At 43.4% G+C, this 70,937-nt stretch overlaps 2 protein-coding genes across 17 annotated transcripts; both read right to left on the bottom strand.

Annotated features, from left to right (window-relative positions):
- Nucleotides 1-11,736: 11,736 nt before the first annotated feature.
- Nucleotides 11,737-37,603, bottom strand: LOC120026965 (chromodomain-helicase-DNA-binding protein 4-like). 16 transcript variants are annotated; one of them, XM_038971765.1, is made up of 41 exons: nt 37,437-37,603; nt 36,800-36,947; nt 34,249-34,355; nt 33,715-33,969; nt 33,056-33,174; nt 32,523-32,913; nt 31,739-31,886; nt 29,755-29,924; nt 29,202-29,432; nt 26,510-26,713; nt 26,050-26,258; nt 25,576-25,707; nt 25,358-25,457; nt 24,922-25,113; nt 24,168-24,368; nt 23,830-23,967; nt 23,410-23,531; nt 23,076-23,249; nt 22,692-22,833; nt 22,377-22,508; nt 22,019-22,136; nt 20,676-20,800; nt 20,310-20,402; nt 19,934-20,087; nt 18,347-18,522; nt 17,516-17,705; nt 16,411-16,500; nt 16,196-16,296; nt 15,852-15,985; nt 15,588-15,732; nt 15,276-15,444; nt 15,012-15,071; nt 14,724-14,827; nt 14,275-14,506; nt 14,091-14,156; nt 13,768-13,923; nt 13,488-13,596; nt 13,042-13,174; nt 12,610-12,805; nt 12,129-12,298; nt 11,737-12,037 (listed from the first exon to the last, which is right to left on the bottom strand). In XM_038971765.1, exons 2-41 carry the CDS (start codon nt 36,861-36,863, stop codon nt 12,023-12,025), a joined length of 5,967 nt encoding a protein of 1,988 aa, XP_038827693.1. In that variant the 5' UTR covers nt 36,864-36,947; nt 37,437-37,603; the 3' UTR covers nt 11,737-12,022. The 16 variants fall into 16 exon arrangements, with proteins under 16 accessions (XP_038827693.1, XP_038827696.1, XP_038827695.1 ...); XM_038971768.1 differs by having other exon boundaries at nt 14,091-14,153; XM_038971767.1 differs by having other exon boundaries at nt 14,724-14,824.
- A 10,922-nt stretch (nt 37,604-48,525) lies between these two features.
- On the bottom strand, nt 48,526-65,154 carry LOC120027141 (cell division control protein 42 homolog). The gene is made up of 6 exons (XM_038971995.1): nt 65,037-65,154; nt 59,137-59,241; nt 51,042-51,114; nt 50,515-50,624; nt 49,972-50,169; nt 48,526-49,660 (listed from the first exon to the last, which is right to left on the bottom strand). The coding sequence occupies exons 2-6, from the start codon at nt 59,239-59,241 to the stop codon at nt 49,571-49,573; spliced, it is 576 nt and encodes a 191-aa protein (XP_038827923.1). The 5' UTR covers nt 65,037-65,154; the 3' UTR covers nt 48,526-49,570.
- Between the last annotated feature and the right edge of the window lie 5,783 nt (nt 65,155-70,937).

Here is a 70,937-nt window from a genome sequence, read left to right as displayed (position 1 = left end):
AATTTGCCATGTTTCCCATTCATGTCTGAGCCAATTACCGTCTTTCCCACTGAAACCAATGTTATCGTTCATGTGAGAGAGGGTGTAGTAGTGCATACTGACCACTAGTTGGACCATAGCGTGGTTGGTGGCGTTCATGCAGGAACCCAGAGGGTATAATAATGTTTACATCACTGTTTAGAGGACAATTTGTAAGAGACAGCTAGCTAGGCCTACGTTTTGAATTGTTGCATTATGTTTTAAGTGGGTCGCCACGCGGTAAGTGTAATGCAATACTTTTTTGTTAAAAACTTCAATCAATCAAATGTATTTATAAAGCCCTTGTACATCAGCCGACGTCACGCTGAAATCAATAGAATGAGGGTTAAATGTTTGAAGTAACACTATTCACACTTGGAATAACCTCTACACGTTTGGTTAGATGAACTTGTAGAGGAATTACATTTTTATCTTGGAATGTCAGGTGTTGATTTCGGTAGGAAACACCACTTTTTTGTTAGTTAACTTTAAACGAAATACTTAGGATATCAACAGTGACAACGGTTGGCTGCTATTTAAGTGACAGTTTGACTGTCATATCCATGTATTGGTGTGTGGCCATCGGCATTTCTAAATCCTGCATAACGCAGCGCGTGTGACAAAATCATCAGTAACAAACCAAAGATATTCATCTGTTTAAAGCAATCAATCATATGTCATCTTGAAAACTATACACTTTTATACTAGCAGCAACAATCTGAGGTGAAATGGATGTGTAATTCCACTAAATGTTATGGGGTGAAAATGCAGGCTTGTGGGAAATTAGTGTAATAATTTACTATGGCAAAATAATTTAACATGTAAATTTAAGATGATAGTATGTTGCCCACTCACAAACTATTGCAACAATGACATCTTTCTCACTCATTTAACCATTTAGAGAGTATGCTCTCAAACCCAATTTAACTGGGCGCTCTAGACTAGAGCCTCCATAGTCTGTACAGCAGCCTGAACGTTTGACATCCCTACCTTTTAGATTTCTCTTCGTGTCTAGACCATTGTACTGGCCTGTTATGTGGAGTAGTTTGATGCATCTTATTGCTTTGTTATCGTTTGTCACCAGTCAGTCTCAGTCAACAATTGTTGATATCCTCCATTCCTTAGTCATTCATGCAGCACTTTGAGAGCACGGAAACTGTACTGTTACACTGGCAATACTAAAGTGCCTATAAAAACGTCCAATAGTCAAAGGTATATGAAATACAAATGGTATAGAGAGAAATAGTCCTATAATAACTACAACCAAAAACTTCTTACCTGGGAATATTGAAGACTCATGTTAAAAGTAACCACCAGCTTTCTCATGTTCTGAGCAAGGAACTTAAACGTTAGCTTTTTTACATGGCACATATTGCACTTTTACTTTCTTCTCCAACACTTTGTTTTTGCATTATTTAAACCAAATTGAACATGTTTCATTATTTATTTGAGGCTAAATTGATTTTATTGATGTATTATATTAAATTAAAATAAAAGTGTTCGTTCAGTATTGTTTGTAATTGTCATTATTACAAATAAATAAAAAAATCGGCCGATTTAATCGGTATTGTTTTTTTTTGTCCTCCAATAATTGGTGTCGGTATCGGCGTTGAAAAATCATAATCGGTTGACATCTAATCTGGACAAGAGGAATACCTATGTAAGAATGCTGTTCATCGACTACAGCTCAGCATTTAACACCATAGTACCCTCCAAACTCGTTATTAAGCTCGAGACCCTGGGTCTCAACCCCGCCCTGTGCAACTGGGTCCTGGACTTCCTGACAGGCCGCCCCCAGGTGGTGAGGGTAGGTAACAACATCTCCATCCCGCGGATCCTCAACACTGGGGCCCCACAAGGGTGCGTTCTCAGCCCTCTCCTGTACTCCCTGTTCACCCATGACTGCGTGGTCATGCACGCCTCCAACTCAATCATCAAGTTTGCAGACAACACTACAGTGGTAGGCTTGATAACCAACAACGACGAGACGGCCTACAGGGAGGAGGTGAGGGCCCTCGGGGTGTGTCAGGAAAATAACCTCACACTCAATGTCAACAAAACAAAGGAGATGATCGTGGACTTCAGGAAACAGCAGAGGGAGCAGCCCCCTATCCACATCGACGGGACAGTAGTGGAGAAGGTGGAACGTTTTAAGTTCCTCGGCGTACACATCATGGACAAGCCACACAGACAGCGTGGTGAAGAAGGCGCAGCAGCGCCTCTTCGACCTCAGGAGGCTGAAGAAATTCGGCTTGTCACCAAAAACACTCACAAACTTTTACAGATGCACAATTGAGAGCATCCTATCGGACTGTATCACCACCTGGTACGGCAACTGCTCCGCCCATAACCGTAAGGCTCTCCAGAGGGTAGTGAGGTCTGCACAACACATCACCGGGGGCAAACTACCTGCCCTTCAGGACACCTACACCACCCGATGTCACAGGAAGGCCAAAAAGATCATCAAGGAAAACAACCACCTGAGCCACTGCCTGTTTACCCCGCTATCATCCAGAAGCCGAGGTCAGTACAGGTGCATCAAAGCGGGTACCGAGAGACTGAAAAACAGCTTCTATCTCAAGGCCGTCATACTGTTAAACAGCCATCACTAACATTGAGTGGCTGCTGCCAACATACTGACTCATCTCTAGCCACTTTAATAATGGAAACAATTATGTAATAAATGTATCACTAGCCACTTTAAACAATGCCACTTTATATAATGTTTACATACCCTACATTACTCATCTCATATGTATATACTGTACTCTATACCATCTACTGCATCTTGCCTATGCCGTTCGGCCATCGCTCATTCATATATTTTTATGTACATATTGTTATTCATAACTTTACACTTATGTGTATAAGGTAGTTGTTGTGAAATTGTTATATTACTTGTTAGATATTACTGCATGGTCGGAACTAGAAGCACAAGCATTTCGCTACACTCGCATTAACATCTGCTAACCATGTGTATGTGACAAATAAAGTTTGATTTGATTTGAACATGTTGTGGGGGGCTTTGCTGCAGGAGGGACTGGTGCACTTCACAAAATAGATGGCATCATGAGGAACGAAAAGGATGTGGATATTTTGAAGCAACATCTCAAGACATCAGTCAGGATGTTAAAGCTTGGTCGCAAATGACCCCAAGCATACTTCCAAAGTTGTGGCAAAATGGCTTTAGGACAACAAAGTTAAGGTATTGGAGTGGCCATCACAAAGCACTGACCTCAATCTTATAGAACATTTGTGGGCAGAACTGAAAAAGCGTGTGTGAGCAAGGAGGCCTACAAACCTGACTCAGTTACACCAGCTCTGTCAGTAGGAATGGGCCAAGATTCACCCAACTTATTGTGGAAAGCTTGTGGAAGGCTACCCGAAACGTTTGACCCAAGTTAAACTATTTAAAGGCAATGCTACCAAATACTAATTGAGTGTATGTAAACTTCTGACCCACTGGGAATGTGATGAAAGAAATAAAAGCTGAAATAAATCATTCTCTCTACTATTATTCTGACATTTCACATTCTTAAAATAAAGTGGTGATCCTAACTGACCTAAGACAGGGAGTTTTTACTAGGATTAAATGTCAGGAATTGTGAAAAACTGAGTTTAAATGTAGTTGGCTAAGGTGTATGTAAACTTCCGACTTCAACTGTATGTATGTCAGTATGTATGTATGTATGGCTCCACCCACCTCTGCACATAAGTAGAAGTAGTACAGCAGGATGGTGGCCTTGGAGCAGGTGATGAGGAAAATGATGAACACCAGGAATAGGAACCCAAACATGTAGTAAAATGTTTTAAAATAACAAAATGTTGAGAAAATACTCAACAATCAGTCAAAATCAGTCAAAATCAATCAAAATCAGTCTCCTTACTTAGAGGCTGAGTTGATATTAGTTCAAAGCAATGATTAGGTATTGACTTATTAGTTAGATTGTAAATGTTAGTTACACATTAATAATCAATTAATTACTTGTTTGTTTCTTTAGGAATCATTATACAAGCACCACTAGGCAAATTCAGGCTCATGTTTGAGTGGCAGACATGACCCTTGTTCTTACCAGATGCTGTTGAGGATGAAGATGGACCAAGGGGCAGGATACCCACCATGACGATTCCGGGCATGGGCTTGGTGAAGAAGGAATGTTTATGGATCCGCTGAGTGATATGGTTGGTTCGCACTGACTGATCAATTGCCTGGAGCACAGAGAGTAGCATAGAAACTCATCAATACATTGTTAGACCCTTGTTAGTGTGCTATTTGCTCTGATAGTTTTGCCAGTGTGAAATAAATTGCAAACACGAGGGAAATGCACATGATGTAAGATGCCCTGAAAGAGTTATTCATTCAGACAGTGTTATTAGTAGGTGAGACTCACTCCTCTTGAAGCCGAAGTAGGCTAGCCACCCATGAAGGTAAAGGGCACGGAGATGCCAAACCACAAAGCCAAGATGGCCACCACCGTGCCGAAGGGGATGGCTGCCAAGAAACCATCCGCCCACAGGATCAGGTTAACCAGGAAGAAGTCTGCAAACAAGATCCTAAGAGGGAGGGAGAAAAAATGGGTAGGGAAGGCGTGGGACAGTGAATATCTCTGGAAAAATTGGCAACAGCATCACCCTAATAAAATCTAGACATGTTTAAAGATTTTTCAGTCAAGTATGTTGCCATGATGTGTAGAATCTGTTATTGACAAAAGGGAATATTGATCATAAATACATAGTGGTGATTAGCATGACAGTTGTAAGTTACAGAAAACTTTCCAGGGCATAGACATGTCTTATATGGGCAGAAAGCTTAGATTAACACGAATTTAACTGCACTGTCCAAGCTATTACAGTGAAAAAATACCATGCTATTGTTTGAGTAGAGTGAACAACAAAAAATGTAAATAATGTACTTACATTCAATAATCTTGCTCTGATTTGTCATCCTGAGGGTCCCAGATAAAATGTAGCATAAAATCAATTTTTATATTCAAATGTAGGAACTGGATTCTACAGTTTGAACCCCTGCTGTCTTTGGTTCCACACCCACCCTGTCCAGCCATCTAGATGTGTGAAAGTTAGTGTATAAGCTAATGATCCATCATTTATGACATTCCTGGGAGTGTGTAAACTTAAATTTTGTATTACTATACAATTGTTGTATGATCTCTATAGTTATGTACTTGAAAATGTGTCATTTGACCAATTCGGCACATTTGGGCAAACTTGATACAAAATATTGTCCAGTATTGCCATGCTTCACTGGATCAATCTGAAACTTTATACACACACACTGCTGCCATCTAGTGGCCAAAATCTAAATTGCACCTGAACTGAAATAATACATTTAATTTATTTATTTTTTATTTCACCTTTATTTAACCAGGTAGGCTAGTTGAGAACAAGTTCTCATTTACAACTGTGACCTGGCCAAGATAAAGCAAAGCAGTGCGAAACAAACAACACAGAGTTACACATGGAATAAACAAGCGTACAGTCAATAACACAATAGAAAAAAATGAAAGTATATACAGTGGGGCAAAAAAGTGTTTAGTCAGCCACCAATTGTGCAAGTTCTCCCACTTAAAAAGATGAGGCCTGTAATTTTCATCATAGGTACATTTCTACTATGACAGACAAAATGAGAAAAAAAATTCCAGAAAATCACATTGTAGGATTTTTAATGAATTTATTTGCAAATTATGGTGGAAAATAAGTATTTGGTCACCTACAAACAAGCAAGATTTCTGGCTCTCACAGACCTGTAACTTCTTATTTAAGAGGCTCCTCTGTCCTCCACTCGTTACCTGTATTAATGGCACCTGTTTGAACTTGTTATCAGTATAAAAGACACCTGTCCACAACCTCAAACAGTCACACTCCAAACTCCACTATGGCCAAGACCAAAGAGCTGTCAAAGGACACCAGAAACAAAATTGTAGACCTGCACCAGGCTGGGAAGACTGAATCTGCAATAGGTAAGCAGCTTGGTTTGAAGAAATCAACTGTGGGAGCAATTATTAGGAAATGGAAGACATACAAGACCACTGATAATCTCCCTCGATCTGGGGCTCCACGCAAGATCTCACCCCGTGGGGTCAAAATGATCACAAGAACGGTGAGCAAAAATCCCAGAACCACACGGGGGGACCTAGTGAATGACATGCAGAGAGCTGGGACCAAACTAACAAAGCCTACCATCAGTAACACACTACGCCGCCAGGGACTCAAATCCTGCAGTGCCAGACGTGTCCCCCTGCTTAAGCCAGTACATGTCCAGGCCCGTCTGAAGTTTGCTAGAGAGCATTTGGATGATCCAGAAGAAGATTGGGAGAATGTCATATGGTCAGATGAAACCAAAATAGAACTTTTTGGTAAAAACTCAACTCGTCGTGTTTGGAGGACAAAGAATGCTGAGTTGCATCCAAAGAACACCATACCTACTGTGAAGCATGGGGGTGGAAACATCATGCTTTGGGGCTGTTTTTCTGCAAAGGGACCAGGACGACTGATCCGTGTAAAGGAAAGAATGAATGGGGCCATGTATCGTGAGATTTTGAGTGAAAACCTCCTTCCATCAGCAAGGGCATTGAAGATGAAACGTGGCTGGGTCTGTCAGCATGACAATGATCCCAAACACACTGCCCGGGCAACGAAGGAGTGGCTTCGTAAGAAGCATTTCAAGGTCCTGGAGTGGCCTAGCCAGTCTCCAGATCTCAACCCCATAGAAAATCTTTGGAGGGAGTTGCAAGTCCGTGTTGCCCAGCAACAGCCCCAAAACATCACTGCTCTAGAGGAGATCTGCATGGAGGAATGGGCCAAAATACCAGCAACAGTGTGTGAAAACCTTGTGAAGACTTACAGAAAACGTTTGACCTCTGTCATTGCCAACAAAGGGTATATAACAAAGTATTGAGATAAAATTTTGTTATTGACCAAATACTTATTTTCCACCATAATTTGCAAATAAATTCATAAAAAATCCTACAATGTGATTATCTGGATTTTTTTTTCTCATTTTGTCTGTCATAGTTGAAGTGTACCTATGATGAAAATTACAGGCCTCTCTCATCTTTTTAAGTGGGAGAACTTGCACAATTGGTGGCTGACTAAATACTTTTTTGCCCCACTGTATACAGTGTGTGCAAATGGCGTGAGGAGGTAAGGCAATAAATAGGCCATAGTAGCAGAGTAATTACAATTTAGCAAATTAACACTGGAGTGATAGATGAGCAGATGAAGATGTGCAAGTAGAGATACTGGTGTGCAAAAGAGCAGAAAAGTAAATAAAAACAATATGGGGATGAGGTAGGTAGATTGGGTGGGCTGTTTATAGATGGGCTATGTACAGCTGCAGCAATTGGTTAGCTGCTCAGATAGCTGATGTTTAGAGTTAGTGAGGGAAATATAAGTCTCCAGCTTCAACGATTTTTGCAATTCGTTCCAGTCATTGGCAGCAGAGAACTGTAAGGAAAGGCGGCCAAAGGAGGTGTTGGCTTTGGGGATGACCAGTCAGATATACCTGCTGGAGCACGTGCTACGGGTGGGTGTTGTTATCGTGACCAGTAAGCTGAGATAAGATGGAGCTTTACCTAGCCTAGACTTATAGATGACCTGGAGCCAGTGGGTCTGGCGACAAACATGTAGCGAGGTCCAGCCGACACAGGTCGCAGTGGTGGGTGGTATAAGGGGCTTTGGTGACAAAACGTTTGGCACTGTGATAGACTGCATTCTGTTTGCTGAGTAGAGTATTGGAAGCTATTTTGTAAATGACATCGCCGAAGTCGAGGATCGGTAGGATAGTCAGTTTTACGAGGGTATGTTTGGCGGCATGAGTGAAGGAGGCTTTGTTGTGAAATAGGGAGCCGATTCTAGATTTAATTTTGGATTGGAGATGTTTAATATGAGTCTGGAAGGAGAGTTTACAGTCTAGCCAGACACCTAGGTATTTGTAGTTTTCCACATATTCTAAGTCAGAACCGTCCAGAGTAGTGATGCTAGTCGGGCGGGCGGGTGTGGGCAGCGAACGGTTGAAAAGCATGCATTTGGTTTTACTAGCGTTTAAGAGCAGTTGGAGGCCACAGAAGGAGTGTTGTATGGCATTGAAGCTCGTTTGGAGGTTAGTTAACACAGTGTCCAAAGAAGGGCCAGATGTATACAGAATGGTGTCGTCTGCGTAGAGGTGGATCAGGGAATCACCCGCAGCAACATTATGGCCTTTCTCTTGCATTTCAAAGATGATGGAACAAAAACAAACCAAAAAATGTGGTTTGTATTACATTTTACCAGATCTAATGTGTTATATTCTCCTACATTAATTTCACATTTCCACAAACGTCAAAGTGTTTCCTTTCAAATGTTATCAAGAATATGCATATCCTTGCTTCAGGTCCTGAGCTACAGGAAGTTAGATTTGGTGTCATTTTAGGCGTAAAAAAAAAGAGTAAAGAGGTCCGTGTCCCAAACCCAGTGGCGGATTTAGGTATAGGCGACATGGGCAGCCGCCCAAGGCGACATCTTGCCAGTTGACATTTGCGCAATCAGTTTTCTGTATTGAAAATTTGTTACAAACAGAGTAGACAAAGTTTTTTAGACTTGACCCTTTCTCAAAGTAAAAAAAAAAAGAAGCATTCTTTAGAAAGAGTGCAAGGGCGCATTGAGTTACTGCACAAGCGCACTTCACAGAGTAGGGTTTCCCTATGCAATACACATGCAAATATATGATAGAACGCGCCAATATGATATCGCTTACTCGTGCTTGGCTCTGCCCACCTCCTTGCTTGTTCTGGCCACTATTATTAATTTGCGCCCATTGGGAACGACAGGCTGTGGTCTATCTTGGGTTAGTTATAAAAAGAAATGGATGGATGGAGCGTCTCGGATGGATTCACGTAAATAATTATACGAAAGGCCCTGACACCAGGTTGGCGCAAAGTGTGTCATGGCCTTTAATGTGATTCTTGAGACGTTTAACACTTATGGTAAAAAAAAACTGTTTTATACTACATTGTGTAATCACCAACAAACTATCATGGTCCAAACACACCAAGAAAGTCGTGAAGAGGACACGACAACACCTTTTCCCCCTCAAGAGACTGAAAACCTTTTGCATGGGTCCCCAGATCTTCAAAAAGTTCTACAGCTGCACCATCGAGAGCATCCTGACCGGTTGCATCACCGCCTGGTATGGCAACTGCTCGGCATCCGACCGTAAGGCGCTACAGAGTAGTGCGTACGGCCCAGTACATCACTCCGGCCAAGCTTCCTGCCATCCAGGACCTACAGTACCAGTCAAAAGTTCCTTCCAAGGTTTTTCTTTATTTGTACTATTTTATACATTGTAGAATAATAGTGGAAACATCAAAACTATGAAATAACACATGTAGTAACCAAAAAAGTGTTAAACAAATCAAAATAGATTTTATATTTGAGATTCTTCAAAGTAACCACCCTTTGCCTTGATGACAGCTTTGCACACTCTTGAAATTCTCTCAACCAGCTTCATGAGGTAGTCACCTGGAATGCATTTCAATTAACAGATTAACAGTCAATCCGTACATTTTCAAGAACTTTGAAAGTTTCTTTAAATGCAGCCACAAAAACCATCAAGCGCTATGATGAAACTGGGTCTCATGAGGACCGCCACAGGAGAGGAAGACCCAGAGTTACCTCTGCTGCAGAGGATAAATTCATTAGAGTTAACTGCACCTCAGATTGCAGCCCAAATAAATGCTTTGGAGTTCAAGTAACAGACACATCTCAACATCAACTGTTCAGAGGAGACTGAATCAGGCCTTCATGGTCAATTTCTGGAAAGAAACCACTACTAAAGGACACCAATTGGCTCCTGAGTGGCACAGCGGTCTAAGGCACTGCATCTCAGTGCAAGAGGCGTCACTACAGTCCCCAGTTCGATTCCAGGCTGTATCACATTCGGCCGTGATTGGGAGTCCCATAGGGCGGCGCACAATTGGCCCAGCGTCGTACGGGTTAGGCCGCGGTATGCCGTCATTGTCAATAAGAATTTGTTCTTAACTGAATTGCCTAGTCAAAGGTTACATTTGTAATTTTTTTTTTTCAAAAAGAAGAGACTTGCTTGGGCCAAGAAACACGAGCAATGTACATCAGACCGGTGGAAATTTGTCCTTTGGTCTGACGAGTCGAAATTTGAGATTTTTGGTTCCAACCACTGTGTCTTTGTGAGACGCAGAGTAGGTGAACGGATGATCTCCGCATGTGTGGTTCCAACCGTGAAGCACAGAGGTGTGATGGTGCTTTGCTGGTGACACTGATTTATTTAGAATTCAATACACACTTAACCAGCATGGCTACCACAGCATTCTACAGCGATACGCCATCCCATCTGGTTTGCGCTTAGTGGGCCCATTATTTTCAACAGGACAATGATCCAACACACCTCCAGGCTGTTGTAAGGGCTATTTGACCAAGGAGAGTGATGGAGTGCTGCATCAGATGACCTCACCCCATTTGAGATGGTTTGGGATGAGTTGGACCGCAGAGTGAAGGAAAAGCAGCCAACAAGTCCTCGGCATATGTGGGAACTCCTTTAAGACTGTTGGAAAAGTATTCCAAGTAATGCCGAGTGTGCAAAGCTGTCATCAAGGAAAAGGGTGGCTACTTTGAAGAATCTAAAATATATTTCAATTTGTTTAAACCTCTTAAGGATTGTACCCTTTTTTCTATTTTCACCTAAAATGACATACCCAAATCTAACTGCCTGTAGCTCAGGACCTGAAGCAAGGATATGCATATTCTTGATACCATTTGAAAGGAAACACTTTGAAGTTTATGGAAATGTGAAATGAATGTAGGAGAATTATAACACAGATCTGGTAAAAGATAATACAAAGGGGGAAAAAAGTGTTTCTTTTTTTTGTACCATCATCTTTGAAATGCAAGAGAAAGGCCATATTTCCAGCCCAGGCGCAATAAAGATTTTGGCCACTAGATGGCAGCAGTATGTGCAAAGTTTTAGACTGATTCAATGAACCATTGCATTTCCGTTCAAAATGTTGTAACACTACCTAAATGTGCCGAATTGGTTTATTAAAAACTTAAATGTTCATAACTGTGCACTCTCAAACAATAGCATGTTATTTTTTTACATTTTAATAGCTACTGTAATTTGGACAGTAGATTAACAAGAATTTAAGCTTTCTGCCAATATCAGATATGTCTATGTCCTGGAAATTTTCTTGTTACTTACAACCTCTTGCTAATCATGTTAGCTCAACCGTCCCGAGCCCAATACTATAGAGGTTAACACTTTTATTGGTTACTACATGATTCCATGTGTTATTTCATAGTTGTGAAGTATTCACTATTATTCTACAATGTAGAAAATAGTAAAAAATAAAAACCCTGCAATGAGTAGTTATGTCCAAACTTTTGACTGGTACTGTATGTATGTATGTATGTATATATATATATATATATACACATACACACACACTGTTCACTATCACTTTACCCCTACCTACATGTACAAATTACCTTGACTGTACCCCTGCACATTGACGTGGTACTGGTACCCCCTGTATATAGCCTCATTATTGTGTTACATTAGTTTATTTCGTAAATATGTTCTTAAAACTGCATTTTTAGTTAAGGGCTTTTAAGTAAGCATTTCACAGTAAGGTCTACTACACCTGTTGTATTTGGGGCACATGTGACAAATACAATTGACCCCCCCCAATCTCACAATAAAAATAAACAATACTTTATTACATTTTTATTTAGGTCCCAAAAAAACATATCAATAATATTAAGTCAAAAAACAAAAAAAATAAAATAGCTATCATTTCCACAGTGTCCAGGGGTCAGCCTGTAGAAACGCTGCAAGTCCATATATATATATGTATGTATGTATATATATGTAAAGAGCCGTGGTTTCAAGCTTGGGCGCGTCATCTTCTGCTGTGCCGATCAGGAATGTAGAGGTGATGGGGTTCAGGGGGGGGGGGGCGGGCAAGCCTAAGCCAGGCTACTGCTGCGACATCTGTAGAAAGGGAAATGAACAATCCACATTACAAAGCGTGACAAGATTCGTGAACAAAACACACACACAGCTCTTTGGGCTGAGCGCTTACCTGCTGTTGTTGAGGCTGTGGTTCAGGGCCTCTGCTGGCCAGGCGGCTCAGGATGTTCCTCTCGGACATCTGGAGTCTCACTGCGACGGGGGGTATCCGGGCGATGGTTGCCGGGAGACGGGTGACATCTGCCTTCATGTCACTGAGAAGCTCCTCCAGCTGTTTTAGCACTGAGAGGGAAAAGAGTGAGAACCTGGAAGTGCTTGCCAACTTAAATCTTCAACTAAGCCTCAAGGTACTTTAGGTTAGGTTGATAACGTATTATGGTCTGTTGTCAGCAAAGAGATTATCCTTCCCATTCCTTTACACAGGGTCACGTTCAGTAGGCACAAAATGGCTGGGGAAAAACTCAGAAACAAAATAAAAAAAATGGGAAGGTATCACCCAGAACAACTTAATTTAAATTTTCCTTTGCCCCAAACATTTCTAGTGTGCCCTAACGAACTCAGACGTACTAGGCGAGTGCAAGCTGGCTAGCTACCTTTGTGCAGGACGGCGTTGGCGGGCTTGTTCCCCGACATGGACTCCTTGCTGAGGTGTTGGTGGGACTCGGCCAGACACTCCACCTCGCTGAAGCGCGTGTTGAGGGCCATGGAGGGGTGGGAAGGGTCCTCCGACATGTTGAGGTAGGCCGCCCGGCGCAGCTGCTCCTCGATCACCAAGGCCTGCTCCAGCAGCTAGTGGGAGGGAAGGAGGAGAGGAAAGGGGAAGAGGAGATGGGGTAGGAAAGGAAATGGGGAAGGAAAGGGGTGGTTGAAAATACATGAATACAAAACGCGCGGCATGTACACGGAGCAGAACAAACCTGTATATTATAAGAGTGAAAATGAGAACTGCTGACAAACTGTACTAGAAAAGTTGGCTTAGAAATGACGCTCATAAAAGGATAAATGGCTAATAAAGGACTTTGTACCTTAAACCTCCTGGCCAGAAACTTGTTTTTGATCTCCAGGAAGTTGCCTCGGTTCATCTCAGCCTTGAAGGGCTCGTTGAGGATGGCGTACTTCACATCGTTCTGGATGTCCTGCCAACGCGCGTAGCCGTGTCTAGGGGGCGCCAGAGTCAAGGGGAAAAACAAAACAAGCCCCACTGTTTGTGTTATGACCAATACTGGCCTAATGTATGTGACCTTTCACTAATACTTGAAGCTGGTCATAGTTCATAGAAATGTTCAGATCATGCTACAGGCAGTCCACCCTGGAGGCAATAAATCGGTCAAATGTTACTGGTCAAATGTTTAAGAGAAAGACTTGACCGTAAATCATTGAGTTCTGTCAGTTGGAATGCGCAGTCCTAATGTTTGTTTGCAAAGAGCCACAGTGGGCAGCCTAGTAAGTCAACACTGGTATAAAAGGATACTGTATTATGCCAGCAAGCAACCAGTAGTCGTGGCGACGGTGCCAGATCTCGTTGGTCTTCTTGGTGACGGTGGCGGCCCTCTCCTCGTTCTGCCACAAGGAGTGCAGCTCTGTATCAGAGAGAAGAGATTGTTAGTGATTCCCTGTAACAATTGAGACTATTGAAAATGCAGTTTAGTCCAAGAGTAGCGCTTAACCATGTTTGAAAACAACCAACACTCAGTTGAGACGGAGTTGAGATCTGGGCATGCGTGTCCCTCGACACTCTCCAGTCCTCTTACCTGTGAATCCTCCGTCGGCGATGTTAAACATGAATCTTGTCTTAGCTTTCTTCTTCTCCTCACTGACTCCGGCCGCCGCTCCCTCCTTCACACTGTCCCCGTTCTGCAGCTTGGCCGGCTCCTCCACCTTCACTCCATCCTTCTCCTCCTTTTGCTCTGCAGACAGAACGAGACAGAACAAATAAAAATGGGGCCAAAGAGAGAATGGCGTGAAGCGGAAACGTTGACCAAACATCGACCAAGGCACCGAACCTACAGTATGTTCTTACTGCAGTTTGTTGATCGACAAGGGACAAAACGAGAGCGAATGATGGACGAGCTACCTTTCTTTTCCTCTGAGGCAGGAGTGGTGTCCATCTTTTCGATCTTCTCTTCTTTCTTATCTTCTGCTGCAAATCCATGAAGAGAAAGAGGGGGAGACATTAGCAAACAAGTGTAATAGAAATGGTACTATGGGAAAAATAGTACTGAGCCATATTCTATTATGACATTGACAGAAAAGTTCACCTTTGGCCTCAGAGTCTTCAGATTTGACCTCCGACACGTCCGTCTTTTCCTCCGCTGCTGGAGACTTGGTCCCCTCTCCTCCCTCAGCACTCTTCTCCGCAGTCTCTCCATCCTTCTTTTCCGCCTCTCCGTTTGTAGGCTCGTCTGTTTCCATGGGCTCCTCTTCCTCTTTTTCCTTTGCTTTCTCTTCAGGGGAAGGGGTCTTCTCATCCTCATCAGGGATCGCAATTATCTGAAAGAGAGGGGAAAGAGCTAGATTCATTAGAGCCTGAGGCACAGAGAACTAACTAAGTATAACCATTCTGGAAAAGGAGTTCCATCTCCGACTTCACAACAATGATATACTGTAGTATCAATACCCAATGTACAGGTATGATACATTGGGTGGCTTTGGTTGTTATTCATTGCCCTATTCTAGTCTATTGACCAATGTAGATCAAATTCTTTACCTCTGGGTCTTCCGTCTTTCCGGACTCCTTCTCCCCCTCACTGTCTTTCTTCTCTTCTTTCTCACCATCCTTCACGGCGTCCTCAGTCCTTGAAGGGTCGTCTGCTAAACCGACAGATCATCCTCTTTAATCCACCTTCCACATCTCTAAGTGTTGATTGACAGTTACACATTTTACACACCAAGCACTCTTATTCTAGGGTGGTTTCACTAAAACCAGCATAGCAGCAGCGCATGGGTCAGAGTCCTGGAACAGTGAGAGGGTGTGGAGGTGGGGCAGTTAGTTTACCTGGGGCGGGCGTGTTGGGTTGCGTGTCTGCGGGTGTGCCTGTGGAGGGAGTTTTGGGGGCTGGGGAGGGTCGAGCACACAGAGGAGAACAGGGGTTAAAAGCATTATCGCAGGAGAGGGTCTACTTGCAGAAATGGGGGGGGGGGGGGGGGGGGGGGGGGTTGCAGCTGCAGCGCCAGCAGAGAAAGACAGATTGTCCATAAGGAATGCAGAAAGAGCAGGGATCAGGGAGAGGGTTGTGGAAGAGGGCGTAGCGGTCTGTACCTGTGGCGGGTGTGTTGGGCTGTGTGTCTGCAGGCGTGCCCGTGGAGGGGGTCTTCCCTGGGGAGTCGGGGTGGGCTCCAGCTGCAGCGGCCGCAGCCTTTTTACTCTCCTCCAGCTCCATCATCCAGGGCATGGACCACTGGCCGTTGACGTGCTCAAACTCCTGGACCTGGTCCAAAACATGGTCAGAACGCAGCCAGGACAGATAATGAAACACAGGGTCGTACATGATCATGAGACCAGTTAAGACGTTGACTTAAAAAGTATGACAGTTGAATTGATCAACTATCCCAAACAGGAACTGGGCTTCACCTTCTTACGGATCAGTGACATCACGCCGATGCGGGTGAGGACGTGTTGCCGCGACAACCCTTCGCGTGGGACGCCGTCGGCGAAGGTCTCGGCTCCATCTGCGCCGGGTTCGCACAGGTGCCTCATGAAGAGCGAGACATACGCCCTGAGGGAGACCAAGAAGGAAGAGAGATGAGTGGATCTGATGTAAAAAATAAAAAAAAGGGACAAATTCAACAAATATCAGGGCATTACCATTTACACTATAACATGTTAGTTACTCACTTGAACTCTTTCTCAGCTTTCCCGCGCAGGTCTCTGACCAGCCACTGGGTGGTGAAGGCGTCCTGAGGAGGCATCCCGTAACGCATCACTGCATTCAGGAAGGCCTTCCTCTGGCGAACGTTGAAGCCCAACACCTGAACACCAGAGAGGCAGTGTTAGTGTCGAGTTAACAGGTAGTCTTACAGATCGACCCCCAACCTCTAACTATTTCTATACAAGCCAATTGAATGTCAGAGACAAGTGGTGGGTAGGCCCATCTGTAGATAACCTAAATTGAAAACACATTCAGAATCATGCAGAGCATTGGTTCAGAGTGCAGTGATTGATGGACATTGACAGCTGACCTCAATGTTGCCTCCCACTCTGGCCAGCAGGGGGGGCAGTGGCTTGTCCCTGTCGCCCCGCATGCCTTTCCTGTTGGGTCTGCGAGAGTTGGCTGCACCGCCAGAAAAAAGGAAAACATGAAAAGTTATTCTCTTAAGCTTCACAAACCACACACACGCGCTCTTGTAAACCCCACTGACAGGGACACAATCTCTGTCCACACACTCTCGCTTACCTTCTGCCCGCTCATCAAAGTCCTCGTCACCCTCCTCGGAGGCCACAGAGTAGTCAGAGTTGTTGTCCGATTGGTCATCCTGCCAATCTGCTTCGAGACAGAAAAAGACACGGGGAGCAATTTCAGTACACAGTCCAGAAACGTCTTTGAACTTCATAAAAAATATATTAACATTCAAAGAGGGGGGGGGGGGGGGGATTCTACAAGGAAATAGACTTTGAGTGAAAGGTTGACAAACAGACCAAGTACAGAGATCTAGCAGGAAACCACCGTCACAGATATGGGGTGATGTCTCAACTTGCCTACACACGATACACGCAGTGCCCGAGTGGGAGTAGCTGACAAACCACACGTGGGACTTTGGTTAATCTAGTATGTCTATAGTTAGCAGGCAAGGAAAAAGGCACCGGTTCCCAACTCAAAAGAGTGAAGGGGTACAATAAACACAAACCAAGTAAGCACAACACACACACACACAACCCCAATTCAGTCACACACTCCAACTCCTTCTTATATCTCTTAGGGGACTAGAATAACAGAGTACAGTTTGTGGGGCGGGTGCCGGCATTTTCTTCCTCTTGGTGAGGAGCCTGAGATCATGGTGCCTTTACAATGCATTGTGGGTAGAGTAGTCCACACTATTGCAATGCATTGTATTCAGGTGTCAAAAGTTAATTAGGGAAAGCTGTCATTCTAACATAAAAGGACTTGAACATATCTGCTCATCATATGTACTCCTGAATAGTTTGGATTGTTGTTGGGGATAGAATATCACATATGTTAAGATTTACCAGGCTTTCTGAGGTTTGACGCAGAGCCTTGCTGAAGTGGTGAGGTAATGCAAATTGGATTAAAATTCAACATTTCCAACACAACTGTGACAGAGAGGCATGCCTCATGCAGGAGGTAAAGAATATTCAAACCAGCCCCGGACACCACTTTGTTACTAAGGTTTCACCGGTGACGCTCACACAGGTACATACCTCCATGCTCCTACACACTGCATACCTCCATGCCTTCCCTTGCACACGTCCACAAAGGGACACACACACACACAAAAACATGTAAGTAAGTAAATAATGGCGTTGGCGCTTGTTGTTGTTACCCCGTCTACTACCTCGGTCCTCCTGGGATCCGTCGTTGTAGTTGACCTGCTTGCGGATGCGCTTGCCCTTGCCCAGGTTGCGGGCCAGGTCCTCCTGCTGCTGCTCATAGTGGTGCCTGAGCAGCTTCTCCCAGTAGTCTGGGTCGACACTCTCCTCCTGCTTGATGATCTCCCTCTGTACTTCCTCCTCCTGAGGGGAGCCAATAGCGAAGGAATATGAGTGAGTGAGACAAAAGGTGATTCATTGATCAAATCAAAAATTATATTGGTCACATGCGCCGAATACGATAGGTGTAGACCCTACTGTGAAATGCTTACCCACAAGCCCTTAACTTACAATGGAGTTCAAGAAGAGTTCAGAAAATATTTACCAAATAAACTAAAGTAAAACATTTCATAAAAGTAACAATAAATAACGAGGCTATTACAGGGGGGTACCGGTACTGGGTCAGTGTGCAGGGGGGTACAGGTTGGTCAAGGTCATTTGTAAATGTAGGTAGTGGTAAAGCGACTATGCATAGATAATAAACAGCGAGTAGCAGCAGTGTAAAAACAAAGGGGGGGGGGGGGTCAATGTAAATAGTCTGGGTGGCCATTTGATGAATTGTTCAGCAGTCTTATGGCTTGGGGGTAGAAGCTGTTAAGGAGCCTTTTTTAAAAACCTTGACTTGGTGCTCCGGTACTGCTTGGGTGACTGTGTCAAATTAGAGACACACACACACACACACACGTCTGGGCTACAACAAAGCCACATAGGAGTCGACCTCCTAAAAATGTAAAATTGGAGATAAATGGCCTGCTAAGTGGCATATGTCCAACAAACACGCTTACCGCCTCCTCCTCGTCCTTGACCACGTACTGGGCCACCTTGAAGGAGCCGAGGTACTCATTCATGCTCCCGATCTCCGTTTCCTCCGGGGTTTCGGACTCCTGGTTCCTGTCCAGCAGTCTGTCCACCGCCATGTCATCGTAGTGGATCACCTGGCTGTCCTCCTCCTTGTTCTCACCTGGGGGACATCACATTTACATTATGGACATGCTCCATCTAAAAACATCAGCACACGTTCTAAACATTATCATGTACGGCGGGGTTTCCCCAACCTCTGTCCTGCCCCCCCTCCTCGGTGCACGTTTTGGTTTTAGCCCTAGCAAATACACAGCTGATTCAAATAAACAACTCATTAAGCTTTGATCATTTGAAGCAGCTGTGTAGTACTAGCACAAAAACCAAAAACGTGCACCCAGTAGGGGGCCCCGGGACAGATTTTGGGAAAACCCCGATGTAAGGGATAATCAACGAGGAGCTATGCGTTCTAGGGAAAATAATGAACGACCCATAGAGCCCCGGGTTGAAGATCCCTTTTATACCATGGCTATAATTGAACACATTTGCAGGTAGAAATGTGTTCAACATCCACTGAAGTAACTAGCAAGTTTACTAGATAGCTACTGTAGTTGCCATGGTAACCAAACAGACTTGCTATAGTTTAGCTAACCAAACCATCAGTCCTAGCTTGTCATTATGAAAATCGAATTCAACAATGCCAATGTTTTCAATGCAACTTTTACTTTCAAAAGCAGCTCAAACATAGTTCATTCTTACATGTTCTATAGCCATTGAATTCTACCATGCGTTATTGGTCAAATATGCATGCTCAAGAATGCCCTTCAAGCCAATCAGAAACAAGCATTTAACAATGCCATGGTATAATTAAGCAAAAGCCAGAGGAGGTGTGATATATGGCCAATATACCACGGCTAAGGGATGTTCTTATGCACGACGCAACGCAGAGTGCCTGGACACAGCCCTTAGCCGTGGTATATTGGCCATATATCACAAACCTCCAAGGTGCCTTATTGCTATTATAAAACTTCTTACCAACGTAATTAGAGCAGTAAAAATAAATGTTTTGTCATAACCGTGGTATGTGGTCTGATATACCACGGCTGTCAGCCAAATCAGCATTCAGGGTTCGAACCACCCAGTTAATAAAACGGTATACTGAACGCGTTATAAACATTGTCATAAACTTAATCTTGAACCAAATCTGTTATATACATCATTATGATGTTTTTAATCTCGGTTTACCCAGAACTAAAACCATGTGTAATTTGGTTAGATGCTCCATTCATTTCTAGGGGGGTGGGGGGGGGGGGGTGGGAGACATGATAGAAATGTTGAACATTTCACCTAATAAGCAACCTTTCACCTAATAAACAACAAACTATCAGCTTATTTGACTGTTCGTATCTGCTGGTCTTTGCTCGTTTTCTGTTCACCTGCAACACGCTTCCAGTAACCTGCTGTGGGCAGGTAAAAAAAAAGAAGACATTTTGTTTGCTAACTTGCAAGCCAAATGACTGGTGATCTGACAGATGAACAACTATCCACTCCATCCATCATCCCTCCATGTTTACCTTCTTTGTCCCCCTTTCCAAGCTCGTCCTTGAACAGCTCCTCCGTGCCGAACTTGAGGATGTCGTCCAGCTCCTGTTTGGACATTGAGCCCGTCTTGGAGCCCAGACCAGGACGCACCACCAGGTGGGTCAACATCATCTTCTTCTTGGCAACCTGGTGAGGGAGGGAACATGGGACATTTCAATGCCTGCACTTTCTTTCAGCCCATTTAGAACATAGAAATTAAATGAGTAGAGCTGACAGACAAGGCTCTGTTTCACACACACAACATTCATTGGATCCATCAAGAAAGTATAATTTCTATGATACAGATTTGTTGTGTTACGTTGTGAAGAGGTCATTGTGATGTTGCGGGAGAGGGGACAGGCTCTTTACCTGAGTGATCCTCTCCTCCACAGAGGCCTTCGTGACGAAGCGGTAGATCATCACCTTCTTGTTCTGTCCGATACGGTGAGCTCTGCTGAACGCCTGAGATGAGGAAGAGAAACTGTATGAACCGTTCATCCTTGCAACCACCTTAATAAAGTTGATATGGAGGACAAGGAAACGGTAATGGCCCAATCCCAAATTGACCGCTAAACACGTGTGGAGATCTGATTGGATAGGCGTAAGCAATATGGTAATAGCTCCACTTGCCCTGATAGGCTAGGTGGAAGTTCCACCATATTGCTTAAACAAATCAAATTCTCTAAGTCCTTAGGACTTGATTTGGCCTATGTGTGATGGTTCCAAGTGTGATACCTGGATGTCGTTGTGAGGGTTCCAGTCTGAGTCGTAGATGATGACTGTGTCGGCGGTGGCCAGGTTGATACCCAGACCTCCAGCTCTTGTCGACAGCAGGAAGGCAAACTGGAGCGCTCCCGGGGCTAAGGAACAAAACAGATCAACCACTCAGACGAAAATCACTAAACATATACACAAACATGGATACAAAAGTATGTGGACACTCCTTCAAATTAGAGAATTCGGCTATTTGCTGACAGGTGTATAAAAACGTGCACACAGCTATGCAATCTCCATAGACAAACATTTGCAGCAGAATGGCCTTACTGAAGAGCTCAGTGACTTTCAACATGGCACCGTCATAGGATGTCATCTTTCCAACAAGTCAGTTCGTCAAATTTCTGCCCTGCTAGAACTGCCCCGGTCAACTGTAAGTGCTTTTATTCACAGGCCTGGGCAACTCCAGTCCTCGGGGCCCTGATTGGTGTCACACTTTTACCCCAACCCCAGCTAACACACCTAACTCCAACTAATCATGATCTTCAGTTAAAAATGCTATTAGTTTAAAATCAGGTGTGTTTGCTTGGGATGGGGGAAAAGTGTGACACCAATCAGGCCCCCGAGGACTGGAATTGCACAGGCCTGTGTTACTGTGAAGTGGAAACGTCTAGGAGAAACAACGGCTCAGCCGTGAAATGGTAGCCCACACAAGCTCACAGAACAAAAGCGTGTAAAAGTTGTCTGTTCTAGGTTACCACACTCACTACCGAGTTCCAAACTACCTCTGGAAGAAATGTCAGCACAAGAACTGTTTGTCGGGCCATGGCGATAATCTAGTGGCCGTCCATGGTTGCAATAGGGCCAATGAATTCAGGATTATTGATTTTGTAATTATGTTTGAGCATAAAAACACAGCATTAGCCATGGCAAAATGCATTGAATTGCAGAAAATTTGCTTTAAAAAACCTCAACGTTTTCTCTCAGCACATTGGAAAAATATATAGAATTGCAGCAAATTAGCTTCAAAACAGCAACAACAAAAAATGTCAGCTTCATGGAGAAACATGTAGAATTGCAGTAATGGAAACATTTTTTTTTATCTACACCACCAAGATGGGGCTGTTTCTTGCCCGGGGACCGGAACAAATTCAGCTGCACCGACCACCACCTAAGCCCCCGTTTGATCCAGAAAAAACCCAGCTTTCTACATCAGCTATTATCTATATCAATCACTTTCAATATCAAACAACGATAGGACATATACCTCTAAAGACTCAACTATATAATACTCACTCTGAAACTGCAGTATACACAGTGATATAGTCGAGTGTGAATGAGGAAGTCTGTGGGGTGAGCCTCACCGTTGAATCTGTCGATGGCCTCCTGTCTCATGCCCCCGGTGATGCTTCCGTCGATACGCTCGTACTTGTAGCCCTCGTTCTCCAGGAAGTCCTCCAGCAGGTCAAGCATCTTGGTCATCTAATACAGAGGGAGTGAATGGGCGGTGAGTAAACAAATGAAGTTGATGCACGAGGCAAAATAAACGTCAATCTATAAAATAATCTACAAGGGTAAGCAGTGTCCATGTGTATGTCTGTGTGCTTTTTGTGTCTTTAAGTGTCTGTCTCCAAGATCTTTGAAATGGTTGAATCCTTCAAGATGTAATGCGATTTGTGAATTCAAATAAAGTATTTAAAATGTGAGTGTTGGGTAACTAACTTGAGAGAAGATGAGTACTCTGTGCCCTCCGTCTTTCAGCTTCCTCATCATCTTCTGCAATAGAGTCAGTTTCCCGGCAGACTTAGTGAGGGCGCTGCCGTCGTACATCCCATTGGGCATCTTTGGGGCTTCCTGTTTGGGGGAACCAATCAAGAGTCAGAGCCTCAGTTATATAGAGCTTCACAGCAAAAGACTAAAGTTATAATGCATATTATATCTAAAACTGCAAATACAACCCCCCCCTCCCCACACACACTTATCCATCACAATAGCATGGTCCATTCTCAGTCAACAACATTGGTATGTGGGTCGTACCATAGCTGCCACAGGGAAGAGGTAGGGGTGATTGCAGCACTTCTTGAGGTCCATCACTACATTGAGAAGGGATACTTGGTTCCCACCACTTCGTGTGTTCAGGGCCTCAAAGTTACGGGTGAGGATGAATTTGTAGTACTTCCTAAAAAGATGAGGGAATAAGAAACACTTTATACCACTTCCCCAGTCCAATTTTATTGTAAAGTTCTCATGAGTTGAGTATCCCAAGGGAAGACTGTGTTTAATTAAGTAGTCTTGGGAAGATAACTAATCATTCTAACTATATATTTGATCACATCACCTTTTAGCCAATAAATGTGGGTTACCACTATTCAATTTACCCTCTTCACTACATCCTATCCCTCCTTTCCCACCTTCACTCACTTCTGCATGGGGCTGAGCTCCACCCTGACGATGAGCTCCGTCTTGGAAGGCATGTGTTTGAAGACGTCAGCCTTCAGTCTCCTGAGCATGTGGGGTCCCAGCATGTCATGCAGCTTCTTAATCTGGTCCTCTTTGGCGATGTCAGCAAACTCTTCCAGGAAACCCTCCAGGTTACTACACGGAGAGAGGAAGATGCAGGGAAGTAAGTAACGGTTAACTCTATAATAGCTGGTCTAAGATGCGCGTGGTGTGATACAGGTGACGTGAAGTGGTCGTTGGGATTGAGTGGGGAGTAATGTTTGGAGAGTAATGTGGTCAGAATGTGTACACACACCTGAATCGCTCTGGCGTGAGGAAGTTGAGGAGGTGGAACAACTCTTCCAGGTTGTTCTGTAGAGGTGTACCGGTCAGTAGCAGCTTGTGCTGAAGAGGATAGTTGTTCAGCACCCTAAAGAACTGGACGGGAGAGAGAGAAACCTGTTACTAAACTAAAAAAGGCACACATGAATTTCTCAATGGTACCTTCAGCCATACCAGTTTAGGTGGAGTTTCATTGTACTTAATACAAATCAGGATATCCAAATAACAAGACATTTAAATTTGGGATACCTCAATACCCTTATACTTCCAAATTGATATTTTTCCTGAATAAAGGGAATATGTTGCACATAACAGGTAAACTACCTCCCTAGCACAAGCTCTTTAAGCCCTCACCGTAGACAGGTTATAGGAGTCGTCAACTCTAATCTCTCACCTTGGACTGGTTGTTTTTGAGCCTGTGGGCCTCATCGACCACCAGACAGGCCCAATCTATGGAACCTAGGATGGCCATGTCGATGGTGATCAACTCATACGACGTCAGCAGCACATGGAACTTCACCGATGAGTCTTTCTACAAGGCCACGGGGACGGTTAAAAACGTGACACACACACACCAGCATATCATTGAAGGAGTGAGCTTATCGTGACATATTGACAAAGCAAGTACTTCCTTACTTCAACAGAACACTAACTTTAGAACTGTCGTTTAAAATCAACAAAGTACATTTGATCAGTTTTCATTTTAACACACTTTCCCACTTTCATTCTCACCTTCATCTTAGAAGCTCTCTTGCCTCCGCGGATGGCGTTGTTCTCGAAGGAGAACTCGTTCTCTCTGATGACGGCTCTGCTGTCCTTGTCTCCTACATAGGTCACCACGTACATGTCCGGGGCCCACATCTCAAACTCTCGCTCCCAGTTAATGATGGTGGACAGGGGGGCGCTCACCAGGAACGGGCCCTTGGAGTGACCCTGTGAGGGGGGAAAGAAAAAAAGTTCCATACAAATGATCTTCTTTTTAATGTATGGCCCCAGCGGGAATCTAGCCCACTACCCTTGGTGTTGCAAATGCCATGCTTCACCAACTGAGCAACAGCTAATTTAATAAAGAAATATCATTTTTCATGTAACATTCAAACATCTATAATTGTAATGTAAATACATGGTGTTGTCAAAGGCGTTGCAATCTACACTCCGACCAATAGGTGGCAGTAGTCTCCATGTGATCACCCCCCAAGAGGGTTGACACAAAGCTCAAGCTTAATGTCGTCAGATTTCACCTGATTTATACAAAATGGCTGGGCTGGTATTGGTTTATAAGGCTGCCAAGGGAACTATGCCAAGTTGGCATTTCGTTTCTCTCAAACTAATGGCTACCACTTCAAATTTTGGCCTTGATTTTATTTACTTTTTTTTTTTTAAACAATGACATTAATCAATAAATAAAAAGCTAGAAGCTATAGTTAACATTTGAAAATTCAAACTGAAAGTTATCATCTCTAATACATGCACATTCACCCCATACCTCTTTGTAGAGTGAGTAGAGGAATACGGCAGTCTGCACAGTCTTGCCCAGACCCATCTCGTCAGCCAGGATAGTGTCTGTGCCCTGTGCCCAGGAGAAACGCAGCCAGTTGAGACCCTCCAGCTGGTAGGGGTGCAGGTTGCCCCCCGTACTGTCTATGTAATCAGGCTGCCGCTCAAACTTGATGGTGGGCTGAAGAGGGGGGGGGGATGAGAAGTGAATTACTGTTGAAGCCAAAACACACTATACAGTAAATATGCACCATACGGGATTTATGTGATTGGCACAACTTAGAGCTGCAGAAGAAGCTAAACGGCCATTTTAACAGTAATATACAGAAACAATTTATGATAAATCAGGAATATCTTCTAAATCAAGAGAAACCATCTCTCATAAAAAGACATAAGACTCCAATAACAGTTACAACTCCACTTACGTCAACGACAGGGTTCTCAGGAGGCCGGTCCAACCTCTTCGTCTTGCCTTTCACCTTCATCTTCTTCCCTGGTTTACCCTCATCGCCCATCATTAGCTCCCTGAAACAAACCGATAGAGAATACTGTTACCCTCGTAAAACAGACAAAGTGAGAAAGAAGAAACTTCTCCAGTTCATCTACGCAACATAGAGAAGGTGTGCAATAATGCATTAGTGACCTGTGGTTCCAGTACTGCTGTCTGAAGACGTCGAACTCGGGGATGTCCATGTCCTCGGCCTCCCAGGTGGCCTGGTCGTAGGGGAGGTCTTTCCACTTGATGAGGTAGTGGATGTTGTTCTTCTTGTCCTGACTGCAGCGCACAAACAGGCAAAACTTGGTTAGCAACATTGAAAATTACATCCGGTAGGTATTTGCAACGGATTGGTTTAAATTATCACTTTGACCAATGTCAGAATTGCACCATGTTGGGAAACCCTTCACCTGACAAACACATGCAGAGGTAATCATGTGTGCGTGCGGGAGTTCTCCTTTCCATTGAAGGGAAACTCCCGACTAGACACTATTTACAAAGTGCACGACTATATTGGCCTGGCAGCTAAAAATCTGCTGCTATTTTGGAAATGTTAACTCTCAATGAGACTAAAACACATTTCAATCACATTTAGGAGCCAGTCCTTGAGTCTCGTCTGACCTGTGGTTAAGGATGCGGTGAATCATCATCCAGGCGATCTTGATGCCGAAGCGGTAGTACTTCTCCTCCATCTTGGCGTAGAGCGGGTCCTTGGCCTTCCTCTTTGTGCTCTTTTCCTCATCGCCCTCGCCAAAGTCTATTGAAGGAGGCTCGTCCATGTCGTTCTTCCTCTGGTAGTTCCTGAACATCACCTGACAGTGCAGCTCCAACTGGGGAGACGGGAAAGAGTGGGTGAAAGGGGGAAGTGTGTGTGTGTGTGTTCCCAAACGTGGTTGTGACATTAAAGCTGTTCTCTAATCAATTTGAGTGAGAAAGAAGAGAGTCTTTGTTTGAACGCTTGTTTCAGTGTGCGACAGAAACGAAAAATCTGTGCAATAAACCAACTGAGGGTAGCTGTGTATGAGTGCGATTGCCTGTAAAGTATTTTCTTCCCCATGCCCGTGTGTATGTGCGTACATACCTGCAGCTCAGACACCCAGGAGCAGTGCCAGTAGGACATGTTGCTCCACTTGGCAAAAAACTCCCTGTCAGGGCGCCCGGCCAGAGGGGCGGGGTCGGGCTGATCAGCCGGGAGATCTGGGGGGCGGGGGATGGCCGTGGGCGGAGGGGGGTCGCCCCAGCGCCACGTCAGAATCTTCTGCACCTTGCCCTTCATTGGTGGACACTGAGGAGAAGAGGGGAGATCCAATGAATAGGTCAAAAGAATTTAAAAAACATTCACTTTTCATGACCAACTGATCATAATGACATGGTGAAAACTCCTTGCCTACAGATAGGTATTGTTACATGGCATTCAACCATTTAGTCGTTTTGTTTTCCCATTCACTACCTAAGACCGTAGGGGCTAGGTTTCAATTTGGGAAGTCAAATGTGACCCGTATGTCACACTTCACAGGAGTGGCATTTGAATGTAAAAAAACAACATTTTCATCAAAATGCGTATAACTTCTGCAGAAATGCCTTCTTGAACATCTGAACTTTCATGTGCCTTAATAACAAATCAGTACGTAATCTGTAAAAAATAAATAAAATATGAAATCACAAAGCTGTTTAGACACACACACAAAAAAATGCAGAATCTTGCCTAGCCATGATTGGTTGATATAACGAGGGGCTGGGACATTCACGAGAAAAGGTCAATTTTGTCACTCAAGTCTTCTCTGTCAAATGGCACATCCTGCTCTCTCTCTGCTACCGCGGATATTTGAAATATCCATTGGATTTACTCATGGACTACATGCAAAGTGTAGCTACAACTTTCAATACCAGTCTTGTCCTGAATAGAGCTGCTGGTATTCACACAGATCTGTCTTCTGTGAGTCAGTCTGCCGTGAATCATTCGCCAGACACCAATTAAGAGTCTACAGTTAAAATGCCAAAATATAGCTACATGTATATGCGTTACTGTCTCAACTGTATCAAAAAGTTGCTTATTGCTAGCTATTGTACTAGCTAGCTAAACAGTTGCATACATGTACCGTTATAGCTTACTTCGTTCCGCAACGAGCCATTGTTTACAGATGGCTCATTGCGGGACGAAGCAACACTAAGACAGTTGCATTCTGCTGTTACAGTAATATTGATTGCTGATGTGTTAAGGCATGTACGATTTCATCTTTTTCATGTATGCAAGTTTGATGTTTAACTAGCTAGCTACCAAAAATAGCCACTGTGGTACGAATGCTAATCGATTAGCAAGCTAATCAAACCCCCAAGTTACGTTATTGGGACAAATGTTAAATTGGATGAAACGATAGCTAAATAACTAGCTAGCTATTGGATTATAGATTGAGGTAATTTTTTGCATGTTCAACTAACTGGCTTGCTTAACGAATACCATCTATATCTAGCCAACTGGTAATTATGCTAACTAATCAAGCTAATTACCATTGTTGGCTGGAAGCCGGTTAAGCGTGTACTGGGCATTGGTAGTACAGTTGTAGCAGTCAACAACAAGCTATAGGACATTAATTCACATTTTAACTTATTTTTCTGGAATTTGACTTTCAGCATAAACCTGCTCTCCGCCACCAGTACAAGGAGACGATTGAGGGTGACAAAGCAACACTTCAGCTATTTTGTCTATGCACTTTGAGCTTATTGCTTGGACTTGGGGGTCAATGAATGTTAGTATGCAAGCTTTTAATGTCTATTTTTGTCTGCTTTCCTCCTTTACAGCTTGAATTGTCTGGAGCCTGGTGTTGCAGCCAAGGAGCTTTCACTCAGATGGAACCAGGTTTCAGCTGCTGTGCAATGTTGACGTCCTTCCTCCCAGAAATGTGAAAGCGTCCCCCGGACTGGACACAAACCGGCAAACATATTTTTGAGAACATCAGGACTTTTGCAATGAAAAGGCCATGGACATTACATATCCTGTTACAAAAGGCAGGACAGAAATATGCTCTCAGGCTAGATTCCTTTGTTCACATCATAACATTACCTGAACCAAAGTTACTCAAAAGGATCTGATGATATAGGCCTAGGTCTAGATAGTTTTCACCTAAGCCTTATGCGTTACCTAAATTGTAGGCTACTACCTTTACCACTTGAAGTTAAAGTAGCACTAAGTCACTGCTTTTGCACATGGCCACATTCGCGTGTTCCAATATGAATTCGTCAAGAGACGGATAGGTCGATCTGAGGCTTTAGAGGGTGTGAACGATGCTACATGGGTGTAGACAAAGAACAGCACTGCAGATGTTCAATGTGAAAGGTTACGGTACCTTAAAATATATCCTTTTTTATTTATTTTACAACAATAGGCAATGTAATACTGTAAATGGTTTCCTAAGTTTGGTGAGATAATGTTCAGAGAATCCATTTTGGCAACTTGATTAAAGTATTCCTTTTCTAAATATGTTTGCAAAGGATTAATGTAGAGCAAGTGTGAAAATCACAGCAAAATGTTTGCTGCCCTTTTCTCCAAAATGGGACTATATGTTCATTAACTTTTAAAGCAGCTTTACTTCCCCATGTTTCCTCCAACTACAGCGTATGATATGCCATTTTGAAGTTCAGTGTCTGTACTCCATTTCTAATTCTGCTACACAGGACTGAAAAGAGACGGTGGGTCACAAATTCACTTCACCCTCTGTAACTGTCTGTGCCCCATGTCAATCACCCTCTGGGTCCCACTCTATTGGTTCACTCACAGTGCAGCGGGGGCAGATCCACTCTCCGTTGGGGATCTCAGGCAGGGGCGGATTGAGACAGTGGATGTGGTAGGAGGAGGGACAGGAGTCGCAGCAGAGCAGCTCGCCACCGTCCTTACACACCCTGCAGAACTCCATGTGGTGGTCGTCCTCCTCCGGCTCGGGCTCCACCTCCTCCTCTTCTTCTTCTGAGCCATCCTCCCGCGCCTCCCACTGTTTGCCCTCCTTCTCCTGTGGATGAGGGAGGAAAGGGGTCCACGTGAATGGTAGTAGTGCAAAGGGAAAGGGTTAACTGGTTGAATGGTAGGGGAGCAAAGACAATTATTCACTGGAGAAATTTGAGTTCAAATACTACCAGCATATATCATAGTACTACTCGCTAGTAGGTTATGATCATTGACCAATGCTGGTCAATATGAATAGTTCATTGTTACCCTCTGCAATTTCCTCTGATTTTTTTCAGCACTCCAATTGGCCAGACATTCTCGTTGACTAACCAGTACCATTTTTCCCTGGTCACTTACTCCACAGAGCTTAGGAAGGTGTCACTCACACAGTGTGGGCAGCTCCAGATGCCCTCTGGGGCGTTCTCCATGTCGGGGTCCAGACACACCATGTGGTAGGCCCTGGGACAGGTGTCGCACAGAATGATCTCCCCTCCTTGCTGGCACACCTCACAGTAGTCCTGGTGGTCCGTCTCATAGCCGTCACCGTCCTCCTCGACTGGAGAGAGGGAATAAGAGAAATGTGCGTGAGAGCAATTCAAACTAAACAAAAATATAAAAACGCAACACTGTCAAAGATTTTACTGAGTTACAGTTCATATAAGGAAATCAGTCAATTGAAATAAATTCATTAGGCCCTAATCTATGGAATTCCCATGACTGGGAATACAGATATGCATCTGTTGGTCACAGAAAACAAGTTAGTATCTGGTGTGACCACCATTTGCCTCATGCAGTGCAACATCTCATTCTCAGAGTTGATCAGGCTGTTGACTGTGGCCTGTGCAATGCTATCCCACTCGTCAATGGCTGTGCGAAGTTGCTGGATATTGGCGGGAACTGGAACACGCTGTCGTACACGTCAATCCAGAGCATCCCAAACATGCTCAATGGGTGACATGTCTGGTGAGTAGGCAGGCCATGGAAGAATTGGGACATTTTCAGTTTCCAGTAATTGTGTACAGTTCCTTGCGACATGGGACCGTGCATTATCATACAACAATGGGCCTCAGGATCGTCACAGTAGCTCTGTATTCCATCTGCCCGGTACAGTTGAAACCAGGATTCATTCGTGATGAGCATACTTTTGCAGCGTGCCAGCTGCCATCAAAGGTGAGCATTTACCCACTGAGTTGGTTACTACACCGAGCTGCAGTCAGGTCAAGACCCTGGTGAAGACAATGAGCACGCAGACGAGCTTCCCTGAGACTGTTTGACAGTTTGTGCATAAACTCTTAGGTTGTGCAAACCCAGTTTCATCAGCTGTCCGGGTGGCTGGTCTCAGACGATCCGAAGAAGCCGGATGTGGAGGTTCTGGGCTGACGAGGTTACACGGTTGAATGTACTGCCAAATTCTCTAAAACGACGTTGGAGGCGGTTTATGGTATAGAAATGAACATTAAATTCTCTGGCAACAGCTCTGCAGTCAACATGTCAATTGCGTGCTCCTTCAAAACTTGAGACATCTGTGGCATTGTGTTGTGTGACAAAACCGCACATTTTAGAGTGACCTGTAATTGTTCCCAGCACAAGGTGCACCTGCGTAATGATCATGCTGTTTAATCAGCTTCTTGATATGACACCTGTCAGGTGAATGGATTATCTTGGTAAAGGAGAAATGCTCACTAACAGGGATGTAAACAAATTTGTGCACAAAATTTGATATACAAGCTATTTGTACATATGGAACATTTCTGGGATCTTTTATTTCAGCTCATCAAACATGGGACCAACACTTTACATGTTGCGTTTATATTTTTGTTCAGTATAGATAGAAATTTCTCCAAAAGAGGAATGCCTCTCCAACATTTGTTGTTGTTTGACAAGCACCCTTAAAGAAATACCAGGAACACTAACACTTTAGCTGTTACATATTGTAAGGAATGCACAGCAGGAACGCATATTTTTATCAGAATGTATGACCAAAATGAATAATGTTTATTAAGTGCTGTAGAATGAAACATTATGGAATTGCGCATATTTTTTTGTCTCTCCCTTTTACTGTGTAGTTGGATAGTACTTCATATGCAATTGAAATTAGGAAGCATCTCAATCTCATAGCCGATATGTATCAATGCTCTGACGGAAGAGCTTGTCTACTGAATGTGTCAGCGGGTGTCAAACTATTTAAAGGAAGAAGATGCTGGATACTGCTCTACTGAAAACAATCTTCTAGTGACTCAGTGGTACTGACTAAGTCATGGCCAATTGGACATGCACAAACTACAGCTATGGAGTCTAGAAACTCGAGACCCCTTTTTTATTGGGCTTGAAACATACTGTATCACAACCATGGAAGAGAGACACACACACCTGCAGAGTACTGACCCTTCTTCTTCTTGGGCTTGCTCTTGGGCTTCTTGGAGCGGCTGCTGCGGCTGTTGGAGCCGTCCGACACGGACACGCTGTTCATGCTGGCGTCGTCAAAGTCACTCTCCACGTCGGGCTCATCTTCCTCACTCTAATAGGAACACAGAGGGAGTGAGAGAGAAGGGTTAGAAACATATTTTTCAGGAGAAATTATTCTCTAGGTTGAACGCCTCTGCCAAATGACAACCGAAGAAACTCAAAATGAGCGAGAAAGAGGTGATTAAACAGTAATGCTGGGAATTGCCAGGGACCTCACAATACAATATTATCACGATACATATCGTATCGGCACCGAAGTATTGCGATTCTCACGATTCTATGTATTGAGACTCGATACTGTGATTTTATTGCGATACGATGTTCCAAACATATTGCTCACCATATGTCTGCTGCAGAGGGACAAGAGAGCCATGTGAAGATGAGTTATGGTCAGTCATGGACATGAAAGTACTGAAAAATTGGCTCTCTATTTAAAGAGAAAATAGGGAACAAGCTATGAAGGGAAAACACTGGCGTTTTGGTGCAGGTAAAGCCAACAATTGCAAAAATAATACTGCGATATTGTCAAAAAATACATCATCAAAAATAATGAACTTAACTACCGATTTTCCCCGCCTCCATCACTACTAAGCAGGTGCAAGGAGAGAAAATGAGGAAGAAATGGTTGCAAATGTGGGACATGTAGAGAGAGCAAGAAAGAAGAGAAAAAGAAAGTGAAAGCACTTACTGAGGAGCGTTTCCTCTTGCTGTTGAAGCCTCCTAGCTTGATCTTGAGCGGGGCCACCTTCTTTGTAGCCACCTTCTTCTTCTCTACGGGCTTGGGGGTCGGCTTGGACTTCTTACGAGCATTTGGACCTTTGCCCTCTTTGGTCTTGGCCTTTTTCAGAGGCGGGGCGGGCGGTAGCTGGGGCTCGGCAACTGGGGTGGGTGCGGGAGGGGGCGCGACCTCCGCCACCATGCTGTCCACGGCAGCAGACACGTTGGCGGCGGCCAGTGCGGCGTTGGCCGCGGCGGAGCCTCTCAGGGGGTTGTTGGTGCTGAACTCACGCCACTTGGCGCCCAGCACCATCATCATCTTGGACACTGCAATCTTGGGGTTCTTGGCCGCGATGAGGGGTCTGGGGGAGATGGGGAAGATGGTGAGTAATGAGGACAAAAAAAGACAAATATTTGAGTGAGCAAAAGTTTAAAGGGGGTAAAGAAAGAGAAAGCTTAACATACTATTTAAGCCGCAAGCATCGATAAGGACAATCTCGTTACCGGACATATTGGCTGAAGGCCTTGTAGTTGGTGAGGGAGCGGTAGTCCTCTTCGCTGAAGACGTGGTCAATGTCCTCCATTCCCCAGTCATCCAGGAGCTGGGACGATGTCTTAGGCTCCTAGATGAAAAAAAATGTAATATGAACGTTTGCGTAAAAGTGGTTATTTTCCAGTCTTGTCCATACTGACTGGACTATTGTGGTGGGAATATTTATTGCCCTCAGTGGTGCCATTGTTTTCAATAGCTACTAGCTATATATATAAGTTTACTCTCGCACAGCTGTGGACAAAGCACTTTCCTGTCAGCATTGGCGACTAACGGTTATTTGATGCCGCATAGTTATACCATGTGCCAAGTGTTTGTCTTGACAAAGGATCAATGGCAGGTAGTTCTATGCTGCCACAGTGATAGTATGTCATTACATAAGTGCAAATACCTCTACCAGGCACCCTAATGGTAGTCTACTCTCAACATAGTAGTATTGTCAACTCTTATATGCAGCGAGAGCTACAGGTAGCTTATTCAATCACTTTCTATGGAGCTATTAATGGGTTTAAGTTGCATAATTACAATGAAATGAACACCATGAAATATTATTTGGTTAACTTTAATACCGTACCCCCTCCAAAACGCTCTCCATCCTCAAACTAAATCTTACCGAGCTATCGTCATCATCGTCCTCATCCTCCTCTTCCTCAGGTTCAGGGTCCTTCCTCTTGTCCTTTCCTCCACCGTTTCTGTCAGTGCTGGTGCTGCTCCTCTTCTTCTCCTTGGAAGTGCCCCCCCTGTTTTTCTTCTTCTTCTTCCCCGGGTTGTAGTCGCTGCCCTCGCTGTCCGAGTGGGGCACCGCTCGCTCTTCGTCTCGGTCTACCTCGGGGGTCTCCATGGGCTCGGGGGAGCTCATAGGCACATCCTGGAGGGGACACGGGGGGGGGGGGTTAGGAGTAAGCCCACTGTCTTCTGACAGGTGGTGTGTCCCTTCAATGAAAGACTAACAATGCACTAACTTACCGGAGATAATGGGGGTCCCTGAACAATTCCTCTGGAAAGGATGTAAAAATATACAGGATAGTATTTTACCTGCCTTCTTGGTCTAGAAGCTTTGGGCCAATTGACCGACAGCAAACAAGACATGGTGCATCCTAACAATGTACAAATATGACAGAGACATGGGCATATCACAGTAGCCTACCTCTCTGCGAGAGGTTCGCCTCTTGCTGCTTTTGTTCTCCCGGCTCTTTTTGGCCTTCTTCTTTTTCTTCACCTTCGGGGCCTCATTCTCTGACATCTCTTCCTCATCTGCAATGGAGGTCAGAGACAAAGCTAACCACATGACCCTGGATATAGACGTGTGTATGTCTGTTTTTCTCTCTCAAATTCTAAGACAAAAACTTTGATTGCTTTTTTTCTTCCCATACTATTGCCTAAAACTCAAATGACAAAATAGCAATTTCTTTTGGATTGCATCTTTGCAAAGTAAAAACTTCACTGCAAATTAGCCCATAAACATGTGCATTAATGGGGGCAGCAGGTAGGAGCATTGGGCCAGTAACCGAAAGGTTGCTGGATCGAATCCCCGAGCTTACAAGGTAAAAATCTGTCATTCTGCCCCGGAGAGATACAGTTAACCCACTGTTCCCCAGAGGCTGAAGACATGGATGTCGATTAATGCAGTCCTCCGGACCTCTCTGATTCAGAGGGGTTGGGTTAATTGTGGAGGACACATTTCAGTTGTACAACTGAGTAGGTATCCCCCTTTCCCTAATACAATAGAGAGAAATCGCAAAGGCGTCTTTTGGAAGGCACCAATTTTGCCATGGTTCGTTGCACAAAGCCTGTGGGGGAATGATGTTTTTGTAGGGTTTTTGGATAAACACCAAAAACAAGGTCTGTGTTAAACACAGGCTTAGGAGATCTTATATGTTTTGTTCTATGAGAATCTTCATTAGCTTTTATGTCATTTTTTAAAAACACAAATGCTTCATAATTCATAAAGGTCATGTTATCTGACTGGTATTATACCATTGAACAAAATGTACAAGACCCCGTAAGCATGTGCTAATTACAGACATTTTCGGCATTTATCCCAAAATCCCATTCTTTCCCCATAGGAATGGCCGAACGAAGCAAAGGTAACTCATTTCCGGTTTAGAACTACAAGCTGGGGAGCTCTATTATGGTTTTGGAGAATAGAACCGAGCCGCCATCATGTCACTTAGCTGGCTAGATTTCAAATAGGCTGCAACTACTACCTACCCCCCATAACTGTAATGTAAATTCAATATCCTAGGTATCCTCCGTTCCTTGCAATCCTGGTAGCTGCAAAGTCATATGGAATGGAGTTCAAAGCCTATTATGTAATTACTCATGGTACATTTAAGCAAATAGACTTTGGCATTGAAATCAAGACAAAGTGGCAACGGTCTGACATGTGATAAGCTGTCTGTAGGTCAAAATGAGCTGGGCTGGATGACCAATTATATGCCACCTGATTGCCATGTCATCATTATCTCGATTAAGTTCAATTCCAGTTAGCTCAATTCCATAATGTGATTTCCCACAAACAAATTGGAAAAGATGCCTCTTCCAAGTAATTATTCTTATTTGAGTAAGGTTATGGTCAATGATTTCCACATGTGAGAGGTTTGAAATAAAATAAAATAAAAATCACTAGCTATGCTAATAGAATTTACCAAAATAAATCATCCATGCATTTTAATGTGATCATTTCTATAAATGAATGCAAGTGGTTTAATAATTATATTAGTTAGCTACTATCTAAAAGGAGGCCTGGCGACGCATGTTGTTTAAAATCAGAAAATTCCATCGCCTTAACTTCCCCCCCTCAAAGATTCTAATGGAATATGCATTGCCTTCATATCCGAATCCGTTGTTGTTGTGTAAACAAAGTTATTGTACTTCCAACTATTGTACGATAGTTAGCTAGCTATATGTCAAATTCCGTTAACATTTTCCAGAACTGTATACACAGCATTTATTTCTACCACGCAAAGCGGCGCTACCAACCACTCGATAGAGGAGGAGAAAGCCACCGTCGTCATCTGCCATCTTTCAAGCTAACTGGCTGGCTCCATCTTGTCATCCGCACGTAAAAATACCGGTAATATTTGCTAGGCCGCAAGAATATGCCGGTGGGTCAGCATGATTTTAGTAGCTCAAAGTTTAAGTTGTGCCAGTTGCCTAGGTATGGAAAAACACTTGGCGAAATTAAATTTAAGCAATCCAACAACTGAAACCAAAACGTTAACTAACGTTAGCATTGTTAGCACACGCAAGCTAGGCTAAGTTAGCTTGCCAGGCTAGCCTCTGGCCAACTAGTTAGTTAACCAGCTAGTCACTCCGTTAACCAGCTAACATCTAGCTTAGACTGATGTCCATTGTTTCAGAAACTTACTTTAATTGGCTAAAACACTTTTCCACAACTAGTTGGCCAGCTACATAAGAAATTGTGATAATGCTGCTAGCTAACTAGAGCCAAGTTTGCTAACCATAATAACCAGCCAAGTTAGCTAACCATAACCAGCATCAACTAGCTTAACGTTACCAGTTAGATACAATAGCTATTCATAAAATGTTAGTTGTTGACAATACACAGCCATAAATTGTATATTTGGCCTAGTTATACGATTTACTCCGTATTATTTACATAAAGTACAGCAAATGTTGATAAATCAATTTCGTTGCAATGAATATGTAACGTTAATTTGTAGAAGTGGTCCTACCTTGCATTAAAGACCGATCCTCCGGGGCTCCAAAATCATCCCTATCTTCTTCGCTTCCAGACATACTGTTAGCTAACTTTAAATGTAGTTAGCTAACTAGCTAAATAAAGTTTTTAAATCCGTTTTGCCTCCCGAGTCCTGTCCGAGTCTTCAGTCCGTCCAGGTCGAGCATGAAGTCAAGGAGGACAGGTCGGCAAGGAGGTGGAAATAAGAGACAAAAAGAAAACAGAAGTGAATATTCTTGACTGGTTTCGTTTATTGAACAATGTAAATACATGGAATGCCTCAGTAGGTAAAATACAATTTCTGGTGCCAATTGTTTCAACCAGCACTAGGCTACTCAAGATTATCAGCATTTCAATCTATGCGTAGTCTCGCTAGCTACATATAGCTAGCTAGCCATTTGACATGCCATCATCGTGCGGCTAGCTTGCTACTAGTTTTCCGTCCCACACTTGGTTAGTTAGCCCGCTAACGTTAGCGCACACAGGCTAGGTTGAGAAGCACGATTCACCTAATCATCCCAAAATATAACTATCAATAAATGACTAACTTCAATTTGTTTAATTTCGATAATAAAAGGTCTGACACAAATACATTTAGAAACAATGCAACAAACTACAGTAACGTTACTTACAAGTTGAATGATTCCACTGTTTGAAACCAGAAACAACGAAACGGTATGTTTTTCTTTTTAGGTTACAATAACTAGCTAGTTACAATAATTAAAATGCAGTCTTTTTTCTTATGTTGCACACGACGTCTCCCTCTCTCGCACTAAACACCCGCGCACGCACACACACAAAGAGATCAGGGGGCAGACATCCCATAATAACCCCACACACGTTCACCCCTCCCCCACTCTGCATAGTTACCTTGCAATGTACAGACCATAATAATCCACCCCCCCCCCCCCCCCCCCCCTCCTCACATGCAGTCTCTTCCCCATTCCTCCATTCCCCCCTAGCAACCAATGTTACTATGGAAACACTCACCCCCCCACACCCCTACCCAACATCCCATAATAATAATGAGCACAGTCACTGACATCCCACAATAAGCATAACTCCAAAAAGAGAGAGAGGGATGAAAAAAATACGTCACATGGCAACTGTGCACCACATGACTGCATTTAACTTCAGTCTCACAATCTACATGTATGTTGAGACACTGTACTGTACAGCCTAAGAGTATATTTCATCATGGACTGACACAAAATATTACACACGCGTATTATATATAGAAGCCTTATGAACACTTATAAACCATACATTCCTTGTGGAGGTTCACCACAGGGCACACTCAGGTAAACACTGTACTGTGAACTTGGGCAGGCCCACCCATTTGAAAACCATTGATTGATTCCAATGATTTGCTCAATCCTCCATGATTTGTCTACACACAACCAAACGACCATGACTCAAATAAAACATGTTGTTTCCAGTCAAAGCAGACACAAAGACAAAACAGAAGTGCCATTTAACTCAGGGAGACCATGGTTATAGGTTCAAAAGTCACCATGCATCATAGACACAGACTAATGAGGCCTTATTCAAAGCCATGTCTCATTTAGGCCTCTGTATCATCCTAGTGACTAGTCACATTTAGTTTATACAGCGTAACCAACAGCTGAGACCCAGGGTCTGCAAAGGAGACCTTGTGATAGGCCAATACTGTATTGCACTCAATGGTGAGAAAATGGTTTGAATCCTAACATGATTCCGATATGCTATATCCTGACTGGATATTAGAGTGCAAAAGTACTGCATATGAAGCTAAGCCAAAGCATTGATAATGTACAATGTGGATATTAAATGTAGGCTTACGCAATTATCTCATAAGTGATGCAATCAGCATTTTTCAGTACTGGCAAAAAAGGCACAATGTATCTATCTACCAGTTAGGGATCATTTGTGTTGTACTGTGGCAAATGTAGTGTTTGTGTGAAACCCCACATTTAGCACAGCGAAATGATAGACCCTTACAGAAATCCATCCACAAATGTATTATGAATTAAAGGGGTTATGGTTTTATTAATGACTGATATAGTCAGGGTTCAAGCCATTCTAATCTTGCTGCTGTGGTGGCACACTGTGGTATTTCACCTAATAGATATGGGAGTTTATCAAGATTGGATTTGTTTTCAAATTCTTTGTGGGTCTGTGTAATCCGAGGGAAATGTGTGTCTCTGATATGGTCATACAATTGGCAGAAGGTTAGGAGGTGCAGCTTGGTTTCCACCTAATTTTGTGGGCAGTGGGCACATACATAGCCTGTCTTCTCTTGACAGCCAGGTCTGCCGATGGCGGCCTCTCTCAATAGCAAGGCTATGCTCACTGAGTCTGTATATAGTCAAGGCTTTTCTTAATTTGGGGTCAGTCACAGTGGTCAGGTATTCTGCTGCTGTGTACTCTCTGTTTAGGGCCAAATAACATTACAGTTTGCTCTGTTTTTTTGTTGATTCTTTCCAATGTGTCAAGTAATTATCTTTTTGTTTTGTCATAATTTGTTTGCTGTCCTGGGGCTCTGTGGGGTCTGTTTGTGTTTGTGAGTAGAGTCCCCATACCAGCTGGCAGAAGGGACTCTTCTCCAGGTTCATCTCCCTGTAGGCGAGGGCTTTGTTATGGAAGGTTTGAGAATCACTTATTTTTAGGTGGTTGTAGAATTTAATTGCTCTGGATGTTGATCTCTCTCTCTCGTCTCCTCCCTTTGTCCCACTCACACTAGCCTCTTCCTGGTTTCTCTCTCTCTCTCTCTCTCTCTCTCTCTCTCTCTCGTCTCCTCCCTTTGTCCCACTCACACACTAGCCTCTTCCTGGTTTTTCTCTCTCTCTCAAGGTGAGGTAGAGTGCCGGCACAAAGAACAGCGGAAATGAAGCACATGCACACTCCTAAATTCTCTCTCTCTTCTCACTCCCTCTATTTCCTCCCCTCCCCCCTACCTCTTCTTCACTGTGGACACAGTGTTCATGTGTGCATTTGGAGGGGGAAGGGGGGTTGTGTAACATCCCATAATCACCAATCAGAAGGATATGTGGTGGTTGTCATGGATACCCGCACGCAGCCCGCCCCTCCCCCACACCGGCGGACGCACCACTAAACATCCCATAATGTAATTTCTGAGTAAAAAGAAAGTACAGACCATAATATTCCTTCTTGTCCTGGTTGTCGCTATGGAGATAAACACTCGCGAGGGGGTGGGGGTTACAGGCGGGGTCAGATTACCATGTAAGCCAAAATGCAGACCATAATACTCCTTCACCCCCCCCACCCACACCAGTCCCCCCTCCCTCCACACCCCCACACCCTCTCCATTCCAGACATCCTTTAATGTTTCACTGTTACTAGGCAAAGGAGTGCATATGGACATGATCATGCACACCCACTGATATAAGCAGAAAGCTCACCGACAGAGAGATAAGAAAGCAACTACTTGATGGACAGTTGGACAGGTAGACACACGTGATGGTGTGTATTTAGGAGGTATTGACTTGATAACCAGACAATGCACATACTGCATTGTGAAAAGAGTACAATGTGCCATATTTCTGTCATGGACAAAAATAGGTATAGCCTACCTATTTGCACAGCCATTATGATCATTCATTACCACCATCCTGAGCAGTAGGTGTCTTCAAAAATAGGATGCATGTAATTCATCTGAATGAATCTATGGGAGACTGCAGGAGACAAGACAATAAGCTGAGACAGATAGCCAAGGAATAGAATACAGTTGATTCTATTTCACCTGTGGTCCAAGAAAACCAGATGATGTCTCTTTTTTGGTCAATATTACTTCTGGAATTCAGTGTCAAGGTTTCACCCTGCTGTTGTACACTGCATTTCATTGGCTTGTTGAAAAGGAGCCTTTGTTCTTATCAATGGGGCCAATGTATGAGTATATACATTCTGGTTTCATAGTGCAAAGATCTCCAACCCTTCATCAAGGTCTATTTGAAGAATAGTGATAAGGTATGAACAGAAAACATACTTTGGCAGATTTCTTCCCACAAGCCAAGACTGAGTTTCCCAGACAGAGTCTCTCTCTGTCTCTCAGGTCTGTCTCCTTTTTTATTCAATTCACACCTGAGGATAAACATCCCATAATACTCAACATGTCGTAGAGCCTTGATCTCGATCCGTACGCAGGGCTCCCTTGGTAACACAGGCGCATTCTCAGGCAGGGAGGAGGGAGGGAGGGCCACGGTACAGCACTCAAAAACAGGCCTAGGCCAGACCATAATATTCCACCAGCCACCCCCTCCCTCCCTAATCCCCCCTTCCCTCCCTCCTCCCTTTCACATCACCCCTCCTCCCCTCCCTCTCACCCCCCCTTAATTTCCACCCCTCCCCCACATAACAACACCCGGCATCCCATAATATGCAGAGCTGCTGCCCACCATCTCTCCCTCCCCCACACCACTGCCACTCCATAATAATCGGAGTGCTAATTCGCCCTCCCCAGCTCTGTCTCTACTGTCTCATAAGCACTCCTTACAGAGTACAGTGCGTCTTTAAAAAAAATGAAGCTGGGGGCACACAGGAGCCCCAGAGCTCAAAATACACTTTATGACGTCTGCAACGGACTTCATCATGCACAAGGGTTCTTCTCTCGCTTTTTATTTTTTCTCTCTTTCACTTTTTCAGGCAGCCTTTATAAAACCACAGTATGGTTTAAATGTTTGCGCACACCATTCGCGGATATAGGCTACATCGGGCCCCATTTTCAAGTGTTGGCATGTCACAATCTGTGTGGTTTCCTTAGATTGTTTGTGCTATCTGGGTGCTGTTGAAACCTGACTGTCTTGAGAGTCACCTAAGGGAGATGGCCAATGGCAATACAGGCTGAATGGATAAATGGTGTAATGTACTCTATCATGAGAATGCCATGCAGATCTGTCTAAGTCCTTACATCCAGAGAAAGGTTGCTTTCTCTCTGCTCCCAGGTCCACTCAAGAGGCCTAACACACACGTCAACATGAATTTCTACCCACCCCGGCCCCCCCTCCCATACCAGGACAAGTCATGACAAAACAAAGAACATCCCATAATATCACAGTTGGCTGCCTCACCGTCACTGTATACATGGTAACCGGTTATGTCAGAGATAGAGGGACTGTGACGCTTGACTGTACTTCGACATACAAACCAACGCATGAGCCTTTAAGCAGTTCACATACAATTATAATTTCCCCATAGATGCAATGTACATGCCATTGTTAACCGTGTATGTCTAGATGTCTCCATGTATGTTTTTATGAACATGTACATGCTATATATCACCAATGTAAACAGGTACTGTCCTTTGGATGCAGAAGTTAATTCAAGAGCGATATGCCTTTTCTATTTTCAAATCTGTTGTTGACGTATCTTTGTTTAGGCAAACCGTATGTCCTCTGAGAGAAAAAAGAATGAGAATGAGAGGTCAGGTTTCTATCCCATAATTCCTCTCTTCTGTCCCCCCCCACACACACACACACTGTTGCCCATGACAACACTCTTATAATGAGGTCAAATTGGCATCCCATAATATGCACTAACCACTCTGACTCAGGCAATGTGGAACATACAGCAGTCAATGTGTCACTGGCTAACACCAACCACTTGACGACGCAAGAAAGCTAACTTGTGTCTAATTTCTCTGTGGATAACGAAGGACCCCCTTACTCCATGAGACCTTTCTTGGCTACTTAACATCAAGCTCATCAGCTTAGTTCTAAAAGAGAGCTGACATCTGTACTGTTCGGGATTATATTTGACAAGTAGTTTGTTGTCCTACACAAGTTACAGAAAGGCAACTATCAATACATGTTATTTTAGGCGGAGTAGCCTATGGGAGCATTCACTAAAGTGGGCTAGACTCCACAGTAAAAATGGTCTCTAAGACTATGTCAATGAACAGATCATATCCGGACACTTGTGGTGAGTGATTCTCCGGACCGTGGTATTTGGATAACAGGGCCACAGTAATCATGATCGACGCATTAAAAATGCACCATGAAGATACAGGGTTAGTAAGAGTATAGGGTCTACACTCACTGATGGCAGGATGGGATTATATTGAACACTTTGCATTCCCAACGATTCACACATAGGCCTACAGTATCCTTGGGTACAGGCTGTTAAGAGGGTGAGGTTGGGACGGAGATCTTGAATGTAGCCTCACTTGTGAGAACAGAGGCTTTACCTTCAATGACCGTATTGTGATGTTGAAAGATGCTAAATTCATAAAAGATAAGAACATGTATGATAAAAGTGCAGTGGCTATAGTTTAGCTTTGTAATGGAGGGAAATCCGTCTGTAGGAGAGGTGTGGTGACAGAGAATTTAGAGACTAGTATGTCAGACTGATACACCTTTACTGTGACATAAGATGTGATGTAGCACTAAACATCATTCTGTTAAAAAATAGAGGTGAACTTGGACCTCCATTTGTCTGTGAAGACCCTTTGTGGCTGTTTGCTTACTCAATCAATTATCCGTAGAGTGGAGTTCCCCAGTGTATTTGCTGTCCAGGGTTTCGACAAAAACCTAAAGATCATCTACACATACCAATAAGATCATTCCATTGGTATGCACTATGCAATGGACGAGCAGTCCTCTTAATGCTAAGGATTATCTTTGTTTTGGTTAAACTCGCCCGAGAGCTATCTTTTTCACTTAATCAAATCACACAAACCAACACACTGCTCAGCTTAAATGTCTCCACTACGTTTCCCTCATGGAGACTAAAGCCAATGGTTCTTCATTTCATTGAATCACTTCGTTTAATTGGAATGAGATCCATTTTAGATCACCAATCAAAATGGGACTTGAGCAATGAGCTTGACTCAAAACAAATGGCATACCTCCCTCTAGTGGCCATAAGATTTAACAAGTTAACCCTCAACTCTTCCACCCCTGAGGGGTTACTAGTGTACATGACTATTCTCTTTGTCCATACACTTCAAATACTGGTTCCACTGGTTCCATCAACGTGTTTCAGCGCTATTAACCTCTGGGAAAAGGATACTTTTATTGCGGTTGTTTCCATTTAGAATGAATGAAAAAGCATGCATTAATTGCATACAGAAAAGCCTACAGAATTTGCTACAAACCCTTATGGACTGAATCCCTCATGATGAGCAGGGTTGAGCAGCCCAGGGATAGATAAACTTACTGAAGGAAGGACATTGCATGTTTGTTTTTCTATACATCTTATTTTTCTCAGAACTGTTTGCATTGTTTGCATTGGATTCAGAGAATGTTAAATAAATAGTATGGGACATGACATTAAGAAAACTAGGAACATCACCCATCTCTAATCATGTAGTTATATTTAGCATTTTCACTATACCATGAGATAGCGTGGATAAACACTATTTCCTCAAAAAGTGGACAGTAGTTTCTAAGCAGCTACTTTGTTCTTTCACCACTTTTATCAACTTTGGTATTGCATCTATTCTGAACAAAAATATAAATGCAACAATTTCAATGATTTTACTGAGTTACAGTTCATATAAGAAAATCAGTCAATTTAAATAAATTCATCAGGCCGTAATCTATGGATATCACATGACTGGACAGGGGCGCTGCCATGGGTAGGCCTGGGAGGGCATAAGCCCACCCAACTTGATTGCCAAGCACACACACTGGGGAGCCAGACCCAGCCAATCAGAATGAGTTATCCCCTCACAAAAGGGCTTTATTACAGACAGGAATACTCCTTCGTTTCATCAGCTGTCCAGGTGGCTGATGAAGAAGTCAGATGTGGAGGTCCTGGGCTGGCGTGGGTGCACGTTGTCTGCGGTTGACGCCGGTTGGACGTACAGCCTTTTGTCTCCAGCACAAGGTGCACCTGTGTAATGATCATTCTGTTTAATCGGCATCTTGATATGCCACATCTGTCAGGTGGATGGATTATCTTGGCAAAGGAGAAATGCTCACTAACAGGGATGCAAACAAATGTGTGCACAAAATTAGAGAGAAATAAGCTTTTTGTGCAAATGGAACATTTCTGGGATCTTTTATTTCAGCTCATGAAACCAAAACGTTGTGTTTTTACTTTTGATATTCCTCCCTAGACATGTTTTCAGAGAAGCCCAACCTTTTTAATAGAAGAGACTTACCGGAAAATATATACAGTGCATTCGGAAAGTATTCAGACACCTTGCCTTTTTCCACATTGTTACGTTACAGCCTTATTATGAAATTGATTAAATCATTTCCCCCCCCCCTCATCAACCTACACACAATACCCCATAATGACAAAGCAAAAACAGGTTTGAAACATCACATTTACATAAGTGTTATGTAGCACGTTTAGCAGCGATTACAGCCTCAAGTCTTCTTCGGTATGATGCTACAAGCTTGACCCACCTGTATTTGGGGAGTTTCTCCCATTATTCTCCGCAGATCCTCAAGCTCGGTCAGGTTGGATGGGGAGCATCGCTGCACAGCTATTTTCAGGTCTCTCCAGAGATGGTCGACCGGGTTCAAGTCCAGGCTCTGGCTGGGCCACTCACGGACATTCAGAGACTTGTCCCGAAGCCACTCCTGCGTTGTTTTGGCTGTGTGCTTAGGGTCGATGTCTTGTTGGAAGGTAAACCTTCGCCCCAATCTGAGGTCCTGAGCACTCTGAAGCAGGTTTTCATCAAGGATCTCTCTGTACTTTGCTCCGTTCATCTTTCCCTCGATTCTGACTAGTCTTCCAGTTCCTGCCACTGAAAAACATCCACACAACATGATGTTGCCACCACTATGCTTCACCGTAGGTATGGTGCCAGGTTTCCTCCAGACGTGATGCTTGGCATTCAGGCCAAAGAGTTCAATCTTGGTTTCATCTGACCAGAGAATTTTGTTTCTCATGGTCTGAAAGTCTCATGGTCTGAAACAAACTCCAAGTGGGTTGTCATGTGCCTTTTACTGAGGAGTTGCTTCCGTCTGGCCACTCTATCATAAAGGCCTGAATGGCGGAGTGCTGCAGAGATGGTTGTCCTTCTGGAAGGTTCTCCCATCTCCACAGAGGAACTTTGGAGCTCTGTCAGTGTGACCATCGAGTTCTTGGTCAGCTCCCTTCTCCCCCGATTGCTCAGTTTGGCCGGGCAGCCAGCTCTAGGAAGTCTTGGTGGTTCCAAACTTCTTCCATTTAAGAATGATGGAGGCCACTGTCTTCTTTTGGACCTTCAATGCTGCAGAAACTTTTTGGTACCCTTCCCCATTTCTGTGCCTCGACACAATCCTGTCTCGGAGCTCTACGGACAATTCCTTTGACCTCATGGCTTGGTTTTTGCTCTGACATTCACTGTCAACTGTGGGACCTTATATAGACAGGTGTGTGCGTTTCCAAATCATGTCCAATCATCTGAATTTACCACAGGTGGACTCCAGTCAAGTTGTAGAAACATCTCAAGGATGATCAATGGAAACAGGATGCACCTGAGCTCAATTTCGAGTCTCATAGCAAAGGGTCTGAATACTTATGTGAATAAGGAATCTGTTTTTAATTTTTAATACATTTGAAAAAATGTCTAAACCTGTTTTCACTGTCATTATGGGGTCTAGATTGATGAGGACATTTTTTCTATTTAATCCATTTTAGAATAAGGCTGTAACATAACAAAATGTGGAAAAAGTCAACGGGTCTGAATGCTTTCCCGAATGCGCTGTAACAAGCAGACTAAGCAGTTACTGCCTCAAGTTTAAAAACTCACTGAGTGACAAATAGATGTGAAGTCAAATAGTTGTTTGATGTGTGTGGGTAAAGCCTGTAAAACAAGGATAGCATATTGTGTACTTGTAGATACTTTAAAGATATATTTTTTAAGGATCCTTGTGAAGTTTTATAGCTGTCATACACACACAGTACCAGTCAAAAGCTACACCTACTCATTCAGGGGTTTTTCATTATTTTTACTATTTTCTACATTGTAGAATAGTAGTGAAGATATCACAACTATGACATAACACATATGGAATCATGTCGTAACCAAAACAGTGTTAAACAAATTGAGATTCTTCAAAGTTGTCACCCTTTGCCTTGATGACAGCTTTGCACACTCTTGGCATTCTCTCAACCAGCTTCATGAGGTAGTCACCTGGAATGCATTTCAATTAACACGCATGCCTTGTTAAATTAATTTGTGAAATTTCTTTTCATCTTAATAAGTTTGAGCCAATCAGTTGTGTTGTGACAAGGTAGGGTTGGTATACAGAAGATGGTCATTTACCAAAAATGGTAAAGTCCATATTATGGCAAGATCAGCTCAAATAAGCAAAGAGAAACGACAGTTCATCATTACTTTAAGACATGAAGGTTAGTCAATGCGGAACATTTCAAGAACTTTTAAAGTTTCAAGTGAAGTTGCAAAAACCGCAAAGCACTATGATGGAACTGGCTCTCATGAGGACTGCCACAGGAAAGGGAAGACCCACAGTTACCTCTGCTGCAGAGGATAAGTTCATTAGAGTTAACTGCACCTCAGATTACCGCCCAAATAAATGCTTCACAGAGTTCAAGTAACAGACACATCTCAACATCAACTGTTCAGAGACTATGAATCAGGCCGTCATGGTCGAATTGCTGCAAAGAAACCACTACTAAAGGACACCAATAAAAAGAGACTTGCTTGGGCCAAGAAACACGAGTAACGGGCATTAGACCGGTGGAAATCTGTCCTTTTGGTCCAATGAGTCCAAATTTGAGATTTTTGGTTCCAACCACCATGTCTTTGTGAGACACAGAGTAGGTGAAGGGATGATCTCTGCATGTGTGGTTCCCACCGTGAAGCACAGAGCTTTGCTGGTGACACTGTCTGTGATTTATTTGGAATTCAAGGCACACTAAACCAGCATGGCTACCACAGCATTCTGCAGCGATACGTCATCCCATCTGGTTTGCGCTTTAATTATTAGTATTATTATTATATTTTTTAAATGTAACCTTTACTAGGCAAGTCAGTTAAGAACAAATTGTTATTTAGAATGGCGGCCTACACCGGCCAAATCCGGACGACGCTGGGCCAATTGTGCGCCGCCATATGGGACTCCCAATCACGGACGGTTGTGATACAGCCTGGATTCGAACCAGGGTGTCTGTAGTGAGGCCTCTAGCACTGAGATGCAGTGTCTTAGAACGCAGCGCCATTCGGGAGCACTTAGTGGGACTATCATTTGTTTTTCAACAGAACAATGACCCAACACCTCCAGGCTGTGTAAGGACTATTTGACCAAGAAGGAGAGCGATGGAGTGCTGCATCAGATGACTTGGCCTCTACAATCACCTGACCTCAACCCAAATGAGATGGTTTGGGATGAGTTGGACCGCAGAGTGAAGGAAAAGCAGCCAGCATTTGTGGGAACACCTTCAAGACAGTTGGAAAAGCATTCCAGGTGAAGCTGGTTGAGAGAATGCCAAGCGTGTGTAAAGCTGTCATCAAGGCAAAGGGTGTCTACTTTGAAGAATCTAGAATAAATGTTGATTTGTTTAACACTTTTTTGGATACTACATGATTCCATGTGTTATTTCATAGTTTTGATGTCTTCACTATTATTCTACAATGTAGAAAATTGTAAAATAAAGAAAAACCCTTGAATGAGTAGGTGTAACTTTTGACTGCTACTGTACACATATATATATATATACACACACACACAAATATAATATACATAAAAATAATAGTATAGTATGCTTTTCCTTCACTCTGCCTAGTTAAATAAAGGTTCAATAAAAATAAATGGGGAAATTGACTAGAGTTTTCAAGTTCAAGTATTTTTATTTATTTCAAACAACCAGATGAGGATGCTTCAAAAGAGCTATTATTGTTACTCATAACCATTATTGCTTTTTGCTGTTATTACTACTGACATCACATCCAGCTACGTAGTCATTAGAGGCATATTATGATTGTTATGTCAAATGAAACCAGTGACACTCAACACATTGGCACACAACCATCAAATTAATAATAAAAATATATATATAAAAAAAAAAAACAAGAGTCCAAACCACTAACCACTAGGGGTATCCCAGAAATAAAGAGCCAAAAAATATATAATACTCTTATTACCATCAATAATACACCATCATCTCTAAAACAATAAATGGCAACAAAAAAGCGAGTGGGAATTCAGTTCCTGTTATTGCCTTTAGGGAGCAGTGAAAACCAAGAGGAAGTAAGAAGCGCTTGTAGTTCCCATTGGAGCGGTGACGGCAGATAGCGAGTGAAGCAGAATAGTTCATGTTTGAAGACGCAGGATTTTCAAAACTATGGCGGGCAGTTTGAAAGAGAGAAGCCGTTTTGGGTTGAAGGGAGTAAAGCAGGTGTGTGAACGTCAAGATTGCGTGCCGTTAGCAAATTTTTCCAGTCAGTTTTTAGTATCATCAAACACAAAATAAACTCCACACAGTCTACCTCTTTCTGTCAAACCCATTTCATTTGTCCTGTAACTATAAGGCAATAGAGGTTTCAAAACCTTGTCTCTTCCCTATATTGCTCAGTCGGTCTCCTTTTAAGAAGGACTATACTGGTTAGGAAGAGAATTGATCAGCTTGTTACATTCTATTACACATTGTGATTTATTTCTGTCTGTTTGTTACCCATCCACCCAACATCGCCCCTCCCCACCTCTATCGCTGAAGGCACTGTTAAACGAATGTCTCACTTGTCCTCTCTTGCTCCCTCCCTCTACACCCCTCCCAGCGTTACACCCCTCCCTGTCTGTTCCTGTGTCCGCCTGTCTGTCTTTTAAATTCGGTCTTTCCCCTGGCTCTTTGGCCCCATTTAAAAAATGTTTTATAAGAGTGCACAGCGTTTCTTGGGCTTGGTCTCTGGCGGCTCCAGCGCCGCCAGGATGGCCTCATCAAACACGTTCTTCAGACCTCGCTGAGAGAGAGAGAGAGAGAGAGAAAAAAAGAGGAATAAGTAAGTAAATTTACTTATTGACCCACTAGCCTAGTTTCACAATGGCCACAGTTGCACAAGATGGCACTATGAAATGCTGTTAACAGTAGCCATCATCCGGTAGTAGTTTGAAGTGAGTAAGTATGGCATCTATCATCACAAAGGAGAACAGAGTGAGAGGAAGTTACTTTTCAGAAACCACACAAGCCACTCACACCCACCATTTCCTGTTTCCCTGAATCAGGGCCAGACTTAGGAGATAGAGATTGTGTCTCACACACACAGACACGCACCTGGGTGAGGGCGGAGCACTCCACATATTTGACGGCCCGGAGGTCCCGGGCCAGCTTGTCTCCGCTCTCGGGGGCCAGGGGCCGCTGCTTGTTCTTAGCCAGCTTCTCCACTGTGTTGCTGTCGTCCCTCAGGTCCATCTGGGTGCCCACCAGCAGGAAGGGTGTACGCGGACAATGGTGGGAGATCTCTGGGACCCACTGTGGGAGAGGAAGGGGGGGGGGCATATTAGGTTCTGATCCTGCAGTATATTATGTCCATAGAGTATGGGAGGGTTTCATGTTGTAAATCATTTTATGCAGGTGTGAGTAATGGAGAGAAAGAGGGAGGGGAGAGAAAGAACACTAACCCCAACTCACAAAACACCCAAACCAAAGAAGAACATAATGCTATGTTTATAGAGAAACACAGGTGTAAAGACATGGGCTAGAAAACACTAGTCCCACGTGTGTGTGTGTGTGTGTGTGTGTATCTGGGGGTGTTGTGAAAGGCAGATGACTCATACGTTCTAACCAATGGACACTAAAGTTATATTCCACACACACCTTCTCGCGGACGTTCTCAAAGGAGGAGGGCGATACGACAGAGAAACACACAAGGAAGACGTCTGTCTGGGGGTAGCTGAGTGGTCGCAGTCTGTCATAGTCCTCCTGACCTGGGGAGGGCGACAGAGAGAGACAGCAAACATTTGAGGAGTTTACATCAAGGCTACCTTTCATATGCAAGAACAAGCCTAAATAAGACAACTACACAACGGACTCTACATTATCTAGCGAATAATTGAGCTCAGTGGACTAACACACCAGTAGACTAACTCACAAACACAAAAACACATTTAGACACCATGGTAAATCCTATCACTACATAGGCTAGTGCACAAGGTGAGTTACCCATGCAACGTTCAAACGCTTAGATGGCTGGAGAGAAACCCAATCCATAATCCCAATGTAAGCACCATGTGAAAGTAATACAGGCAGACCATGGTGAGTGAGAAGAAGGTATTGCAAGTCGATGCTCAAGACACTGTAGTTAATAAGAGCTCATGTAGCGGGGAGCGGCCATTTTGTTTTACCCGCTGTATCGAACAGCCCCAGAGTGTAGGGCTCCCCTCCGATCATCACGGTCACCGCATAGTTATCAAACACCTGAGAAAGAGGCAGATAGGAGAGAAATATAATAAATCATTAGGGATTTCAATGTAAAATGTTGAGTTTTGATTGATTTTATTTGACAGTTACTTACTTATTTGACAGTTACATAAGAATGAGTGTGAGTTTTTGTCACAACCCGGCACATGGGAAGTAACAAAGAGCTCTTATAGATCCAGGGCACAAATAACAATAATCAATAATTTTGCTCTTTATTTAGCCATTTTACATATAAAACCTTATTTGTTCATCACAAATTGTGAATAACTCACCACAGGTTAATGAGAAGGGTGTGCTTGAAAGGATGCACATAACTCTGCAATGTTGGGTTGTATTGGAGAGAGTCTCAGTCTTAAATCATTTCCCACATACAGTCTGTGCCTGTATTTAGTTTTCGTGCTAGTGAGGGCCGAGAATCCATTCTCACATAGGTACGTGGTTGCAAAGGGCATCAGTGTTTTAACAGCGCGATTTGCCAAGGCAAGAAACTCTGAGCGCAGCCCTATCCAGAAATCTGGCAGTGGCTTCTGATTAAATAAAATTTTCACAGAACCGCTTGTTGCAACTTCGATGAGGCGCTCTTGTTCAGATATCGGTAAGTGGACTGGAGGCAGGGCATGTAAGGGATAACGAATCCAATTGTTTGTGTCGTCCATTTCGGGAAAGTACCTGTGTAATTGTGCACCCAGCTCACTCAGGTGCTTCGCTATATCACATTTGACATTGTCCGTAAGCTTGAGTTCATTTGCACACAAAAAATTATACAATGATGGAAAGACCTGTGTATTGTACTTGTTAATGCAGACAGAAAAGAGCTCCAACTTCTTAATCATAGCCGCAGTTTTGTCCCACACATTGAATATAGTTGAGGAGAGTCCCTGTAATTGTAGAATCAGATCATTCAGGCGAGAAAAAACACCACCCAGATAGGCCAGTCGTGTGAGAAACTCGTCATCTTGCAAGCGGTCAGACAAGTGAAAATTATGCTCAGTAAAGAACATTTTAAGCTCGTCTCTCAATTCAAAAAAACGTGTCAATACTATGATAACCAGCACACTTCTGTATGTTGTAAAAGCGTTACATGGTCGCTGCCCACATCATTGTATAATGCAGAAAATACATGAGAGTTCAGGGGCCTTGCTTTAACAAAGATAACCATTTTCAAAGTGATGTCCAAAACATCTTTCAAGCTGTCAGGCATTCCCTTGGCAGCAAGAGCCTCTCGGTGGATGCTGCAGTGTACCCAAGTGGCATCGGGAGCAACTGCTTGCACGCGCGTTACCACTCCACTATGTCTCCCTGTCATGGCGTTTGCGCCATCAGTACAGATACCAACACATCTTGACCACCAAAGTCCATTTGATGTCACAAAGCTGTCCAGTACTTTAAAAAATATCCTGTCATGATATCCTGGTTTCCACTGGTTTTCAGAAGACGTTGTCTTCCTTAATTGACCCCTCATAAGCGTAACGGACATATATACCAGGAGCTGTGCCAGGCCCGCCACGTCTGTTGACTCATCCAGCTGTAACGCATATAATTCACTGGCTTGTATGCGAAGCAGTAATTGTTTCAAAACATCTCCTGCCATGTCACTGATGTGTCGTGAAACAGTGTTGTTTGATGGAGGCATTGTCTGTTTAGTTTTTTTGGCCTTTTCCTCCAGCCATATCCACGGCATCAGGAAGAATTAAGTCCTCCACAATAGTATGGGGCTTGCCTGTGCTAGTCACTCGGTAGCTCACCATATAAGACGCTTCTAGCCCCTTCTTATTAATGGTATCTGTTGCTTTTATACATGTCTTACTACCCGAAAGTAGTCTTTATTCTCGCTCAAAAAACTCCTGCGGCTTATTTTTCAAATTGTCATGTTTAATTTCTAAATGTCTGCGCTAGAGTAACAGTTAATGTGATTGGATGTTAATTATTTGACTAGGCTACCTCATAGCCTGGTTCCCCTCTAGGTTTCTTCCTAGGTTTTGGCCTTTCTAGGGAGTTTTTCCCAGCCACCGTGCTTCTACACCTGCATTGCTTGCTGTTTGGGGTTTTAGGCTGGGTTTCTGTACAGCACTTCGAGATATTAGCTGATGTACGAAGGGCTATATAAAATAAACTTGATTTGATTTGACATTGTGTTGCTATTTCGCTGAACACTAGATGGTTTAATTTTATTTTTGGCAGTGAAACGAGGCTACTCAGACGAGAAATAAACCTCACCCAAATGTATAGCCCTGTTGGAAAATATAAATGTACTGTTTGAAAACGTGTTTATTTATTTTTTTATATACAAAAGCATATATATATATTATATATATAATTTATCACATTTTTACTTGGTGTACCCCCGACAGTATTGCGCATACCATACACTGATATTTTGATGTGCAACCTGGCAAAATTGGATCCAGAATGATCAGATTTATTGTGGGCTATTCAGAGAATTTTCCGGCATCGTTGTGCACATTGGCCTATATTATTCACCACCTGAGGAAGTGGACACTCTTCGCTAGATTGCTAACTCTAAATATGATATTGTTGCTAGATAGATTAATCAATTAGCCTACATGGCTATCAGTAAATGTAGGCTAATGTCCTACAAAAACTTCCCAGCGCTAGGCTAGCCTATTCATTGCAAACTTCACACTCCGCGGGCAACTCAAAACGAACTATAGACTATAGTCATGGACCCAATATTAAGAGGTGAGAAATACATGATCTACTCTCAGAAATCTGAGACTCTCCTCTACAGAACTAGAAAAACAGTCGTTGCTTTGAAAACGGTCTTTTCCCCGCAATAGCATTTTCTTTATAGCAACTTTCATATGCTTGTGCTTCTCAGAAGGCATCGCTCTCTCCTCCGTGCGCACAGTGGGGAGAGGGAATAAGAGTCAGCACCCGACAGTGAAACAGGGAAAGGCAGATACTTTCATAGCAGGAATCAAAATAATGCATAGGCTATTACTGTTGGCCAAATAATGGTTTTAGAGCAATTGAAATGAACTGGACTCTTTTGGAGTCTTTCCACAGAGCGAGTTTACAGTTGGCCTACATCATACCTGGTACACGTATGGATACAGGAATATAGGTCGTGCTGTGGTTCAGTTTCATAACCTAGGCCGATATCCCACCATATTGAACACATGGAAATCCCTATATTTTTTTGTTCCCTCCACAGAACGGTCTATGACACAGAGTGGTAGTTGGTCAAAGGGATCCATGTTGTCAACTAAGCCTTGATTTAAAACATGTGTGCGCGTGGAAGACGTACAAGTAGCTCCGTATTGTGTAGGGACACTACATAGACGTGTGGCGCCCCGCCATTCATAACTTGACACAAGTTCTTGTGTTGTGTACGCAGGGTATCGTTTAGGTCGGAGACCGAATGTTTCACAGTGTTCTTGTTCCTCTTTAAGGTGCCTCCCACTAAAGGCAATGAAACAACCGACTGTTCAGTAAGAATGAGAAACAGTCTGACTCAGCTCATTTATATGTGCTGAAGAAACCACTATGCCTTGTCCCAAATGCTGCTGAATGGCATCGCCATTTCTCATGTTTCGTCTCCGTCGCACAATGCTGCGTGACTCCCATAGGGCAGGTTCATGGGCAGTATAATTTCCAAGCTTATCTTTAGGTCAGCAAACTTAAGGACAATTCTAATCCTGTGCTCCAAACACACTCTCTTTAGCCCAACCAGTGTTTCTCCGACCATTACTACCATTGGGGCTCCCGAGTGGCGCGGCGGTCTAAGGCACTGCATCTCAGTGCTAGAGTCGTCCCTACAGACACCCTGGTTTGAATCCAGGCTGTATCACAACCGGCTGTAATTGGGCGGCGCACAATTGGACCGGCGTCGTCCGGGTTTGGCCGGTGTAGGCAGTCATTGTAAATAAAAATATGTTCTTAACGGACTTGCCTAGTTAAATATATTTTTTTTTAAATTACTTAGGTGGGGTGCGAACAAGTGACTGAAAATGGTGTATCCAGTTCTTGACGTTGCTTTGGAAAATGTTGATTCGTGTTAAACACTAGGTATTCTATTTCAAAAGGAGTCTTATCGCTGTCACCTGGAAATGAGTAACAGTGTTAACTTCTATTACTTTAGTGGACATGTTTGTCTTTGTAATGTGGAACATGAGGGACGTTCCTTCAATTTGGGTGTGAGATTCCGGACAACATTCCAGCCTTGTGCAGTCACTAAACCACCAATTTACCTTCTTCCCTGGCTGTCCACTACCTGTTTAATCTCAGGCCTCATCCTAGTCCATTCTTACACTTTAGTTTGAGTCAACTGCAATCTTTTTTTGTTAGGGATCTCACCGGGCGACAAGGAGAGGAAGCCATTTCAGACTATTGAGATGCTTGCTAGAGTTGGGGTGCATCTCAATGGTCTAAAATGTCTTCCTGTCCTTGTCGCCTTTCCTGTAACTGCACGGAATATTATAGAATACTAGTGTTGCATGGTACTTTTTCGATACTAGAACATGAAAAAATGTTTGGTACTAGAAGGTGTTACTTTCGGTCCTTCTATCAATATCAAATGTGTCTCACGTCATCTACTGATTGAGAGACGATCAAGCCTGTCTATCAACGAAGCCGATTTCCCCTTTATGCTGCACAGAAGTTAACACACTTGAATAATGCAACACGGCATGTAGAAATGTTGCAACTGTTAATTACTGTTCGCGAAACAATGTCCATTACAGGCTAGAACACTTTACAATGTAAGAAGCTACCGATAGCTTCCAGCTTTGTAGGCTAACTTTCCTTGCTAGTTTATCAATTCACAACCCTAGCATTTTGTTTGTTATAATACGCAAACCATAAAGCAAAATATGCTGATTTCAAAGCTTATTGTCACCATTCACCAAAAACCATACAATCATTGCCAACACTGCTGATCACCGTCTGAATATGAAAGAACTGGAGAGGTGATAGCAATTTCCCAGGAGGTAGTCTGCCTATCATAGGCCTATTTCTTTCATCGCTCATACGCGTTTACACATCAGTGCAGAAAGATGAAAGCGAGGAGACGAGGTAGACACTTTCAACTATTAAGATGCAACCATGCACTTCAGTCTTGTACACACCGTTGGTCAGCTAATCTGTTCTCTGATCCAGAGGGAGAACAGTCTGCCTCTATTGGGTTGAGAAACCATGGGAGGCAGGGCTTCTTAGGGCACTTCAAGTTCAGACATAAAAAGAGTGAGGCGTTGGGGCACGTAGCGGAAAGGCGACGCCCGGCAGACCGAACACATTGAAGAGCAACCAAGCAAAGTCAAAAACACATCTCTGACCGTCATGACAATAATGTGTTTGGACAGAGCTAGGCCTAATAGCACAGAGAATGGTGGGTAAAAAAAACAAAAAAACCTGCCTCTACAACTGTGACTGTACACACTACACCAATATTCAGATGTTTCAACTCCCAAATGCAGTAGTACAAGAACTGTATTCACCAATTAATGAAATGTTATAAGAATGCACTACATACATCTAATATAAGAATACACTAGGCTGTTGTAGGTTCTCAGCCTACTTCTGTACATGTATGACCTGTAAGAGTATTTCAATACCCACCAAATCAACCAGTAGCATTGTTTCTGAGGATTTTGAGAGTAATCTGCTTAGAATCAAAAATCTTAAATTGCCACGTGATTCTTATGAGAAGAGTGCACTGTTGAACTGCACAGAAAGACAGAGAAACGTCATGGAGAAAGTTGGGTCTGTTTTTAATGGGCCAACAACATGAACACACCCAGTTGGGCCTGACTGGGCAGAGGACAGAGAGGGCTGAGTCGACACACTCTCTCTGTCAGTCTCTGGTACAGCACTGTGCTGATTACTGCCAGAGAGAGAGACGGGACTGATAGAAACAGCTACTCATCACACACCATCTGCAGCACCCCATTGCAGTGCTGAGTCCCAATGCCACCTCAGGGATGTGCAACTTGATAAACCCCCCCCCCCCCCCCAGGGGGAACTCAGTCAGGGTCTCAACTTGGTAGAATACACAAGGTGCCATTTCTAAACGTGGTAGCGCATCAGCAGTTTTTCTCCTGTTATGTCAGTTAATTAGCCTATGTCAGCTAAACATTTTTAGATTGCTAAGTTAGCAGGCCGTTAAACTACCTAAACGTGTTAGCATCCATTTATCTCATCCACTTATATGCAGATGATACAGTTTTATACTCCCCTGGATTGGCCAATCCCCGGATCTTGTGTTAAACGCTATACAACAAAGCTTTCTTAGTGTCCAACAAGCTTTCTCTGCCCTTAACCTTGTTCTGAACACCTCCAAAACAAAGGTCATGTGGTTTGGAAAGAAGAAAGCCCCTCTCCCCCCAGGTGTGATTACTACCTCTGAGGGGTTCGAGCTTGAGGTAGTCACCTCATACAAGTACTTGGGAGTATGGCTAGATGGTACACTGTCCTTATCTCAGCACATATCAAAGCTGCAGGCTAAGGTTAAATCTAGACTTGGTTTCCTCTATCGTAATCGCTCCTCTTTCACCCCAGCTGCCAAACTAACCCTGATTCAGAAGACCCTCCTGCCCATGCTAGATTACGGAGACATAATAAATAGATCGGCAGGTAAGGGTGCTCTCGAGCGGCTAGATGTTCTTTACCATTTGGCTATTCAGATTTGCCACCAATGCTCCTTATAGGACACATCACTGCACTCTATACTCCTCTGTAAACTGGTCATCTCTGTATACCTGTCACAAGACCCACTGGTTGATGCTTATTTATACAATTATCTTAGGCCTCACTCCCCCCTATCTGATATCTACTGCAGCACTCATCCTCCACATACAACACCTGTTCTGCCAGTCACATTCTGTTAAAGGTCCCCAAAGCACACACATCCCTGGATCACTACTCTTTTCAGTTCGCTGCAGCTAGCGACTGGAACGAGCTGCAACGAGTTTTCTCAATCTCTTCATTCAAAGACTCATTCATGGACACTCTTACTGACAGTCGTGGCTGCTTTGCGTGATGTATTGTTGTCTCTACCTTCTTGCCCTTTGTGCTGTTGTCTGTGCCCAATAATGTTTGTACCATGTGTTGTGCTGCTACCATGTTGTGTTGCTACCATGCTGTGTTGTCATGTGTTGCTGCCATGCTGTTGTTGTCGTCTTAGGTCTCTCTTTATGTAGTGTTGTGTTGTCTCTTGTCGTGATGTGTGTTTTGTCCTATAATTTAATTTATGATTATTTTTAAACCCAGCCCCCAGGAGGCCTTTTGCCTTTTGGTAGGCCGTCATTGTAAATAAGAATTTGTGCTTAACAGACTAGCCTAGTTAAAAAAAGGTTAAATAAAAAGCATGGTCGTATTACCGTCCGGTGGGGGGCATTGATTTTGTTAGTCAGTTTCACTCAGATATATTAAAAACGGCAAACATTCCTCTCCACCCTAAGGCAAATTAGCTATAAAATGTTATGGCTGTGTGTACGCAGACCCGTGATCAAATGCGGTCCCTCATGATGAGTTCACATTTTTGTGGCCCCCACCCCCATCAAAGTTGCCCATCCCTGGTCTACCAACTGTATTGATTTATTTCAGTTGGACTGAGTTGTCTGTTTTCATCCCTATTTGTCAAATAGTATGAAACGGTGTGTAGCCTGACTCATGCCTTTTGGTCCATAACCACTTCCAAGTGAGTTTGCCTCTTCCTCAAGGGGTTCCTCTTTTCAGTTCGAAAACAAATACCTTCTCTCAAAACCCATTCTATATTTGAGATTCTACACAAGCCAATGATTGGTAACTCCAGCCATAAAGAATTACAGATGGTGTGTGGAGGCTTTTGCTCATGCCCAGCACTAAACACACCTAATTCATCCAATGGTTGTTTAAAATGGATGAGTTGAATCAGAGATGTGATAGAAATGGTCTGGAACAAAGGGCACAAAGTGCGGCGGCTCCTGTTGCATACCCCCTAGCCTAGACACTTGACAAACCCGGACACTCCGCCAAGTCCCGTCCCAGACCATTCTCGAACAGCACTCCAGTGCCACTCACCGTGGGGACGTATTCCGACGGGAACTTGTTGGTGGTGTAGGAGATCAACAGGCAAGTCTTTCCCACCGCACCATCACCCACTACCACACACTTTATGGTCTGCATCTGGAGGGAAGGAGGGAGACAGACAGACAGAAACACGGTTGAATACGCTGACGCTAGTGAATCTGCAATCTTTTGGCAGCTGTTGTCATAACTTAGACACCTCTTGTCGATCCTCATCGGTTTATCACACTAGGGATGAAAGATATTAAGAGGGAGAGAATTTTTTAAAAACACATCATGAGAGGGTAGGCACGAGAGTGAGAGCAGACACCACCATTGTATGACTCCTTGGCCACAGCTCCGACAGTGTGTATGTGAATAACAAGTGATAAGAATGCCACACATCTTAATAGCTCAAGTGCACACAATAGGAGGTCAGACAGTCCAAACACGGGTGGCTGTGTAATACACTGTTCACAGCACAAGGCCCCGTGAACAGTATGTTGCTCAGCAATACACAAACCTGCTCATTTGGTAAATTTAAAAAAAAGGACAATAGCAATGACAGGAAGAGGCTAAGCGAGAGGCTCCACTCCCGTCAAAATCTGTCCACGCGAGATACAGCGATAAGCAGACAAAGTGGAGACTTTTTGTTTGGAGGTCTGTAGCTAGGTTTCCATCCAATTGACGACAGAATTGTGAATATCCAAGTACCGTAAATAAAAATGTAAAAAGCGCATTTTCCCACCAGAGATGTGTTTCCATCAAGTTGACTTGTTACGGATAAAAGGCTGTGCGTGATGACGTAGTGCACATAAAAATTACTTTTGCAGTTAAATTCCCATGTACCGAATAAACAAAATACAAGTTAAATGGGTTTCCATCGTATTTTCAACTTTGCTGATGGTTTTGTCACAACAAATGTTGCAATATATAACAAATGTGCCCACTCTGGTCTTGGCACATGCGCGTTAGCCAACAACTCGCAGCTACAGTAAGGGTAGGCTACCTACATGATAAGGTTATTATGGACAAGAGCGAGATTCTTTTTATTTGTCAAACGGCAGCCAAGCATCGATCATCATGTCACCAGAATAAGACCCTCGATATTTATTGGAGGGGAGCATCAGGTTCATCCCCGTGCACTTTCGCCACCCTGTGAAGTTCATCATAAGTCGCTCTGGATACGAGCGTCTGCTCAATGACAAAAATGTTAATGTAAATAACTTATTTCATCTGTAGCCTAATAAACGGCATCCGAGTCGTAGTGGGAGGACCACACAACTTATCATTGTGTGACTCCAAGTTTAATTCAATATGATGGTTATTATATCATTATTTGCACATAAAAGAACTTCCAACGCCATTTTTCGCATTACTCATTTAAAAAACACAAAAAAGATCCCACCTTGTCTAGTGTATTTTATCGACATTTGAAAAGTGTACCGACAAATTTGCTGTTTCCATCACGCATTTTTTATTCAACATGTACTTTACTTGCATAAAAAGGTTGGATGGAAACCTGCTTTATGAGAGTGTCAGATTTGGTCAACAAAACATGTATTGCTAATTTGCTAAGTGCGATTTATTTGATCTACACTACAAATATGAACACAACATGCAATAATTTCAAAGATTTTACTGAGTTAAAATTCATATAAGGAAATCAGTCAATTGAAATACCACCCAGGAGCATACCACCCTGCACCCTAGTGCTGACTTGCCTCTGAAGTTAAGCAGGGTTGGTCCTGGATGGGAGACCAGATGCTGCTGGAAGTGGTGTTTGAGGGCCAGTAGGAGGAACTATTTTCTCTGGTCTAAAAAAATATCCCAAAGCCCCAGGGAAGTGATTGGGGACATTGCTGTCTTTCAGATGGGACGTTAAACAGGTGTCCTGACTCCCTGTAGTCCCATGGCAATTCTTGTAACTGTAGGGGTGTTAATCCTGGTGTTGTGGCCAAATTACCAATCTGGTCCTCATACCATCATGGCCACCTAACTATCCCGTTTACAATTAGCTCATTCATCTCCCCAGTAACTATTTCCCAGGTCGTTGCTGTAAATGAGTGTGTTCTCTACTTAACTTACAAAAAACTAATTTATTAGGCCCTAATTTATGGATTTCACATGACTGGAAATACAGATATGAATCTGTTGAGCACAGATACCTTACAATGAAAAAGAAAGGTAGGGGCATGGATCAGAAAACCAGTCAGTATCTGGTGTGACCTGCATTTGCCTCACACAGCACGACATCTCCGTTGCATAGAGTTGATCAGGCTGTTGATTGTGGAATGTTGTCCCACTAGTCTTCAATGGCTGTGCCACGTTGCAGGAACTGGAACAAGCTGTTGTACACGTCAATCCAGAGCATCCCTAACATGCTCAGTGGGTGACATGTCTGGTGAGTATGCAGGCCATGAAAGAACTGGGAAATGTTCAGCTTCCAGGAATTGCATACAGAACCTTGTGACATGGGGCAGTGCATTATCATGCTGAAACATGAGGTGATGGTGACAGATGAATAGGCCTCAGGATCTTGTCACGGTAGCTCTGCGCATTCAAATCGCCATCGATAAAATGCAATTGTGTTCGTTTTCCGTAGCTTATGCCTGCCCATACCATAACCCCACCGCCCCTATGGGGCACTCTGTTCACAACATTGACATCAGCAAACTGCTCACCCACACAACGCAATCTGCCTGGTTACAGTTGAAACCGGAATTAATCTGTGAAGAGCACACTTCTCCAACGTGCCAGTGGCCATCGAAGGTGAGCATTTGCTACGCTGAACTGCAGTCAGGTCAAAACCCTGTTGAGGAAGATGAGCACGCAGATGGGCTTCCCTGAGACGGTTTCTGACAGTTGGTGCAGAAATTCTTCAGTTATGCAAACCCACAGTTTCATCAGCTGTCTGGGTGGTTGGTCTCAGACGAACCAGCAAGTGAAGAAGCCGGATGAGGAGGCACTGGGCTGGCATGGTTACACGTAGTCTGTGGTTCTGAGGCCAGTTGTACGTACTGCCAAATTATCTAAAATTACATGAGGTGGCTTATGGTAGAGAAAGTAACATTACATTTTCTTGAAACAGCTCTGGTGGACATTCCTGCAGTCAGCATGCCAATTGCACACTCCCTTAAAACGTGAGACATCTGTGGCATTGTGTTACAAAACTGCATATTTTAGAGTGGCCTTTTATTGTCCACAGCACAAATTGCACCTGTGTAATGATCATGCTGTTCAATCAGCTTCGAAAAATGCCACACCTGTCAGGTGGATGGATTATTTTGGAAAAATGCTCACCACCAGGGATGAAACACAAATGTGTGCACAACATTTGAAAGAAATAAGCTTTTTTTGCATATGGAAAATTTCTGGAATATTTTAGTTCACGAAACATGGGACCAACACTTTACATATTGCATTTATATTTTTGTTCAGTGTAATAGTAGTTTCGTAAGTAGTTTTTGTTGTTACGAATGTACTGAAATAAGTGGACGCCCACGCAACTTTGAAGAAAAACTTTCATTTCGGAGTTGTGTTGGATGTTTACATGCGTATCTTCCCTCTCATTGGCTAGAATGTTCCCAACTGATCTTGCCTCATCCGAGTGCCTTTCTGCCTAAATAGGGCACCGACGAGAGGTTACAGAAGTGGATTATCAATCCTCGTAACCAGTGGTGATATGAAATATTAGCGATATTACTGTGCAATTTAGGGCGTTTTTTCTCTCTCCAGAGATAGCAACAACAACAACAACAAAAGATCCTGGTTTCAAACAGCAACAAAACGACACTAACCATGAGCCTTAGCGTTTCACCGCCATAGAAGCATATCCTGGACCTGTTCTAACACAACTCATCTCGTTTAACCAAAAGGTAAAATCTTGCATAATTTGGTCAGATGCTCGAACTGCCCACAAAATAACACGACCAACAATTTCAGTTTGCAATTGGGACAGTGCTATCATGAGTTCGCTAACAGATCAAGGTTCATTTTAGGACTGTGTATGGTGGCTTAGCTAGCTAACATAAACTGGTAACGCAACACCTCGCCCAACCAACAACCGGTATGTTTCTCAAAATTTCCAAGGAAAGATTCCAGGGGTCACGTCATTTTTACCTGCTCTGTGATTGGACGATACAGACCGTAGTGCTGTATGGAATGAGTAGTTTGTTTGCCCCCCCAACTCTGGTTCGCCCAGCAACGAGCCATTGTGTACAGATAGATGGCTAGTTGCGGAAGCTTCCGTACCCTGGCGTCCTTGATAAACCAAATCTAAACTATTCGGTTTCACCAAAATAACATTTCCAGTCAACAATGGCATATCCAATATCTCGAGGAACAATACTTACGACTCACCAGGTTGAATGTGTCCTTCGCTAACAATTATGAGTTTAAAACGTTTATATCCAGGGTTTTCCGCCTGTGGGCTGCCACTGTAGTACATTCTAGATCACGTATTTATTTTTATTTATTTTTTGATCACTTATACAGGCGGAAATGGGAGACCCTGGATATAAATCTGTTTTAAAAATGCTTATTTGATAGGCAAGGCCACATCGTAAGCATTGCTCCTAGAGATATTGGATGCCTCTGACTTAACTTTATTTTAGTGAAACCAAATAGTTTCGATTTGATTGATCAAGGATGCCAGGCTACGGAAGATTCCGCAACAAGCCTGTAAACAATGGCTCGTTCCGGACGAAACAAGTATGTTCAGAGTATTGTATATCACAGCTTAATGCAATTTTATTTATTTTTTAAATTAATGGTTCACCCCGGAAATGTGTGTACCTATTTTGCGTTAGAGAACTACACGACCAGCATGTTTTTAAAATTGTATTCTTAACATTTGTGGGTGTGTCAGTTCTGGAGCCATAACCGCGGAAAGACGGGCCGCGTGGAGCCTTGTTTCGACAACGACTCCCATTGTTAGGGCAGAGACAATACCATCTAGTCATTATAGAGTATGTCTGGTTTACATCACAATTTCGTCAATGAGGGTCTTATGATTTTTTTTTTATGGTTGTGGGCTGGAATAGGAGTAAGACAAAGATAAGTAATTAGCAATGCCAGTTCGAAATGCTGTTCAATAAAAACAGAACACATTCTGGCTTGCAGAGGTGCTGTGTGAGACCTGTTCCCCAAAAAAGTATAAGGCATTTTATCACACTGAATAGCGCTATCACAGTAGTATTACAGGCTAGCCAACCACTAAAAGAAGACATTTTCCTAACAATTGTCATTCCCTATAACATACCGGCATGAATTGTATGGATACAATTAGAACTTGCTAGCTAATTAAATTGTTAGCACTTCCCAACCTTGCTAGTTGCTACATTGTTCCTTACTAGTTAGCCAACTACTGGCTGTCACTTCCGCATACAACGCGCGAGGTAATTGCCGTAACAAGCTAAAATAAAGAAGCAAAAAAGAAAACACATGGAAAGTTAACCGTACCAAATTTCAAATAGAGCATGCCAAACAGACTAAAAATAGCGTTTTATATCTTGGCTATATCTCGTTAGGCTAACGTTACCTTGCTAGCTACATTCCAGACACGGCCTGTAAAATCATTTCGGTACAATAATTTCAGTGTCATGTCATTTTTTTAAAATATATAACTAAGCAAACAAAACAAAAACGAATACCATTTCCCCAATTTGCTATGCCATTCTTAGCACTTAGCTAGTTAAAAACAACAAGCTAGCTACCTAGCTAACGTTCTTAGCAGCTTGCTAGGGTTAGCTAGCTGTCAACTGCTAAAGCGGATGTTTTAAAATAAATACAATACAAGTTCTTCCAAATGTAAAACTTAATGTAAATGTGTACTCTTTCTACATAGCATACATTTAACGATTTATTTAATATGAATCACAGACTTAAGATTGCAAAAGCTTAACATTAGCTACCTTATCAGTCCACCACCAGGCGTTGTTAGATCTGGGGTTACAGCTCGCGAGAGCTCACTGTAAAGGAAGCGTGTCATACAACCCAGCCCTCAGTATTCTTGATGTTCATCCAGCTGTGGCTGAACAATGGCATGTAGTTAGTATATACTACCTTTTTATCTACCCTCCCTCTTAGTTATATAACAAAATCTAGAGCGTAAAAGAGAGACATCCTCCATGAAGACTGCCTACATTGTCCTTGGCAAGTGGTGAGACCTTTGAATAGCTTTTAATAGAGCAGGCAGGTAATCTTCAGTGGAGAGGGGTTGACATTGGTAACATGGCAACACCACGTTTTTCACTAAAATAATATCAATCTGCAGTATTGCTTTACTGATCAGTGCACAGTGAGTCTGTACATGTTTAAGTTCAGAGCAAGCCTGGACCTGCCTGGTGGTGAGGCATGCCACAGGAGAGTTGAGTTAGGTGAAGTGGGTACTGAATGCTATTCTAGCAGGAGTAAGTAACACATTTTTACCAGTGGGCTACTTTGTGAGCATAGTGAATTACGGAGAGGATAGCTTGCCTGGCTACCCAGACACCTTGTTCCTGCCAAACGCTACGCCACGCTCACAGACATTAGTTATCTCGCCACTATAGAGTACCACAGTATGAGTCATAATACCATAAAACCTAGCGGTGAAACAAGGAAATGGTTCCAATCGTTTTTCCACCATTCATTTTTTCTATAGGGATTTTAGAAACACTTAAAATAAGGTCTGTGTTCCATGTAGGCTTACCCTGGTGTGACATTTTGATAACTGTGTAAATCTCTTAAGGACAAGGTGACATCAATATATTCACATGTACCCCCCCCCCAAAAAAATACAAAATGAAATGCTAATTAGCTGCTAATGTGGCTATCATAAAGAACTACAAATGCCTTGACAATCTGGACGAAACTGCTGAATCGAGGCAAAGGTACGAATCTCTGGATGAGCTATCTAATGTTAGTTAAATTTAGTAATGAATAAGTTGGCTACATTTCTTTAAATTGACAATTCTGTGAACTGTCTTGTGCAACTTTTAATTGACACAATACCTAATTAGCAAAGGTGTCAGCTAGAGATGAGGTGCAGGGATTTGTAGTCTTTCATGATGCCAATTAGCATTTTCGAATCTAAGAGTAAATAGAGACGAATATATTGATAAAAGTCACCTTGTCCGAGAGAGATTTTGAGTGCCTGTTGTTCAGTCGCATATCTGCCCTCTCATTGGCTAGAATGGTCCCACCTGATTTTGCCTCCTCCCGGCTGCCTTCCAGTTTTGAAGACATTTCAATTCATTGTTAGAGCGGCCATCTAGTCAATGAACATGAACACATTCGGGGCCGTCTGATTGGTCCAGAAACCAATGGGTTGGGCCACAGCCAGAACATACCTGGGTGAAGTGGTCATCACTAGTTACCACAGCCACAAAGTCATAAACCACGCCTATTTCTACAATTTCTCTTCTTAAATGTGCAATATGCAGAAATCGCTTTTCCATTTCCTGGTTGCATAAATTGTAATAGTTACCCAAATTTCAGTTCATGTGACAAAACAAGCAATGTGTGGAGAATCATTGTACCATCTAAACCGCTGTGAAATATATTTTCAGTAACCAAAAATATTTTATTTTTAGCTGTTTGAAGCTGGTGTAAAATAAGCAAAAACTTAAGAACTGGAAGCATAGAAATAGCACACAAGAACAGCTCTCCCGCTTCTTAAACTTGCTTTCAATGAGAATGACAGATCTATAACTCACATTTCTATGTTAATTTGGACAGGCCATCCAAAAAGTTACATATTGCAGCTTTAAAATGTGATTTTAAACCTTACCTTACCCCTAACCTTAACCACACTGCTAACCTTTTGCCTAACTCCAACCTTAAATTAAGACCAAAAAGCATTTTTCCCCCATGAATATTTCAGATATAGCCCATTTTGAGACTGTGGCTGTGCTATCTAGTGGAAACCGGGTAAAGCGGAGGTTTGAAAATACGTCATTGGCTTTGATACTGTGAGTGGTTAGAGATTATTCAATATCTGATGACTTTGTTTTGTACAACACCCATTGTGCCCCTCCTCACCACAAACAACTTCAATGATGGCATTCTCCGACTAAAGGATGTCGCGAGCAGCGGAAAGAATTTAGTGTGAGTCGTCAAGCTAGAGGATAGCAGGGCTGTGGCATGAACCTCCATCTACAAGACAAGCCTGATACCTGTCCTGTACGTACCATAACATTCAGACCTTTTTATGGCAGATCACAGTATAGAATAGATCTTTATGGGCCTTCAGAGTGGCGCAGCGGTCTAAGGCACTGCATCACAGTGCTAGAGGCAGCACTACAGACCCGGGTTCGATCCCAGGATGTGTCGCAGCCGGCTGCGACCGGGAGACCCATGAGACAGCGTAGAATTGGCCCAGCGTCGTCTGGATCAGGGGAGGGTTTGGCCGGCTGGGATGTCCTTGTCCCATCGTGCTCTAGCAACTCCTTGTAGCGGCCTGGGCGCATGCACGCTGACTTCGGTCGCCAGTTGTACGGCGTTTCCTCTGACACATTGATGCGGCTAGCTTCCGGGTTAAGCAAGCAGTGTTTCAAGAAGCAGTGCGGCTTGGCAAGGTCGTGTTTCAGAGGACCCATAGCTCTTGATTCCCCCCCCCCCCAAGCCGTACGGGAGTTGCAGCGATGGGAAAAGACTGTAACTTCCAATTGGGGAGAAAGAAGGGTAAAAAGTACAAAAAATAATAGATCTTTATTGTCCATTTTCTAAAGGGCATGACAGCAGGAAATGGCATGTGATGTGTTAATGCTATCATTATTGAAAACAAAACAACAGCCAATAGCTCATAGACCACATCCACCATATTGCTATTGTCTACTCAATTTCCAGATCAAAATGAAGGACACAGAGACAGGAGGAGCAGGAAGCTGCTTTAGACCACTGATATGAAGACACAGTTCATTATAATAAGACCGTTGGGTTTTGAACTGTAGTAGCGAGGGAGAAAACAAACAAGAAGGACATAAGACATCTGGACAATGTGGCGCTAGTATAGTGTATCTGGTAAATTAAGTAGTATAGGAATTCTGCAGTCTTTCGATACACCTGCAAACTAAGCTACCCGTGCTTAGCCTACACACTGAACAGCTGTTGGCACACTCCCCTCATCATCCAGAATCCACCTATGGAAAGTAATGTGTCCACGATTCTTGACTGGAGTCTGAAACAATAGAGGATCATTAGAATCTAGTGCGTTATATCAAATCAAATCAAATTTATTTATATAGCCCTTCTTACATCAGCTGATATCTCAAAGTGCTGTACAGAAACGCAGCCTAAAACCCCAAACAGCAAGCAATGCAGGTGTAGAAGCACGGTGGCTAGGAAAAACTCCCTAGAAAGGCCAAAACCTAGGAAGAAACCTAGAGAGGAACCAGGCTATGAGGGGTGGCCAGTCCTCTTCTGGCTGTGCCGGGTGGAGATTATAACAGAACATGGCCAAGAAGTTCAAATGTTCATAAATGACCAGCATGGTCAAATAATAATAATCGCAGTAGTTGTCGAGGGTGCAGCAAGTCAGCACCTCAGGAGTAAATGTCAGTTGGCTTTTCATAGCCGATCATTAAGAGTATCTCAACCGCTCCTGCGGTCTCTAGAGAGTTGAAAACAGCAGGTCTGGGACAGGTAGCACGTCCGGTGAACAGGTCAGGGTTCCATAGCCGCAGGCAGAACAGTTGAAACTGGAGCAGCAGCACGGCCAGGTGGACTGGGGGCAGCAAGGAGTCATCATGCCAGGTAGTCCTGAGGCATGGTCCTAGGCTGAGACAAGAGGGGTCAGGAGACACTGTGGCCCCATCCGATGATACCCCCGGACAGGGCCAAACAGGAAGGATATAACCCCACCCACTTTGCCAAAGCACAGCCCCCACACCACTAGAGGGATATCTTCAACCACCAACTTACCATCCTGAGACAAGGCCGAGTATAGCCTACAAAGATCTCCGCCACGGCACAACCCAAGGGGGGCGCCAACCCAGACAGGAAGATCACGTCAGTGACTCAACCCACTCCTAGGGACGGCATGAAAGAGCACCAGTAAGCCAGTGACTCAGCCCCTGTAATAGGGTTAGAGGCAGAGAATCCCAGTGGAGAGAGGGGAACCGGCCAGGCAGAGACAGCAAGGGCGGTTCGTTGCTCCAGAGCCTTTCCGTTCACCTTCACACTCCTGGGCCAGATTACACTCAATCATATGACCCACTGAAGAGATGAGTCTTCAGTAAAGACTTAAAAGTTGAGACCAAGTCTGCGTCTCTCACATGGGTAGGCAGACCATTCCATAAAAATTGAGATCTATAGGAGAAAGCCCTGCCTCCAGCTGTTTGCTTAGAAATTCGAGGGATAATTAGGAGGCCTGCGTATTGTGACCGTAGCGTACGTGTAGGTATGTACGGCAGGACCAAATCGGAAAGATGGGTAGGAGCAAGCCCATGTAATGCTTTTATAGGTTAGCAGTAAAACCTTGAAATCAGCCCTTGCCTTAACAGGAAGCCAGTGTAAGGAGGCTAGCACTGGAGTAATGTGATAAAAAAAACTTTATACCAATGCATTATTTCAAATAATGGCTATGAATACAATTTGTGTTTATTTGCAAATCTCTCTCTCTCCTTTGCTTTCTCTCTCCATCCATTGACACGGACGCACGCACGCTGCCCTAGGAGAGGAGTCCATGCAGACTCCCCTAGCTGTCACACTGGCTCTCTGTCCACTGGCCTCTCATATACCAATGTGCCTCCCCTGACATCTGCACCTCCTCTGGCTCCCTCTGTCCTCACAAATAACATAGACGCACACAGACACACACAAACATTCCAAAAGGAAATGAGAGGAAGAAGGATGGAACAGAAGCAGCTGCGTGGACTGAAACAGAGGTTGGAGAACCAGACGTGTGACCAGAGGGCGGACAAACTGTCAATCAACCATGATTAAAATAGCAGTTGGATAGAAGCACTTTCCCTGTACACCTCTCTCACTCCCTCTGCTCTTTGCCTCTCTCTCTCTCCCTCTGTGTCTCTGTGTGTCTGTGAGATGGGTGTCAAGGACATTGTTGTTGTATTCCAAAGATAATCCCATTAAACTTGGCCATTTAATTATAGAATTTTAGATCTCTAACTCTCCTCTGTCTACACTATCCCTGACACACACACACGCATGCATATGCATCCACAGGAATGCACACACAGAAACACACACACACACACACACACATGCATGCATGCTCAGGAATGAAACTTTCACTGGCACACACACGAATGCACATACACACACAGGAATTCGCACACACATGTGTGTGCACAAACGCGTACAGACACACACACACTATTTCACCCTCACCTCCTGTCTATCTGTATAACCGTCAAGCGGTCCTAAAACATTAAACCCCTCCAGTAATCAACAACTTGCCATTTTTAAGGGCATGACATTTCGTGGATGGTTTTGCATATGAGCAAATTTTAAAGCAAAAATACATTTGAAATGTTTTAGTATTTATGTGTAATTGTTCTCTTACAGCTTATAAACATATTTTTCAAACAAGGTAATAGTAGTAATTTGATGTATGTTATTCAATGGGGCATACATTCAATGTTTCCAAATACACTTTGATGCTCTAACAGTGCAGCAATGCTGTTCACGGTGCTTAGTGCCGATATATCCACTCGGTGGCCAGTTTAGTAGGTACACCCATCTAGTACTGAGTTGGACCCCCTTTGCCTCCAGAACAGACTGAATTCTTTGGGGAATGGAAACATTGCTCACTTGGCATCAAAGGGCCTAACATGTGCCAGGAAAACATACCCACACCATTACACCACTGC

This window comes from Salvelinus namaycush, chromosome 32 (genome assembly GCF_016432855.1).
Source record: "Salvelinus namaycush isolate Seneca chromosome 32, SaNama_1.0, whole genome shotgun sequence".
In the NCBI taxonomy this organism is placed as follows: Eukaryota; Metazoa; Chordata; class Actinopteri; order Salmoniformes; family Salmonidae; genus Salvelinus; species Salvelinus namaycush.
The sequence above is the reverse complement of the archived record's forward strand: the minus strand, read 5'-3'. Positions and strand labels throughout refer to the sequence as shown.

What these genes read in the sequence shown, in the direction of transcription:
- LOC120027141 (XM_038971995.1), bottom strand. Translation starts at nt 59,241, where the DNA reads ATGCAGACCATAAAGTGTGTGGTAGTGGGTGATGGTGCGGTGGGAAAG. An exon ending in CGTCGGAATACGTCCCCACG is followed by an intron (nt 51,115 to 59,136) that starts GTGAGTGGCACT and finishes CCTCTTTCTCAG; the next exon opens with GTGTTTGATAACTATGCGGT. An exon ending in TTGAGAACGTCCGCGAGAAG is followed by an intron (nt 50,170 to 50,514) that starts GTGTGTGTGGAA and finishes CCTCTCCCACAG; the next exon opens with TGGGTCCCAGAGATCTCCCA.
- LOC120026965 (XM_038971765.1), bottom strand. Translation starts at nt 36,863, where the DNA reads ATGTCTGGAAGCGAAGAAGATAGGGATGATTTTGGAGCCCCGGAGGAT. An exon ending in TCTGGAGCTGCCCACACTGT is followed by an intron (nt 29,433 to 29,754) that starts GTGAGTGACACC and finishes CCTCATCCACAG; the next exon opens with GAGAAGGAGGGCAAACAGTG. An exon ending in TTCTGGCCAGGAGGTTTAAG is followed by an intron (nt 12,806 to 13,041) that starts GTACAAAGTCCT and finishes CCCTCCCACTAG; the next exon opens with CTGCTGGAGCAGGCCTTGGT.